Source organism: Dendropsophus ebraccatus, chromosome 10 (assembly GCF_027789765.1).
Source record: "Dendropsophus ebraccatus isolate aDenEbr1 chromosome 10, aDenEbr1.pat, whole genome shotgun sequence".
Taxonomy (NCBI): Eukaryota; Metazoa; Chordata; class Amphibia; order Anura; family Hylidae; genus Dendropsophus; species Dendropsophus ebraccatus.
The window spans coordinates 38059483-38131571 of record NC_091463.1 but is presented as its reverse complement, the minus strand read 5'-3'; the positions used below and the strand labels follow the sequence as shown (position 1 = coordinate 38131571).

The 72089-nt window shown below is 41.3% G+C and overlaps 1 protein-coding gene across 1 annotated transcript; it reads right to left on the bottom strand.

Moving 5' to 3' along the window:
• Positions 1-51986: 51986 nt before the first annotated feature.
• Positions 51987-52984, bottom strand: LOC138766391 (uncharacterized). The gene is made up of 2 exons (XM_069943970.1): positions 52869-52984; positions 51987-52791 (listed from the first exon to the last, which is right to left on the bottom strand). Exons 1-2 carry the CDS (start codon positions 52982-52984, stop codon positions 51987-51989), a joined length of 921 nt encoding a protein of 306 aa, XP_069800071.1.
• Positions 52985-72089: the final 19105 nt, after the last annotated feature.

Genomic DNA, 72089 nt, shown 5'->3' with positions numbered 1-72089 from the left:
ATGGGATCGAATATTCGAATATTCGTAGAATCTTCGTACGAATATCGAATATTCGAATATCTCACTATTCGCTCATTAATAACTGTTAGGAACGTACAGCCGGGTTGAATAGGTAGGGAAGAAACAACAGTGAGCCCTAACCCCCAACCATCTTGCCCATCCGATCCTATGTGGTGGCAACAACTGGTCAATGTTCCCTTCCTAAGCCAAAGTACACACTGAGACGAGACAAGACGAACAAACACTTAAGAAAGGTCATGCAGAAATGGGTCAGAAAACCAAGCAGGCAAATACAGCAGCAAAGCAGAGGCATGGGAAATTAGAGGAGGGTAAGTCAGAGGTCAGAGTATCCAAAATGGCAATACAGGGAAATGCTAAAAGCCAAAGACAAATTAGACTTATAGTAAGCACTGAGCAGAGGGCCAGACGTATTCTTATGTTATGGCAAAGTCCTGGTTCCGGGCATGATTGGACCAGTCCTCTGACATCCAGACCATACAGATCATAGTCTGGTAAGGGAGGAATATGAGAGATGAAGGAATTGTTAATCACAACTAGTTTAATCATCTGATCCCCAGAACATAGTCAGTGGGAGAAACAGATGGGTGTGGTGGAATCCAATTAACACAGCAAAGAGTAAAATACAGCAGTGTTCAGACCAGTTCATGTGCAAAATCCTGATCAACACATCCTGATCAATCCTGTACACACAATAATGGCACCAAATTCTGCACACTTAGCAATATTCTTCAACTGTAATAATGCCATCATATTATATACACTGACAAAGCTTTAGTTGTGCTGACATCTAAATACACAGACTTACACACCATAAGGCCCGCTTTACAAACTGCTTGGGGGCTGCAAGCTTAAGGGCCCTATTCCACAGTAACGATAATCGGCCGGATCGGCCCCATTATGCCCGATTCGGCCGATTATCGTTTGGTGAAATAGAGAGAACGATCAGCCGTTGATCGTGTCATCGGCTGATCGTTCATTTAGGGCCAGACGATCATCGGCTGATCGTTCTCTCTATTTCACCAAACGATAATCGGCCGAATCGGGCCAAATGGGGCCGATCCGGCCGATTATCGTTACTGTGGAATAGGGCCATAAGAATACGTCTGGCCCTCTGCTCAGTGCTTACTATAGGTCTAATTTGTCTTTGGCTTTTGGCATTTCCCTGTATTGCCATTTTGGATATTCTGACCTCTGACTTACCCTCCTCTAATTTCCCATGCCTCTGCTTTGCTGCTGTATTTGCCTGCTTGGTTTTCTGACCCATTTCTGCATGACCTTTCTTAAGTGTTTGTTCGTCTTGTCTCGTCTCAGTGTCTACTTTGGCTTAGGCTTAGGAAGGGAACTGGAATCGTTCATTTAGGGCCAGACGATGTCCTTGCAGCCCTCGCTCAATGATCATCGGGCCGTGGAATAGGCCCAGTAAACGAGTGGCGATCTAGCAGATCGCCGCTCGTTTACATCGTTGATCGGGCCCTCCTCGGCCCATGGAATACGACCCTAAAAGTTGTTATTTAGGACAATAACTGCATCACCTGCCGAATGGACCGCAGGACAGATCTTGGATTAAAAGCAGCTATCTGAAGGTACACGCGGTGTGGAGTGGAAGATTTGTAGTGGCAGTCACTTTAAAGGGTGACAAATCCCCTATTGTGCAGGAGTAGCCGAGGATAAAGGTAAGTTCCTGCACAGTTAGTTGTTAACTCTTTGGTCCGGTAAGGAGCACTGCCTTGTCCCCATAGTGACAATCAGGCCAGGCCCCGGCCCACCCGCTCCACTGATAATGATTAGAAGGGGCAGAGGTAGATTGACACTGGGGGGGGGGGGTAGCAGTGCTCCTAACAATTCCCCAGTGCTCCAAACGGTATCACAGAGAAGTAAAAAAAATTGGGAATGGCGCAATGGATGAAGGTAAGAAACCTACCATCATCCTCAATGCCTCCTGCACAATAGGGAGATATCAGCAGGCAGGGGCGTAGCTAAAGGCTGATGGGCCCTGGTGCAAAATTTTAGCTTGGGGCCCCCCCATCTCCCCCCGATCAGGCAAAGTCCTATCTAACGTTATATCCAATTACTCTAATGTGCCACCATGTTCTAATGCCCTGTCACTGCCTCCACCTCATGTACTGCACTACTGCCCCCTATAATTAATGGACTGTATGTGTCATTGTCTAATCATTGTATTCCAATCTTTGACTCTACAGCTGAAAAACTACAACTCTCATCATGAACTGCCAGTTGGAAACGATGGGGGTTGTAGTGCTGCAACCTGAAGAGCCACATGCTGCAAAACTACAACTCCCATTATAAACTGTCAGCAGGGCATGATGAAGTTTGAACTTCTGCAACCTGCAGAAGTCACCTGATATCACCTGCAGTCCTATGTAACACCACAGATAACAGTGATATCCCTCTGAGTACAGATAATGTAGTAGTCATCTGCAGTCCTATGTAACACCACAGATAACGCAGTGATATCTCTGAGTACAGATAATGTAGTAGATGTCCCCTGCAGTCCTATGTAACACTACAGATAACACAGTGATATCTCTGAGTACAGATCATGTAGTAGATGTCCCCTGCAGTCCTATGTAACACCACAGATAACACAGTGATATCTCTGAGTACAGATAATGTAGATGCAGCACAAGCTGGAGCTCAACGCGGTAAAGATACGGCCATAGGACATAGCTTGGGCCGCCAAGGCAGATGTCTGGAGGAGGGGGCGCTGGTACTTGCTGTCATCTGATTAGGTAAGAGGCCCAATCAGATGACAGCATGTGCCAGCGGGCGCAGCGGGACAGATTAGCGCAGTGCTTCCCAACCTTTTCCACCTCGGGGCACCCCTACTAAATGATGTTCTACAAAATAAGAAAACTGTCATACAGTGACTCACCGGTGATGTCTTCTTTGATCTGAGGCGTCACTTTCCCTTTTCCTCTTCATCCGGCCCAGTCCTCCAAGATGATTCCTTCCAGATACGTTTCATCCCCTTAGAACCTGCGAGACAAACAATTTAGGCTCCGCACATTTCTAACAACTTCCTTCCCTTCCTCCCTCTTGTAGGCTCCCATAGTAACTGCACTGTTTGGTGTAATGTGCAGTAAAGTGAGTAGGAATATGGGATGCCCCCTGTATGTAGGATTCCCTGCTGTGCCCCCATGAGCTAATAATAGCCCCAGAGGTGCCCCCATGAACAAATAATGGCCCCAGAGGTGCCCCCATCAACTAATAATGCCCCCAGAAGTGCCCCCATGAGCTAATAATGCCCCCAGAGGTGCCCCCATGAGCTAATAATGCCCCCAGAGGTGGCCCCCATGAGCTAAAAATGCCCCCAGAGGTGCCCCCATGAACTAATAATGCCCCCATGAACTAATAATGCCCCCAGAGTTGCCCCCTATGAACTAATAACGCCCCCAGAGGTGCCCCCATGAGCTAATAGTGCCCCCAGAGGTGCCCCCATGAACTAATAATGCCCCCAGAGGTGCCCCCATGAACTAATAATGCCCCCAGAGTTGCCCCCTATGAACTAATAATGCCCCCAGAGGTGCCTCCATGAACTAATAATGCCCCCAGAGTTGCCCCCTATGAACTAATAATGCCTCCAGAGGTGCCCCCATGAACTAATAATGCCCCCATGAACTAATAATGCCTCCAGAGGTGCCCCCATGAACTAATAATGCCCCCAGAGTTGCCCCCTATGAACTAATAACGCCCCCAGAGGTGCCCCCATGAGCTAATAGTGCCCCCAGAGGTGCCCCTATGAACTAATAATGCCCCCAGAGGTGCCCCCATACAATAATACTGCCCCCAGAGGTGCCCCCATGAACTAATAATGCCCCCAGAGTTGCCCCCTATGAACTAATAATGCCCCCAGAGGTGCCTCCATGAACTAATAATGCCCCCAGAGTTGCCCCCTATGAACTAATAATGCCTCCAGAGGTGCCCCCATGAACTAATAATGCCCCCATGAACTAATAATGCCTCCAGAGGTGCCCCCATGAACTAATAATGCCCCCAGAGTTGCCCCCTATGAACTAATAACGCCCCCAGAGGTGCCCCTATGAACTAATAATGCCCCCAGAGGTGCCCCCATACAATAATACTGCCCCCAGAGGTGCCCCCATACAATAATACTGCCCCCAGAGGTGCCCCCCATACACTAATAATGCCCCCAGAGGTGCCACTAAAAAAACAAACATCCTACTCACCTAATCCGCGCTGTGTAGGCAGCAGCTCTCCTCCTCCTCTTCGGGCTCCATCTTGCGAGCCGCAGGGACGGGACTTCCGGCAGACGTGATGACGTCACATCATCACGCCTGCCGGAGAGGTCACGTCCCGGCCTCCCATAGGCTGCTGGCATGAAGTGCCGGCAGCCTATGGGAGAGAATACAGGAGGAGGACGCTGACAGGTCCTTCTCCTGTATTCTGATCGCTTTGATGTTCCGCCCGCTCACTGTGCGGGCGGAACATCAAAGCGATCTGTGCATCCTGAGAAGCTGCGCGGCCGCAGCTTCTCTGGATGCTCAAAAACAAGTGGCAAGGGGGGCCGTGCGGGCCCCCCTAGCGTAGGGGCCCGGTCGCCATGGCGACCCCGGCGACCCCTATAGCTACGCCACTGTCAGCAGGTTTGATTTGTCTAACCTGCTAACAGTTCCTCTTTATTTAGGCTAATAAATCTTACACACATGTGGAGGCATGTCTGATGTGGTCTATTCATGCTGTATAGTTACTTGAAGTGATCAAATCACATTTTGTACTAAATGACAGGAAAAAAAAACACAATTTGAAATTGCTGTACTTTATGTTTAGAGATGAGCAAACCGGGTTCGGGTTCGAGTTCCTCCGAACCTGAACGATCAGCATTTGATTAGCTGGGGCTGCTGAACTTGGATAAAGCTCTAAGGTTGTCTGGAAAACATGGATACAGCCAGTGACTATATCCATGTTTTCCACTTAGCCTTAGAGCTTTATCCAAGTTCAGCAGCCACCGCTAATCAAATGCCGAAAGTTCGGGTTCGGATGGACTCGAACCCGAACCCGGTTTGCTCATATCTATTTATGTTGCATGTTTTGCACCCTATTTATGGGGTACAGTCTTTGGGGTACATAATTACAGTAAAAATTGTGTGAATTTTCGGCAATAGCAGCAAAACAGCATTTTGCAGTGATTTTCATGATTTTCATAACATGACAAGAAAATCAAAACAATAACAAAATGTCCCTGGGAGCCTGCAGACATCTGTGTTTAACAGGAGCAGTAAGACACTAGAGACAGAAAAGAACCCTAAATAGTACAGAACCGTGGATGTACTTGTGTTCTGTCTACTCCTGGCTTGGTACAAACACTGATGGCATGGTCGGGAGGGCTGTAATGAATTTCTGTCTTCCGTTTCTGTTTTATATGGGGGATAGTTATTATGTCAATTAGTTGCCCGTATGACATGGTGATGCTGAATTCCTTCTGTTATTAAAATGGCCAGGCAGTAGCCAGGCAGTATAGCTGGTCCATGTTGTTTAACCGGACACAAAGGACTGTGCACTGAATGCAGTAGTTACACTAGACTGTGCAGTAAAGGGGGGAGGGGCATTTGCACCAGACTGTGGATTAACTGAGTGGCAGAATTTACATTAGAACATGCACTGACTGTGGGCAACATTTAAGCTAGACTGTGCACTAACTAGTGTGCAGCATTTACACTAGACTGTGCACTAACTGGTGTGCAGCATTTACACTAGACTGTGCACTGATGGGGGCAGGATTTACGCTAGACCGTGCACTGACCAGGTCAGCAATTATACTAAGGACACCATTTACACTATACTGCTTCCTGACCAGGGACAATATTTACACAGTTCTGTGCACTGGGAGAGCATATATACTAGATTGTGCTTTCACCGGAGACATTCACCAGGGTACATTAAATTGTACACTGATTGGGGCAGCAACTCCTGTCTCTTTGCATGTAGCTAAGGAGGATTGCCTACTACACGTAGCTGTTGGGCCTTCCTACCTATGCCTCTAAAAGAAACAGATACCAAAAAACAATTTGAAGATTGCTGTTTTGTGGTTCTTGCCTCTTGTCAGTACAGATCTGAGTACTGGTTGGCTAAATAGGAGTGGATACTGAATGTCATTGAAGAAAAATGACTTTTCTCCAGCTTGTATGGAGTCGCTTTTATGGTGAAGCATGAACATGTGTGCATCCATAAAATAGATACAAGTAGTGGGCTGACCTGATCTCTTTGATGTTTCAGTCCAAGGGTGGGTTCAGTCTACGGAATTCTTGCGGATAAACTGCGCCACATTCTGTTGCCTGTACACGCTCACTGCCGCGCACCTCTCCGCCGATTTCATAGATACCATTCGGGCGAATTCCGCATTCCAACTAAAGAATTGACACGTCAATTCTTTCCGCGGATAGTGAAATCAGCCAGCCCATAGAATGGTGTCTATGGAGTCGGCGGAAAGGCGCACGGCCGTGAGCGCGTACAGGCAACGGAGATCGGAGCAATTTATCCGCAAGAGTCTGAACCCACCCTAAATCTGCAGACCCACATTTGTGCCTGGACTTGCACTTTGTATTACACACTTGTGAGAGTGGTCTGACAGTGTTTTTTTTTTCTTTTCTGGTAAGAATTAATTTGCATACTGCAAGAAATAACACAGGTGTAATATACCTAATAAGAAGAGACTTACAGGCATTCTTTGAAAAGCTGTCCTACTTTATGCGATTAATTCTGAGCACTGCGTGCACACTATTTAATATTAATAGAAGCGAATAAGGAGAAAAAACACAGGAAACACTTTGTAGATATTGTTATTGTGTTATTCTTTTGTTGTTAAAAAACTTGCCAACATTGTGCAGTAATTTAATTACACGAGGGATAGATGCAGAAACTATCATGAAAGCAAAATCCTAATGTTGCCCTGAGCAACCAGTCAGATATAAGGCAGCACTATTGTATCACTGCTTAGAAAATCAAATCAGCTATCTGTTTGGATTGCAGGGGCACCTTCTCTTCTGTCGTACTTTTCCCCTAATCCTGAAATGACATTTGAAACTTTACATATTGTGAAATTCAGCCAATTATAGAATAACACTTGTTAATTAGTATACTGCTAAATATAATGCGACGTGATAATGATACTAACAGGGAACATAGTCAGGAAATTTTTTAACTCTTTTTGGCAAAATTCTACATCTGACCTACAGAAATAATAATAACCGTATAAAATACAATAAAAATGTAGACACCTTCTTGTGATTTTGCATCATTGCATAAGAAGTTGTAAAATATGCATAAAAAGTCAATTTTATAGCTGAGAGTCTAGAATGATAGATCTACTGGGCTAGAGCCATCATAGAGCAGAGAAAAGGGGCCACTCCTAGCACTGCCCATGAAGGGCCCGCCTCCTGGGCACTTGTGATAGGGCAGTGTAAGGGACAATAAAGTAGGACTTTTAGTTACTTAGTTTGCATCACCATCATCCCAGGTATAATTTAAATGATCTTGCCATATTATTAGGAGGTTCAAAACAATTATTTAGACATGACATTGTGTTATTATGACAGTCTGACACTATTTGGGGTTATATGTCAGCAAAGTTTGTCTTATGGCTTCTGTATATAGATTATTTTTAACCTCTGTATTATTTAATTATCTGAATAATTGATGTGCTTCACTAATCATGTTTGCGGTGGCTACACCTGAAGGGTGTTATTTCCACAGAATGCTGTATAGACTGTATATGTCATTGTGCTTGTGCTCTTCTAGCTGTGACAGATAGCTGAGTTTCTGCTGTAATGGCTGGGATTGGCAAAAACTCAGATCCCAGCTGTTAAACCACTTAGATTGTATAATAAGCCTGTGTGAAAGGTTTTTGACATGAGTCTGGGAGGGTAATGTGTCTCCTTAGAGACTGGTAAGCTGGTATATGAAATTGCATAGGCCAGGCAATGCTCCCTGGGAAAAAGTTTGAAAAGTACTACTCTAGAAAGGAAAGAGCCTACTCTGGTGCCACCTGTTGAGGGTAGCTTTCCTGTGCATCAGTTTTCGGTGGCTTAAAAAGTCTATCCAGGTTAAAAAAAAATATGTTTGCTTACTTTTAGAAACAGCACTACTCTCGTCCTTAGTTTGTGTGTAGTACTGCTGCTAAGTTCCATTAAAGTTAGTGGCGCTGAATCATAGTACCACACACAACCTAAGGACACGGCTATTTTTGCAAATAGCTAGAAAGTAGCTGTTTTCTCTAGTCCCGGATAACTTATTTAAAGAGCTTTGAAATATGGTTACGAATTATTATCCAAATCAGAATCAGAAGAGTTTTTATTCGCTGAACTTTTCAGGCCTATTAACCTTCTCAAATAAAATAGAAAACTGATTGGATGCATTGTGTGGATTTTGGTTTCCCAGATTAGGAAAATCTTCCATGTGTTCATGCAAACATTTTTAAAATTTTCATACAATGTACCCCACATAAGCATTTCAAACAATATATATTTTGTCGTCAATGATTTATTTTGATCCTTGGATCTGATGAAGTGGAACACTCCCCAAAAGTATAATTCTTTGTTACAACCAATGAAAGAACTCTTCTTAATACATCCATGTAATATCCTGAAAGAATTGTCAGCTCCACACATGATGCCTTTTTTATTTTGATTATTATTATTATTATTATTTGTTTATTTCCTTCTTTTGATCATCTAATTAACCCATGGAACTCTGGATTTAAGACTTTATTATTGCCATTTCTTTTATCTGTTATGGTCGGTCACTAGCAAAGTAGGACCGGAGACACAGACAGTGAACCCTAGGCTTAGCCCTGCCCACTGTCCCTGCCTACCTGCCACAATCTGCCATAAAATGGCAGTGAGCAACTGGATGACCGACCCTATGCTGAGTAGGTGATACACAAAAGGAACAACACAAGATGAACAACTCAAGAAATGCAGCATAGATCGTCTGGGTCGGCAACAAAGGGGCAGCGCAGTACACAACATTATCCAAATAGCAAGTAAAGGTCTAGCAAAGAAGTCAGAGAGGGCAGCAAACAGGGAAGGTCAACTAATAAAGCAAGGTCAGACAAAACAAAATAATAGTGATATATAAAGAGCAGGAAAGAGACTAGCAGACTAGCTCAATAACAGAAAACTTAGTAAGGGCAGGCACACACTATATAGTGATCCAAAGGTGCAGCCCAAGGCCTGATTAGACCAGCCTCTCTGATTTACAGAAATACACATGAGCAGCCTGGGGCAGAATGGCAGGATCACCTGCCAATCAATCCCAGGTAATATCAGCAGTGTTAACTCCATGATTGCCAGTGCATAAGCTAAGCAGGTAGGGCTGAACAACCCAGACCAAAACAAGACAGTGTTAAGACAGGGCTATGAACACTGCAAAATGAATACACAACAAAGAAAATCAGCGCCTTCTCAGCCACACAGGCACGGTCCTGACATTTACCCCCAGTCGGTTACATGCACACTCTTCTATTAAGTGAGTTCATATCTTGTGGGTTTCACTAGTCATCCACATCTGTCTGGCTCTTTGTGACTATTTCTTTTCTTCTAGACTCAAGGAACTTTGTCAGATTTGTCAGCAAATTATGTCATTACAAGAGCCTTGAATTTTTAAACTCATAACCCATATTTTACCCTATTCCGTTCAGTCCACCTGTTTTGGACAGATTTCAAGAATTAATATAGCAGGACCTGATGCAATTACATAGCAATATTGATAGGAGATCAAGTTACAAGTTTTTTTTCAGAAACCCTGAGCTATGTATACCTTAACCCAAAAATGTCAAGGCCTGTTTGGGCTCAATTTAAATCTTTGCTCCCTGTACTTCAGCCATAACTTAATGAGTTATACTGTATGTTACTAAGTAAAGAATAAGAGCAATTACAACATTATTATTATTATTATTATTATTATTATTATTATTATTATTATTATTATTATTATTATTGTTGTTCACATTGAATAGCAAGTTACAGTACATTAATATCACAGGTTATTATGACCATGAACATACGTAATAACTGTAGTAGTGTGTTTTGATTTATGTAATTCATGCACAGTAACATTTATTTCATACTAATAATCGCAATTTTAGGACTCTCATAATTCTAAAATAAATAACAGAAAATTTAACAGTTAACAGAAAACCAAGCCTGCTTTCCACCATTAGGAGCCACTTGGTTAGGGCAGTGTAAAGTTGTATACAAATTGTAAACCTGTATACTAGTGCATTATATTCTTAGTTGCCCTAAGGGTGCGTTCGCACTTATAGGACCTGCAGCCGATTTGATGGCGCAGATTTGAAGTTGCAGATTCCAAGCAAATCAAATCTGGGCCATTAAATCTGCTATGGATCTGCTGCAGATCCTGTACATGTGAACACACCCTAATAGCAGATTTACTGTTCTTTTTAGGTACCCAGGGCTAAGAGCCAAGGGATTCCCCAGTCTACAATTAGATCCCCAGGAAAGCCAGTAAACTTAACCCCTAGGCGACCCTGGGCATACCCGTATGTCCTGGGCTGCCTAGGGACGCAGAGAGTGGTGCCGCACGGCGGCCCCGCTCTGAATCGCTGCGGTCCTGGGTGCCGCCCATAGCTCGGGACCGCGGCTATTAGCGGGCACGGTCAAAGTTGACAGCTGCATCCGATTGCTTACTGCAGCCCATCCCTGATGTCTAGTGGAGTGGATCCCCCCCCCCCCCCCCCCCCCGGGACGTTGTCCCAGAGGAGCGATCCACACATCTCAATGGATCTCAATGAGAGATCAGTGTCGCTTATACTAGAAGTCCCCCATGGGGCTTCTAGTATAAGTGTAAAAGAAAAAAAAAAAAATCATTATCATTAAAAAGCCCCCTCCCCTAATAAAAGTTTGAATCACCCCCCTTTCCCCATGTTATAAATAAAAAATAAAATAAAAAATAAACATGTTTTTTATCGCCGCGTGCTTAATTGCCCGAATAATAATAATAATAATAATAATAATAATAATAATAATAATAATAATTTATCACATTCTTGATCTTGCATGGTAAACGGCGTTAGCGTAAAAAAAATTCCAAAGTGCATAATTGCGCAATTTTGGTCGCACCGAATCCAGAAAAATTGTAATAAAAAGCGATAAAAAATTTGCATATGCGCAATCAAGGTATCTATAGAAAGAACACATCATGCTGCAAAAAATAACACCTCACACAGCCCCATAGACCAAAGGATAAAAGCGCTATAAGCCTGGGAATAGAGCAATTTTAAGGAACATATATTTGTTAACAATGGTTTGAATTTTTTAAAGGCCATCAGATACAATGAAAGTTATACATGTTACATATTGTTGTAATCGTAACAGCTTGAGGAACATATATAACAAGACAGTTTTACCCAAGGGCAAGCGGCATAAAAACAAAAACCCTCCAAATATTTTTTTTCCAATTTCACCACACATTGAATTTTTTTCTGGTTTCGCAGTGTACTTTATTAAAAAATTAGGCCTGTCATTGCAAAGTACAATTAGTGGCGCAAAAAATAAGGGCTCATGTGGGTTTCTAGAAGAAAAAAATGCAACTGCTATGGCCTTTTAGGCACAAGGAAGAAAAAACAAAAACACAAAAATTTAAATTGGTTGGGTCCTCTAAAGGTTAAAAGGTGGTGACAGTTAAGGTTGGATTCATACTATGTTTTTGCACATATATATATATATATTTTTTTTTTTTTTTTTTTTTTCCATCCGTTTCCTGCATCAGTTTTTCCATTGACTTTAATTAGATTTGGTTTAAGAGCTGTACTGGGTGGGAGGCGCAGCAGGGGAGGGGCATGGCCTGAACAGGGTGGTCTACAGCACTATTCTATGACCCAGAAGGTCTCCCTCACCTTCCAAATCATAGCAGATCCACTTCAGGCCGGGACTTGCATCAGGGGACAGGACTGTGGGTGTAATCTCGTCATAGTTGTAACTAGGGATGAGCTAACCGAACCATTACGAACCAGATTCATTACAAACTTTGCAAAAAGTTTGTTACGAATCTGTTAAAAATAACAACGGCGACACTAAATTGTACTTTTTTCACAGAATACACCAGGATACAAGGGGTTATTACTCCTATAATCCCTTGTATCCTGTTTTTCTGTGAATATCAAGATGTGTGACGTCACCCCTGTTAGAGTGAGACTTTAAATTAGTCTCCTCAGATATACTTGGGTGCTGTCTAATCAAAAATGTAATGTGAGTATTAACCAAAACATATGAAAGCAACTTCAATGTTCAAACTTATCAAATTTATTAAGGTAAAATCAGTTCTTTAAAAATAAGGTTAAAAAAATAGAACAACCCCGTTTAGCTGCAACAACAAAAAGTTAATAAAAAAAGTCCAAAAAAAAAAAAAAGTCCCATCACTGTCCCAGAAACAAAAAAAGTCCCATCACTGTCCTAGAAACAAAAAAAGTAAAAAAAAAAAAAGTCCCATCAGCTGTCCCATCGCCTGTCCCATCACTGCACAGTTGTGTAGAAAAATGTTGGCGACTCATTGGGTATCTTGGTGTCCAAGACCATGCACCCCAGTGCTGATGTTTGGTCCTTTAGTTATGGGCAAGGGCAGTACATGTCTGTTACTGCCCATTTGGTCAACATTCCCCCAGAAGACCACCAGAAAAATAGCCCATTCTGTGCTTTAGGGTGCCAGTTCTGCACAAGTTCTGTCTCCACCAGCTTGCAACCATCCACCGCTTTGACTGCAGTCCAACCTGCCCCGGTGTCTTACCAACGATGTCAAGCCCGGCACTCTCAGGCTGTCCTCCATTTTGTGAGCCTGGGTGAATGAAGCCACAGTGGGCAGGAGCTCCTCCGGACTATCAGGGAGGAGATATATGAATGGCTGACCCCAGGTCAACTAACGGTGGGAAGTGTTGTAGCCGACAATGGGAGGAACATTGTCTCTGTAGTGCAGTAAGGAGTCATACACTTTGCATGGCACATGTGATAAACCGCATAGTGCACAGGTTTCTTCAAACATGTCGTGCCAATTGTTGATCCCTTTTGAGGACGTGACTCTGTGAGCAGGCATCAATGACATCATCCCAATTGTCCGTATTCTGGAAAGTGCGGTAACCAACATCATCAGCGAGGAATCCCAGGCCATCACTCCAAGGCTGAACATCTTCCTGCTCCATGACTAGTCTGTTCGCAATTATACTGGCCTGGGTGCAATCAGGTACTGCCTCCTCCTCCTCAAATAGTCTGTTCCCAATCATACTGGCCTGGGTGCAATCAATTGGTTCCCTCCTCCAATAGTCTCTTTTCAACCATACTGGGCTTTTTGCAATCAAGTGCTACTGCCTCCTCCTCCCCCTCCTCCACACTGGGTCCAATACAGTGCTATTACTGCTGCTGGTTCCACTGTCAAATGTCTGTTTTCCATCCTACTGGGTCCAAGGAACTTTGTGTCCTATGTTCCATGTAATCACTTACACCTTGGCTAATTTTTTTTCACTATTTTTGCACTTTATTTTTTTCCACTTTTTTCATTGTAATAGCAACTGCAACTAAATGAAACTATACCCTATCAGACTCCCCCTATTGTAGCTGCAATTATTCAGCCGTTATAGCAAGGTTTGTTTTAGGTTCGGTTCATACGAATCCGAACTGCACGAAAGTTCGCCGGATCAAACCAAAACAAATTGTTAGGAAAGTACAGTGATATGGCAGAACCACGGCAGAATAATTTATCCTAGCTGTGATGTGTGACATCAAGTGATTATATGTAACAATTTGCACTTACAAAATATTCTTAATACAGTAAAGACTTACAGCACATTTGCAATTTGCTTTTCACACATAAGATTGATTTATAGAGTGTTCCCTTTTTTGATCATACAGTAAAGATAGCTGGTTGAGTGAATGATAATATTGTTACTAACACTTTGTACACTGACAGCAAAGTCGTTGCACTCTGAGCATATTAGCATAGTTAAAGGTGTAGCATTAGGGAAACTTATAAGGATACAAAAGAGAAATAATATGTTAAATTTTCCCTTTAACCCTTTGAGGACCAAACCCAGTGGACCGCGCAAATTTTGATCATTGCGCTTTCGTTTTTCCCTCCTCCCCTTCTAAGAGCTCCAGCACTTTCAGTTTTCTATCTACAAGCCATGTAAGTGCTTGTTTTTTACAGGAATAGTTGTACTTTGTAATGGCGTCTTTCATTTTACCATAACATGTATGATGGAATTCCAAATATATTATTTATGAAGATATAAATAGGTGTAATCGTAAAAAAGAATGCAATATGGTAACGTTTGGGGGGTTCCTGTGTCTACGTAATGCATTATATGGTAAAAGCGACATGATACTATTACTCTATAGGTCAGTCTGAACACAACCATATGCAGGTTTACACAGATTCTCTAATGTTATATATATTTTTTTTATTAAATCCTTTTTTTTTGGCAATTAGTTAATAATATAATGGCCCTATTGTGACGCCTATAACGGTTTTATTTTTTCCCCTATGGGGCTGTATGGGGTGTCATTTTTTCCGCCATGATCTCTAGTTTTTATTAATACCATATTTGTGAAGATCAGACTTTTTGATCACTTTTTATGAATTTTTTTATATATATAATGTAACATAAAATAGGTAATCCACGCACTTTTTTCCCTCTTTTTGTCTACGCCATTCTCTGTTCGCAATGATGCTTGTTATACTTTAATAGATCGGAAACTTACGCACGCTACGGTATATTATGTGTTTATTTATTTATTTATTTTTATATGTTTTAATTATATAATGGGAAAGGGGGGTGATTTCAACTTTTATTGGGGGAGGGGTTTTGGGGTAGTGTAATAGTGTTTTTAACTTTTTTTTTTTTTTACACATTTGAAGTCCCTTTGAGGGTCTTTTACATTCAATACTTTGATTTCTACCCTGACCATTGCTATGCCATAGTAAGTGTTATCGGCGATCTGCTCATTGAGCCTGCCTGTGCAGGCTTAGTGCAGCAGATCGCCGATCGGACCGCACGGAGGAAGGTGAGAGACCTCCGGCGGTCCGTTTTAACGATCTGGACCCCCGCAGTCACATTGGTGACTCCCCCTGTCACTTAAACTTAAACGCTGCGGTCGCGCCACGATCGCAGTGTTTAAGGGGTTAATGACACGCGGCAGCCGGCCCCCACCTGCTGTGAAGCGCGCTCCGCTTCGGAGCACGCTTCATAGCTGGAGAAACACCCAGGACGTAGAGTTACGTCCAGGGTCGTCTGGTGACAGACTTGGTGACGTAACTCTACGTCCTGGGTCGTCTAGGGGTTAAAGAAAAGGAAATTCTATCTAAAAGACTAAGCAGATGGGGTTATTCACAATTGACCTCCAAATGTGAGCAACAAGTAAATTAAGATTAAATGCACAAAAACCTCTGTATGGCTATGTTCACACAGCGTCAAAAATATTGAAAAGGCGGCCAATTTTCAAATTTCAAAAAAAATGTCCGTTTTTGCTGAGATTTAGCTGACTGCAATGGCAATGCATTGAAGTCAATGGAAAGACAGATGTCCAATGCACACAGTGTATTGAATAACGGACGTTTTTGCCACGGGCGTCAAAATAATGACCATGATCATTATTTTTGGACGTCTTTTGCAAACAGCGGAAGGTTTTTATTTGTAGTTCACACGCAGTTTTTCTTTTGTCACCGTTCTTACTCTGTTTTTCTATTAAATTCAATGGTCTTTTCAATTAAAACACACCCAAAGGCCAATTAGTAATCCCAAACTAAGGGGAGGCTAGGCTGATAAATGATGTCCGTTATTTTAGACTCCAACTAACGGACGTAATTTTAAACGGAGCTGAAAAAACATTGTGTGAACATAAAATAAGGTAGAAGCTAATTTTAGGGACAAACATTCCTTGACTCCAAATCTCCAGGACAAATCAACTTATACCATCTTGGCAAGGAGTTCAATTGTTTTACAATTATTATAAACAAACATTTACTTTTAGGCAACGTTTACACTACATATTTTATCATTAAACAACGTCCGTCGCAATAACAATTACAGCAGCCAATGGGGTTCTCTGCAGCTGCACAAAATAATTGACAGGTCTATTTTGTGTGGCCACTATTCATTGAACAGCGGCCATACAAGCAAAGCCTGAGACATTGGCTGTTATTTGACACGTCAAAAAGTGGCCGTGTCAAATAATGTCCGATGTTCTCACCAGAATGATCTACCAGAATGAATTGTTAAGAAAATTACTGCATGTATTTTATACAGAAGACACTAGCCAACCTCTACTTAGCAAGTATGATCAGGACCAATATGGCATATATGTCATGGTATATGCATTCATGATGCAAATATCCACAAAGAATCAAAACAATAATTTTGTAATTGCTAATAATAACACCAAACAATATATCCATTGCATTAGCTGATATATGGTTTACTTACTGTAACCAAAGTATATTGCATAACAAAGTTCAAAGCTTTTTACAAAAAATTTAAGAAAGTGCCATGAACATTTCCAGTAATCCACCAGTCCAAAATCCATCTAATATATCAAGAATTTCTCATTTAAACACTATAAGAATCTATCTAGTTTATAATTTAATGGAATTAGGTTAAAGGCTTGTTAAGCAGATATTAGAGAGGTGTTCTCCTAAGGGCACATTGGATATTTATACTTTCTTTATGTTTACAACCATGAAGCTATAAGTGTAGACCATACTGGCCTGAAACACATCATAAAAATTGTGTTCCACTGTTTCTCATATCATGATATGTCTATACTGCTGTTTGTATTGTTTCCATTGTTTGGACCTTAATAAAGAAATAAAGAAAACAATGGTAGTACAAGGGCCCTATTACACAAAGCAATCATTTGCTGAACCTGGACGGTTTGGGCAGATATCCTTACGAGTAATAAAGACAACGATCAGCCAAATGTTTAAAAATCAAAGGTTTTAAAATCATGTGTAATCAGACAGCTGATGCTACGGTAAAGATAGAAAATAAAGATTATACTTACCTCTCCAGGCTCCCCTGGTGTCCTGCTGCCTTGTTCCTTTGTTTTCCATTCGCCTCAGCCACCTCCATCCTGTCTTGGCTACTTATTGGCTGAGCAGCCTGTCACTGTCAGCTTGAACAAGGCTGGAGAACTCGGGGGTGAGCTAACGATGTCCGTTCAGCCCTGCAGCAAGATTATTGAGCCTAGTAAGGGCTTGGCATGTTACCACCAATCTACTTAAGGCTGTGTAATATGACCCTAACTGTTACTTGTCATTGCCAGGTTCAATTCCATGCCTCTTTCTCTTCACTTAGCTGTAGCCACACTAATTCTGCTTTTGTGTTTCCTGGTTTGGCCACTAGGGGTTGAATGCTCGCTCACAAGTATTGAAGGGCATGCATGCATCTCTAATTCTTCCCCTAGCTATCCCAGCTCAACTACACCTATATAAAATATCTCCATTCATTCCTTTTGCCTGAGCGTAATTGTTGAGTACTGTGTTGATTGTCCTGTGCTTGGATCAGATTTCTGATCCAGGGTCTGTGACACCTGTCTCAATCCTTGTGTACCACAGAAACTGTCATTGGCTTGCCCTGGACTGCTGACAGTACTCTTTTGTTTGATCCTTTGGTGCCATACATTAGGGCCACCTGATTTTATGGGCCAGCTGATACCCACAACAGACCCTTGTTTAGGAAGTTACTTCATATCCTCTAGCAGCAAAAGGGCATTAGAGGGTATTTAGACTTCACTGGAGAGCATGGTCTAAAGCCCATTAAGGTAGCACACAGCAGGTACTGGGTCCTGGGTTCACATTCAACCAAGTACAACGTCTGCAAGGAGTTTCCATGTTTGCATGGATTTTCTCTCACATCCAAAACATAGGTCAGTTTTGGAATTATATTGTGAATCCTAATGAGGAGAGGGACCAATCTGAATGATGACAAGTTATGTAAAGTGCTGTGGAACAATATGTATATAGAAGAAATATTATCATCTGTCTTGTATTAGATGCAAAAGTTAATTTTGAACATAAAGGTAAACTGTAGGGTAACTTACCTTTGGTTTAATATTCAAACTAAAGTATGAAGTCCTTCTCTACTTATAGTTACATAGATTGAGTAAAGACACATGTCCATTGAGTTTGACCTTACTAAGACCTAGCTTTGATCCAGTGGGCAGGAAAACAAAAGTGTCTCCTGGACACTTGGGTCCAGTTTTGCCTCCAGGGAAAAATACTTTCCTGATCGCACAATGGTAGTTCCCTTGATCAAGTCGCTATGTAATTCCCATAGATGAAATATAACTCTGATGAGCCTTACATATAAGGTCAATGTCTAATTCCTTTTTTTAAGTTACAATATTATTTTGCCATCACTTCTTCTTCTATTACCCTTTCATCTATTGTATAGTTGTTGGAAAGAAGAATGAATGTTAAAATTCTTTTATTATTACCTGAATTTTATTATCCTGTGTTAGGCTATGTTCACACTACGTAAAAGTATGGCCGTTGTTGCCGATGGCCTTGTGTGGAGGGGAACATAGCCTATTGTTCTATGGGATCCCGCCCAGAGCGTATACACATGGCCGGGATCCCGTGCAGCGCCGCAAAGAACTGACATGTCAGTTTTCTGCGGCCGCAATTCAGTGAACCCTGTCAGTTCACACAATGAAGCGAGCGGCTCCGACCGCTTGCTTCATTGTGTCCTATGGGGAGTCCTGATGCGGGCGCGCGCTGATGTGCCCCCATCAGAACACTACGACCGTACAGATAATCCAGCCGAACAAATCTAATTTTCCAACCTTTTCTAATGTGTTATTATTATTATTATTATTATTATTTATTTTTTTTTTTTTTTCATTGAGGACAAAAGTTGAGTTATGGGCATCAAGACTGTGGCTGGTTTATACGATGGGAAAATGTTGGTCTCTTTCTCCCACTTGGTCACTAGGTATGATAACCCTAATAGGGATTATTATAAATTCGTACAGGCTAGACACTGCTTGCAATCACTGGAAATTCCACCAGAACCTATAACTACCCCCTATGAACATTATTTCAACAACTCACAAACATTAGCCAAAGGTGTCTCTAGGGCTTATAAAGCTATGCAACCACGACTACCGGAGCTAAATTTTGCGACCAAGTGGGAGAAGGAATTAAACAGAGTGTTTGAAGAAAATGAATGGTATAGGATGTTCTCCTTAGTTTCAAAAGTCTCTCACTGCTTTGGCCACCTGGAAGCATCAAGAAAGTTGCTATATAGGTGGTATATGACCCCATACCGCTTGTCCAGAATCTTCCCAGATGCAGATCCCATATGCTGGCGATGCAAATCTGCCATAGGTACATTATTACACATCTGGTGGGAATGTCCTGTGCTGGCTCCCTTTTGGACCCGACTTAGAAAGTTGCTAGAGGAGGTTCTGATGTTTCCCTTGAAGTGGGGTGTGTGGACCTTCATCTATCAGATGCCACGGTACTGCTACATGTCCTAATGGTAGCTAGGACTGCCGTCGCAAAAAAACTGGAAATCATCCACACTCCCCACACTAGTGGAAATTCAGAATAAAGTTAACTTTAACTATAGGATGGAAATTTCTATCGCAATGCGGTCGAACAGAGTAGGTTACATAAACACACTGTGGCATAAATGGAGCATATACCAGAATTTGTCTCTCTAAGCCGTTGATACGAAATAGAGCATCATGAGTTTTGTTGCATTTTCACCTATGCCTTTATACTCTCATACTTGTATACATTGAAATTTCAGCTTCTCTTTGTACTTTTCTATACAGACTCAGAGGAATTGTTATGTTTAGTTATATCATGTTATGAAGTTTCTGTTATACTTACAGTACTTGATACCTTTATCTTGCTTTCATTAATGGCCATTATTATTGGCCGTGTTTATATACCCTGTCTAAAATCACCAATTTCAATAAAATATTTGTCATAAAAAAATAAAAAAAAAAGTTGAGTTATTCTTTATTAAATTTTATGTTCCATTATTTTAAAGCCCTTATGAACGGGCCTATAATCGGCAACAAGAGTTACTAGAAATGTTCATTTAACTTATAATCAGCCGAGCAGCAGGAAAATTCTCACTTGTCGGCTGATCACATTTTTTGAGCAGCCCGAAAAATAATTGTTTACCGGTCACACAGCTCCCTGTGCAAACAGGAGATGTGCGGCCAATAGCAACGTATTTAAATGCCCACCCTAAAGATAGATGATACAGGGATCATGTGTGTGGCCTGGCTGCTCAATTGATTGTGCCATGTAAAGACACTGCAAGCGGGCTCCAATCTTGTTGGCAGCTGTGGATGGCTGTACATTGCTCAGTGTAAAAGGGCCTTTAACTACTGCAAATTGATTCTATTATTATTAAAGCGAATCTGTACTCCCAATCTGCCTAGGGGAATTCTTAATGGTGAAGAGTGTGAAAAGGAGGAACAGAGAGGCAGTGCAAGCCTAGGGTATGGGTACTCTAGGCCACACCAGCTTGACACAGGGCTGCAAGTTAATTTTTTTCCTCAGATCCCGCCCCTTCGGTCACGTCACTTCATATACACATGTACCACCTGTTACAGACTAGAATTTACATACAGTACAGTACTGTATAAGACTACTGGAGTGCATATACAGTACAGTAGTAGTACAGTCAGTGCACCACCATCTCCCATCCTTTACAGTGCTGGGATGGGGGGGGCACTATACACTAAAGGAGAATGAGGAGTTGGTGACTTCTGTACTATAATTGCTGGTTTTGTTGAATGTTCTTGTGTATAATGTACTGTACTGTACAGTATAGTGCTGTTCTGTCCTGTAATGTAGTCATTGTACTAGGCCCTTTTTAATGTAATACACTAATATACTGTAGGTAATTATTGGTGGGTGCTGGAACCAATTAAACACATTTACATTATTTCCTATGGGAAAACACTGGTCGGTTCTCAAACTGCCTTCCGGAACCAATTAAGTTCAGCCTCTGCCACTGACTGGCTAGGTGGCAATGCTCTGTGCTCTCTCACTCCTGCCCATTGACAGTCCAGTTCATCTAAGGGATGTCATGTTGATCATATGTAACTATTCATACACAACTTTCGCAGGTTCCCAATTTAAGACAGCCACGGGCTTAAGGTACAATAGATGTGAACTGAAGTGGTCAATTTCTTTCTGGAAAGTGTCATTTATTTAAACATGTTTCTGTTATTTATAACTAAAATTCATTTTGACAAAATTCTTTTAGGATGATAATGGTTGTTAAAGGTGAGGGCTCTATTGTATCTGGTGATTTTGCACAGTTTAGATATTTGTATTGATTTAGCCAAAAGCACAGGGCACAAATGGTCTGTCACGGCTATGTAAAAACTCTACTCTGCTTATAGCCAGCTTATATCTGTTTTTTTCTTAAACCAAATTAAAATTTATTGAGCAGATTGTACAACTTTTAGAAAAATACACATTAATCATGACATTCCCTTAAGTGAATGGAGAAAACAGTTCTTACCAAACATTCACTATTAAACCACTGGATGAAGAACCGCTAAAGCCCAGCAGTAAGAGTTTTATTTTTTTTTAATAAAACTGGACATTAATGTTACCATTTGCCAGGAAGTCTGTCTGTAGGTCCCTAAGCCCTAGTTGGCCCTGTGACACAAGGAAAATAATGAAACTTGCTTCATTTCCTTCCAACAATTTAGAAATTTGACCAGAACCACACTTAGTTTAAGTAACCTCTTTTTCTAAAAAGAAAACCCCAAAAAACTGTACTATAAGACAAGATTATAACAATCTATCTCCTTAATTTGTTACCTTAAAACATATTGCATCAGAGGGTCATTCTAGCCTCTCTCCTGCTTAAGGCACCCAACTCCATAAATATTAAGGCTGTATTCTCATATGGTGATATGGCATCACTGCACAGCCATGGTAAACACATGCTAGTGCCTTAACCATAGCTAATTTATGCAAATTTGTCAAAGGAGTAACTAAGACTTGTAGACTTTTGCAACTGATGACCTATTCTTAGAATGGGCTAATACTATAAACTTGGTGGGGGTCCAAATTCTGGCACAATAACCTTTTATTCGTGTAAATGGGCCACAGTCCAAGGGTAAGTGCCGCAGTCTCCTTATTGTGCTTCCTCCACCCTGCGTTCACCTTTTAGACACAGACTGTCCCACGCGAAGGAAGCTGGAGTGCTCTTGTAAGGAGGAGAAGCTACGTCAGTCTCCCCACTGTCCTTTATCACTATGCTGTATGCTGGCTCTTGCCTGAAGCTGTACCTACGAGGGCAACACTGTTACATTCTTGGCCTAGCCTGTTAATCACTTTATGCTGAGGGTGGCATTGCCTATACTGTAAATTTATATGCCTACCATGCACCATCCCTGGGCCCTGTGGAAAATGAGCCACAGCCTAGAAAAATCCTGCACCAAGTGATATTGGGCAGAGGCAATTCCTGTTATAAATGGCACATGGTAGGTTAGGGCTCCGGAAAAAAATTATTTTGCATTGGGACCCAAAAGCTGCAAGTTGTGTTTGTGCAACTGGCGACTACGACATCCTTAGCTGCCTGCAATTACAGTGACCCATTAATTGAGAAGTGGTGAGAGGTAATCATATTAAAGTGTACTGTACCTAGAATGATATGTATAAAAATAAATGCCTGCCTTTTGTAGGCTGTCCACTTTGATTTTAATATTGCAGCTCCATCTACCTGTTCAGTGCACCATTATGCTGTTCTGTATTTCACAGAGATGGTGCATGGAGGTTGTTTTTTTTTTTATAAATGACATTACGTTCACACAGAGCAAAAGGAGCGGATTACGCAAGGAAATATTTCCGCCTGAAATCAACTGACGCTGAATTCCGAGCAGAATATAAGCAGAATGTAAGCAGAATCCCTGCGTATTCTGCTAGGAAAGTGTTCAGCTCGTAATCAGCTCTTGACAAATTCAGCGCGGAATACTCGAGGAATCCGCGCTGAATCCGCATGCATTCAGCGCTGAAATTCAGCGAGTATTTGGTGAGTAAACTAGACTATACCAGAACATATACTAGAATCCTCCTCCCCCCCTTTTCCCCATTTCCGCGCTGATTCAGCGAGTAATTTCCGCTTGTATTCCGCTTGTATTCCGCTTGTATTCCGCGTTGAATACGCGCGTATTCCGCGCTGAAACAGAAAATCAGAGCCCCATTGATTTGTATAGGCTTCCGCTAGCGGAAGAATGAACATGTTCATTCTTCTGGCGGAAAGCGGATTAGTTCAGTGCGGAAATTCCACTGTGTGAACTGCAGAGCAGAATTTCCATTCAACACAATGGAAATTAGCTCTGCACCTATTTTAACGGCTGAAATTTCAGCGCTGATTCAGCGCAGAAATTCAGCTGCTTTTGCTCAGTGGGAACGAGCCCTTAGTCCAGAAAATCAGTTAGTTTACTTAGCTGGGGCGTGTACAGGGGTGTGTACGGCTTCTAGCCAATCAGCATTCATCTTACCTGGGCCAATCTGTGCAGAGCAGCGGGACAACTGACATCACTTCCTGAGTTTGGTCTTTTTTTTTCCCCTGCCAAAAAACAAATGTCCTCAGTGTTGGAGCCTCGACTGCAGTTTTCCAGTAGGAGAGACACCTAGTGGCTGAATTTATAGCATTGTGTTTCACATAGAAAACAGGCAAGAAAATAAATGAAGCACATTGCAAAGATGTAGTATATCACCTCCTCTGCTCATTAAACATGATTTATTAGTAATGACAGTGCCCATCTAAAGTTAGAAGAGATAAAAGCTGCACAAGTGCTCTTCTGCGGCAGTGCTGTATGGTTTACAAGTCACAACTGTTTCCACCTTACACCCTGTGATGGGGTATCAGAACATAGATCACTTTGAGTATATTTACTACAGTGAGCCAAGCTGTAAATACCCTCTTATAAGGGTGTGTCCTAACTGGACTGTATATCTCCCTCCCATAGCAACACTAAAAGTGCTTACAGTGTTCCCAGAGACTTTCTTACAGAATTCCTGCTGTTGAATCAGTCCAGAACTCTGGACTGTATGCCGTCCCCTGTCCCTCCCTGCCTATGTTCCACTGTCTTATGAAGAGTTAAAACTACTTTAAGCTGCATTGCATATGATTAAACCCAACCATTAAATAAGAAGAAAATTACTCTCTGACAATAATGATTGTGAACTGTCAAAGATTCTCAGATGCAAAACTGAAATACCTCTTTAGTTGTTTTTTTTTTTTTTTAACCTTTAACATTTGTTACACCTTTTGACTTCAACCTATTTGTTCTTTAGGCTATATCTATGTTTTCCAGAGGGCTGCATACAACTTCTTCAGCCACGAGCATTCAAATGCCGAACAAGTGGACTCGAGCATGCTTGAGTTGCGCTCATCTCTAGTAGTACATACAACTGGCAGACAAAAAGTTATGTAGATGCAATGTTACATATTCATTTTTTAAATCCCAAGGAAAAGGTGAGGGATGTGAATGAATAAGTGTGGGATGTAAGTTGACAGCGACAGAAAGGCTGTATGGATGGTAGTAAAACCCAATCTAGAGACATTTGGAGAAATACTAGATGTAACATAAGAAGGAGCAGTTAAGTGTAATGGTTTGAAGGTGAAGACAATGTAAGAGCATAGTGCAACAGAGTGGTGGGCTAAAAGATAATACTGACAGCAGATGTCAAGACAGATTGTAAAAGAGAAAGGTAATAAACAGGTGCTTTAAGCCATGAAGCAGAAGGTTTTCCTATGCTTTTTAAGTGTAACTTATGTTTGCTCAAAGGGTTTATCCAGCGTTAGAAAAGATGGCCACTTTCTTCTAGGGACAGCACCACTTGTCTCCAGTTTTGGTGTAGGTTTTGCAACCTAGTACCATTAAAGGGAATGGAGCTTAATTGCAAACCAGACCTGAACTTAAGATCAGAGTCGAGCTACTGTATCCCTGGAGGAAAGTGGCCACGTTTTTCTAACGCTGGATAACCCCTTTAAACTTGGTCTCAGAAGAAGTCTGTAGCAGTTCTCCACTTTTCTACTTGTAGTGGTTGTGCCATTCATTATAATAAGTTGATCAGCAATGTAAAAGTGTCACTGTCAAATAGATATGTCAACATTTTTGATTGGAAAGGATCTGAGTGTTTAGACCTTCACCGATTACTGGAATGAAATAGGACAAGAAAGGGAGAACTGCTTCCTCAGTCTTATTGCTTTCCCCACCTTGTTCTAGCCCAGATACCCACTGATTAAAAGACCCTCACATTTCAGTGACAGTGACACTTTAGGACATCCAGCTAAAGGTACAGTATATCCATTTAAATGGGCGCTAACATATCTGGGCAAACTGTATATGTACATGTGGAGTGAAACTATTTTTTGACCATTACATGACTTGTGTATGATATTTCTTACCATTTTTCACCTCTGTTGGTTCCATATTTGATTTTCAGTTATCTCTGAGCTAGTGGGATTTTAGAACACCTTGTTGCGGAACCTACTTCTTGATTCTCACTTCTCCATTCAGATCTTCTGCAGATCTTTCAGGGTTTGGGCTGTTGCTGGTTGTTGCAGCTCCCTCTAAAGATTTTTTGTTGGGTTCAAATCTGGAGACTGGCTAGGCTACTTTAGGACCTTAAAATGCTTCTTATGGAGCCACTCCTTAGTTTCCGGGCTGTGTGTTTTGGGTCATTGTCATGCTGGAAGAACCAACAACAACTGACTCATCTTCAATACTCTTACTGAAGGAAGGAGGTTGTTGGCCAAAATCTCTCGATACAAGGCCCCATTCATTCAATACAGTGAAGTCATCATGTCCCCTTGGCAGAAAAGCACCCCCAAAGAATGATATCCCCCCCCCCCCCCTACACACACACACACACACACACACACACTTCAAAGTTGGCACTGTGTTCTTGGGGTGTACTCCTCCTTTTTCTTCTTCCAAACACAACAAATGGAGTTGATACCAAAAAGTACTATTTTGGTCTCTTCTGACAACATGACCTTCTCTCATGCCTTCTCTGGATCATCCAGAACTTTAAAAGGGCCTAGAAATGTGCTGGTGGGAACAAGGGGACCTTATGTGCCCTGCAGGATTTTAATCCATGATGGCATAGTGTGTTACTAATGGTAATCTTTGAGTCTGTGGTCCGAGCTTTCTGGAAGTCACTGACCAGAGAGGTAACAGGCAACAATTACAAACAGGTGCAAGTAATACAGGTAGTGCAGAGTAGGAGGAGCGTCTTAAAGAAAAACTAACAGGTGTGTGTAAGCCAGAATTCGTGATGGTTATTAGGTGATCAAATACTTATGTAATAAAATGATAATTATTTAAATATCATATAATGGGATTTTCTGAGATTTTTTTTTATAGATTCTGGTGAAGTGTACCTACAATAAAATTTATAGATCTCTCTATTCTTTGAAGGTGAAAACTTGCAAAATCGGTAATATATCAAACACTTATCCCCACTGTAGAGCAGCATAATTGGATGATAGATGCCCCTTAATACAGATGCTTATTTTCTTAATTTTATAATCCATGTTAGTTATTTTTGTCCTCGTTTGTCTAGAACAAACTTCAGCAGAAAGACTTCCCAAGATGCAATATGCAGTCATCCATTACTGTCCCTGCAGCGCGCTTTTCATACCCTTCATCACACAGACTGTTGTATTTGCTAATGTTTTTCTTTGGTTTCTGTGGTCTGTGCTGTAAAATGTTAAAATCCTGTTTTCAATGGCTCCTTCTAGTTGTTTTTAATGCAGATTTTGTTCATATCATATTACTGCTAACCAAATAGATTTGTCAGATCTGCATTACAGACAAAAGAAACTATAGCGTACGAGGTCCATGACAGTGTAAAGCATGGCACATTCAGATGATCTAGGGAAAGTGGAGTCTATTCACATATATAAATGAATAATCTATGTGGGACTAAAGGTTTTACAATTATGGGGAAGTAGTAAAAATTGATGGGAGTTGAATATAAATAAAAAGCGTATGAAAAGTCCAAAAATTGAAGACCTTGATATACTCAGAGGAACACATTATTCTAGGTTCTGTGTTGTTGTTTTTTTTTTTCATTTACTCTTTTACTTCTAACAATTGTTTTACATCCATTTTATCCCACAGTTAGAGAAAGGCAGAGAGTCAAAAAAAAAAACTAAAGGACTTTGCATCACAGGACAACATCAAAGTCTATATACCATATGGTAACTGCAGGTGCAATATAGCTAAAGTTATAATCGTATTGTTATAGTTGGGGAGGGGCACATGCCTTATTCTTGTCATTCTTACCTTAGGGTGCCTTCACACCTATCGGATCCGCAGTGGATTTATGAGTACATACAGCAGGATTGACATCCCGCTTTGAGTATGTGCGGTAACCCCCCCACCACCCACAGCCCCGCAGCCCGCCGCCGAGAGCATACATTACCTGCTCAGAGACGCGGCTGCATGTCAGGCTCGCGGCTCTGGTCCCGCAAAAACCTCTTTGTATTGGAACGTCCTGACTTAATAAGGAAAAATAGTCACCCCAGACATAGATTAAAGCGACTCTGTACCCAAACCACTTGTATCTTCGGATAACTGCTTTTAATCCAAAATCTGTCCTGGGGTCCGTTCGGCAGGTTATGCAGTTATTGTCCTAAAATCAACTTTTAAACTTGCAGCCCTGTGCCCTATGGGTGTGGCTTAGAATATCTGCGCCCTAACCTTGCACCACCCCACCGTCCCTCCTCCCCACCCTCTTCATCATTAGGAATGCCACTGGAACATTTTCTGCATGCTGAACATTGCACAGGTGCCTTAACAATCCAGCCCATGTGCCAGGCTAAACAGGTGGGGAATAGGAGACAATCTGCCTGGAGCATTCCTAATGTTGAGGAGGGTGGGGACGAGGGACAGAGAGGTTGTGCCAGCCTAATGCATACACAATCTAGGCCACTCCCGTTGGGCACGGGGCTGCCAGTTTAAAAGTTGTTTTTTTAGGACAATAACTGCATCACTTGCCGAACGGCCCCCAGGACAGATCTTGGATTAAAAGCAGCTATCTGAAGGTACAAGTGGTTTGGGGAGGTCAGATTGTGAGTACAGAGTCCCTTTAAGGTTAATCCCTGGCTTTTAGCATTGCATAATTATACAAGAACACTACTAGCTAGAAATCCTCTCTATAACCACCTCTAGACTAGTCCACCACCTAAGGACCTCCAGGAAGCTATATAGGAGTGGACAGGACTAATCTCCCATTGGTGGGGAACTTTCTGGAACAGACTATACCGTGGTGTGTGATACAGTAGGTGAAAGTGTGAGGTGCCAAGCTCAAAGATTGGACAAAATTGTGGCAATCATAACATAGCGTGAGTACAGTGTTAGCCCTTTTGAAAACCTCAGCTATGCAAATACATAGGAAACAGTGAGATGCCTAGTGACAGGCATTAAAATGCAAACCTTTAGCCCAGAGATAGACATACAGAGTACCCGATGACAGGTGTTTTAGACAGTAGGGTCACACCTGCTCTGGGACACTACATATATTTATCCTGCAAGATTAAATAAACTATACTCTTCTCATAATTAGGCCTGAAATATCGATGTTTCCTCAAAGCCCATTCTGCCAGAATGCCCTCCATTATTTCTAGGCCGTTTGTATTCAATAAATGGCATTTAGGTGGTTCTTCTGCCCTCTAAGGGGTCATTCATAAGTTACTAAAAGAATATATCACCTATCCAGTGAATGGAGGATCGGTTCCACTGGTCACTAGTTCCCCCAATCACAAGATCAACGAGTAAAAATCAATAAAATGATCCAGCATAGATACGGTAAAAGAGTTAAGAGCTTTACATTTTATCCATTAACCGAGGATGTATTAAGATACCATCTCACTTCACTGAAGCATTCCCAGTGTATCACACACTGACTGAGCATTAATAATGACCATGACTCCTAAAAGGCCATGATTTGCAAAATGTGATCCGAGCACAGAAGGTGACTGAGCAGCAAAGGGTAGTCAGATAGATTTCTTTCGTTGCTATGAATTACAAAATCCACAAGTCCCAGCAGTTGGATCCCCGCCAATCTAAATTTATTATCTATCCATTGGATGCTCTCACATATATATTTTTCACATGAAGCTTTAGGCAATCATTTCTTTTTTTTTCTTTTCCTTTTTTTTATTTTAAAGTTCACAACTCTTTAAGCTGACCCAATAACCTAGTTTTACTGGGTGAACTCTAATCTGTCAGTAAAATATTCACAGAAACTTTCCCGCCATGATCATATCACAATGGATGGGCAGCATAATATTGATCGGATGAATAAACATGAGATCGCTTAGTTCCAGATAGATATTCCTTCAGTATGGCCATAACATGACAAGCTTATATTTAGTAAGACAGGACAAAGGACTGTCATAACACATCACTTCCATTCTTATCTATTACCAAGTCAGAGCAAAGTTTTCACTTATGGGAGGCAGATGACAGGGGTGGATGAGGTACAGCAAGGTGACATTATTAGCCTTCTGCTCATTACACAAAACATTCAGTGGTCACCAGCTAAAGTAAGAACCTTCTACAGTATCTATTTCTTTTCTGCTGCCAATTTACCTTGAATGAAATTTGGGGTGAAGCCAAAAGCCAATCAGAGTAACTTCTCCTTGGACTAGTTCACCAGACCTGCTCCGAACAGCCGCCCTCATTATGTATTCTTCGTATTTTGGCTTTTTACTCTTCTGACTTGCCTAAAAGTCACCAAAACCCCCATTAATGTCTAAACAGGTTAAAGTAAAAAGTGTTCAAATGGGACCTAATTCACGAGGGAAAAGGACACTCTGAGTGCTAGTGTGAATAAAGCCTAAGAGAGGTCATTTAGGTATAAAACACTATGTGCCATTGCTAAAGAAGACATAAAATGTTTTGTGCAGCGTCTACCCGATTCCGAAATGACACTACATTCAATCATGTGTCACTTGGAAAAGTCAACACTAATATGCCAGGAGGATGTAAGAAACCTTTAGCTTTGTTCTCAACACTGCTCAGTGCTATTCTTTCCGTCAATAATCCCGATGGATACCATTAAAGTCAATGAGGTCACTTAGTGTACGTTTGGACTCATCAGAAAACACATCTATCAAGGACGTTCTGTCTTCCATTGCAAACAGAAGCTTTGATGGCTACGTTAACAGTAGCTTACAATCTCTTTTAAAAAGGTTTTTTCCTAATCGTTAAAATGTAATAAAAAGTATTTTTTTTAGCAGATACAATATAATATAATCTATTTATTTATTTATTTATTTATTTATTTTTTATTCCCTCACACAATACCAAAGCAGTTTATCGGTATTTGCGTATTTGTGCTTTGGTTAAATGCTCTAAATATGAGATCATACCCGGCAATAGTGCTGGCGGCAGCTGTTCTTCATGTTAACGCTCCTGTAAACTGTTCCTTTCATATGCATTTTGTAGGACTTGTAAAGCAGCATCCAATTTACCTCCTCATCTGACATGGTAATGCTTCTGTTTTTCAATCATTAAATATTGAAAGACTCACATCAGCCTTTTAACATCTGCCAGTAACTCACTCTCCGCCTTGTAATGCTTGTCTGTGCACCTTCTGTCTGTGTTTTTGTCTTCCTTCTAACAAATTTGTGCATTTTTTTTTATTCATTGTATTGCAGGTATTGGAGGTCAATATCCCTTGGGCCATATTGTAATGTAGTGTCCACTTAGCTGTAGAGTGAATAGCGCCCATCAAGTTGTGTTTTAGTGATGTCCCTTCTGTTGCATAAATACCTAACTACAGCTTCATGTGTTCCCAGAGCCTCTCCAGCCTTGTTTGATTAAATGCAATACGTTTCTTCAGGCACATATAAAGCTGGTAGTCCCTCTATTCTTATCCATTGACATTTCTGTTATGCTTTCTAGGAATTCTATTGAGCCATGTCTTTACTAAGATATGATGGCATCCTTAAAGCTTGGAGCAGTGGTGGACTGCATGTGCAGACAGGGAGAGGGAGCCCAGAGAGGGAAAGGGGGCCTGCCCTGAATTTGCCGCCCTAAAATTCCTGTTTTGCATACAATTATACATACACAGTGTAAGGCCGCCTTCACACAGAGAGATTTATCTAATAGATTATTGAAACCAAAACAAGGAATGGATTTGAAAAGAGGAGAAATCTCAGTGTTTCCTTTATGACCTGTTCTCTGTTTATAGTCTATTCCTGGCTCTGGCTTCAATAACCTGTCAGCTAAATCTGTGTGTGTAAAAGGACCCTAACAGTTCTTTTACATTAATTAATTTGTCAGCTGCAGATGGCCAAAAATGAGCACCAATCAGCGAGATCGGTGCCGGTTTGCTGTGCTTTTACATGGCACGACAACTAAGCGGTCAAGCTGCATGAACAAGCCTTGTATCATTTGCAGCCCTGCATATATCTGTGATGTTAGTTTCCAAATCACAAACAGTGTATACTTACCATCCACGATGCTTGCCAGATCTCCAGGCTTCCATCTGCTTCTTCAAGCCCCACCTTCTCCGTCTGTTAATCATTCTGGGAGAAGCATTAAAAAGCAGAGGCAGGAGGACACAAGAAGTGTGGATGGTAAGTATGCTTTGCTTGTGATGTAGAAACCGACAGCACGTATAAATGCATATATGTGCTATCAGTTTCCCTTTATAGTTATCAGCTGCAACTAACCCTGCTTACATGGTAGATAATGATACATTTTTAAACAGGCTTAAAAAACATGTTCAGCCAAAGAAGGAACGTTTGCTGGTTCACAGCTGATCGCTGTCACTTTTACATGGGCCGATTATTGGCTGCAGGAGCGTTTCTACAAATTCTCCTGGCTGGCCTGTATAAAAGGCTCTTAAGTGTGTGTAAATGTGGTGAGGATAGCAGTGCTAGTAAACTGGATTATGTGTGATCATTTTCAATGCATACAAAGGTTAACAAAAGCAGTGTGTGTTTATGAGACTTTAATGAGGAATTAGGGTGAAAACATTCTGATAAATGGTTATTTCACATTGACAGGGCAGATTAGAAGTAGGAACCTAGGACTGTTACCCAACCTGGGGCCCCATTTTGTCATTTTCCAGATCTGGTTGCAGAAGTAATGGAAATTCTTGTTGTGAATATTAGGCTGTGATGGAGTTCATTGTTTTCTTAGTTAAGCCAAGAATTTGCATCTTGTACAAATGAAAATTGTATGTAGTCTTAATAATAAACAGTCTCACATGCTCTTTTCACTATAGGCTGGATTGAGACTTATACCATTGATATGTAGCCACAGGGAAGACTCTCATAATCACATTTCTTTACATTAGAAGTTGAGTAATAACTATGAAAAAGACAATGAATAATTGCAGCGGAAGAACCTGTGATTGATGAAGACTTTGATGAGTGTTCTGCACCATGTGGAGGGAATAATGGATAGCGGAGTAAAAGATTGCCCTGCCTTCATATTAACTAATACCATCAGAAGTCGCTTTGTGGCAATTTTTATAAGGGATTTCAATACAGAATTGGTTTTGTAACATTTATTTATCTTATTCATACATGTATATGAGCAGTGTGGGATTTGATTCAAGAGATTTCTCTAGAATTTATCTTTGGCTGGTCTGGATTTGGCCCTACACTCCTCAGGCAAGGTGCAGAGCGCCCAGCACATAGAGCATAAATTTTAATCTCTCTAAAAGTGAACTTGTATTGCCTCCCTCTAACCAACTTAAACCCAACATCTCACTATCAGTCTGTGTTACTAGCATAACTCCTGAGTATCAAGCTCAATGTCTTGGGATTATGCTAGACTCTGATTTTTCCTTCACTCCCTATATCCAAGCTCTTGCATGTTCCTGTCATCTACATCTCAAAAACATCTCCTGAATCCGCCAATTTCTCACCACTTTCACACCACAGCTCAGATTCTTACTGTCGCCCTGATCTATTCCAATCTTCACTACTGTAACTCCCTACTAATCGGTCTTCCTTTCTCTAAGCTCTCCCCTCTCCAGCCTATACTGAATGCAGAAGCCAGGCTCATCTTCCTCTCCAGCTGTTACACTGACGTCTCCCCCCTGTGCCAGTCACTGCAATGGTTACCCATTAAATCCAGAATTCACTTCAAACTCCTCACCATCACCCATAAAGCTCTCAACTCTGCCCCTCCATACATCTCCTCCCTCATCTCCACCTACCATCCTTCCGTGCTCTGAGTTCTGCTAATGACCTTACACTAACATCTTCCTTAATCAGAACCTTACACTCCCGCCTCCAAGACTTCTCTCGTGCTGCACCAGTTATCTGGAACGCTTTACCAAAAGACCTCAGACTCCACAGTTTCAAGCATGCCCTGAAGACTCATTTCTTCAGAGATGCTTATAACATTCTCTTATCTCGTCTTCCTCTCTGCTATCCCTTCTCCATCCACTCTATAACCTCCTTGATGCCATGTACTTTCTACCTGAACCCAAACAATGGCGTTTGACCGGCTCGCCCAATCACTAGAGATGAGCGAACCGATTCGCCCGGTATGGGATCCGGTTCGTATTGATCGGATTCGGATTTTTGGAAATCCGCTCCGATTTTTTTTTTCTTGCTTTCTAAAATGGCAGCCGCCATTCTAGAAAGCAGGAAGTGTTCCGGGCGGGAAAAGTGCTTTCCCATGATTCCCGGAACACATCCAATCTGCAGGGATCTTGTACTAGCCCACCCCCTGTGTGACGTCGGTATTGCTTTAAAAGGAGCGGTCACATGACCGCACCACGCAGTGTGTAGAGGGAGAGAGAGAGGAAGCAAGCTGCTGTTGTGTACTACAGACTACTGAGAAGATATTGTGGGAAAGGAAAGATTAGGAAAGCGGAGAGGAGAAACATCTAGTGATTGAGAGAGAAATATAGAGAGGGCGAAAGATAGATAGATTAGGCATTGGAAAAGGGTGCACGGAACCAAAAGGTGCAGTACAGATTTACAAGTCCTATACTTCTGATAGTGTGTATATCACATCCCTCTTATCCTGAGAGACAAAAATACTTGGTTCAGGTGTAAAGCATTGTATCTTAAAAAAAGTGCTATATACCCAATTTCTATACTTGGACCCTTCTGATTGAAAGTGTGTTTATCACATCCATCTTATCCTGAGAGACTAAAATACCTGGTTCAGGTGTATAGCATTGTATCTTTAAAAAAGTGCTAGCTACTGCTGATCCTGCCTGGCCTCCATGGTAGCTCCTGCTGCTCCTGCCTGGCCTTCATGTTGGCTACTGCTGATCCTGCCTGTCCTCCATGTTGGCTACTGCTGATCCTGCCTGTCCTCCATGTTGGCTACTGCTGCTCCTGCCTGTCCTCCATGTTGGCTACTGCTGCTCCTGCCTGGCCTCCATGTTGACTACTGCTGCTCCTGTACTGGCCTCAAAAGACTATTGCTGGACCTCCACTGGCCTCCAATGACTACTGCTGCTCCTTCACTGCATTTGTGACCTTTTTCCTGCATAGACCCTGTAATGGTGAATTTCCTGCATAGACCCCGTAATGGTGAGTTTCCTGCATAGACCCTGTAATGGTGAATATTGAAGTCTTAAAAAAAAAAATTGACTTTGAGATATCGAAAAGATAATGATGTTACTCACCTATAGGCACTTTGCAATTCTATGTACAATGGCTGGACCATCAGCAAATAAAGCACTTGCTGCCTCATCTTTTTTTTCTTTCATTTGGGTCTTCAATTAGATGTAAAAATCTTGAGTATACTCTGATAAAGATCATTCCAGGTAAAACCCCCTCAAAGGACAAGGGGGCACTGCCTCCGACTGGAGAAAAAAAGGTTCAATCTCCGGAGGCGACAAGCCTTCTTTACCATGAGAACTGTGAATCTGTGGAACAGTCTACCACAGGATCTGGTCACAGCTAAAACAGTAGAGGGCTTCAAAACCGGCCTAGACAAGTTCTTAGACCAAAATAATATAAATGCATATGTATAGAACCTATCACCCCTCCCCCTTCCCTGTATCCATCCCCTCCTTGGTTGAACTTGATGGACATGTGTCTTTTTTCAACCGTATTAACTATGTAACTATGTACTATGTAACTATCATACTGTACAGTTTTATAGTTATGATGTGTTAAGCCTAGTGAGATCCTCTGTAAAACTAGAAGCGTTGATCATACCTGACCAATATAGAAACTACGTCATGTCACGATTTACTATTCCTTTGGCCACCATAAAGCCCCTTCCCCTTCCGGCGTTCGCGATCTCACTCAAGCAGAGCAGGGAGAGGAGTCGCTGGGGCACTAGAGAAACCTTACAGGTGAGGTAAGTATAGCTGTTTTTTGTTTTAAATACAGATGGAGGGGCTGGAGAATGATAAGGGAGGTACTGGTATGCTAATGAGGGGCAAAAGGATGAGAGGGGTACTACTATGATGATGGAAGGGCAGGAGGATGAAGGGGAAAGGAGGATGATGGAGGGGTAGTAATATGATGGAAGGGCAGGAGGATGAGAGGGGTACTACTATGATGATGGAAGGGCAGGAGGATGAAGGGGGGAGGAGGATGATGGAGGGGTAGTAATATGATGGAGGGGCAGGAGGATGAAGGTGGTAGTAGAATGATGATAAGGGGCGTAGTATTATGATGATGGAGGGGCAGAAAGATAAATGGGTAGTAGTATAATGATGAAAGGGGGTGCAGGAGGATGATGAAGGAGGTAGTAGTATGATGATGGAGGAGCAGGAGGATGAGAGGGGTAGTAGTATGATGATGGAGGAGCAGGAGGATGAAGGGGTAGTAGTATGATGATGGAGGTGCAGGAGGATGATGAAGGAGGTAGTAGTATGATGATGGAGGAGCAGGAGGATGAGAGGGGTAGTAGTATGATGATGGATGAGCAGGAGGATGAAGGGGTAGTAGTATGATGATGGAGGTGCAGGAGGATGATGAAGGAGGTAGTAGTATGATGATGGAGGTGTAGGAGGATGAGAGTAGTAGTAGTATGATGATGGAGGAGCAGGAGGATGAGAGGGGTAGTAGTACAATGATGGAGGAGCAGGAGGATGAGAGGGGTAGTAGTATGATGATGTAGGAGCAGGAGGATGAGAGGGGTAGTAGTATGATGATAGAGGTGCAGGAGGATGAAGGAGGTAGTAGTATGATGATTGAGGTGCAGGAGGATGAAGGAGTAGTAGTATGATGATGGAGGTGCAGGAGGATGAGAGGGGTAGTACTATGATGATGGAGGAGCAGGAGGACGAAGGAGGTAGTAGTATGATGATGGAGGTGCAGGAGGATGAAGAAGTAGTAGTATGATGATGGATGATATGGTCAGTAACAGTATGATGGTATGTTGAGAGGTACAGTATGGTGATAATATATATATTAGTGCTGTTCTGGGGTCACTTCCACACACTGAGCCCCCACATAACTTTATGTATTCTGATCTCCCACAAAGCATTCAGTTTACAATACACCAAGAATCCTCCAGGTACAACAGCTGCAAGCACTACAACTCCCAGCATTTACTGATCTGCATCCCTCAGGATATGCTGGGAGTTGTAGTACATATGAGCTGCCACTGTAGAGACATATAGTGCTGGAGCTTGAGGGCTGATGTTTGTAACAGATAACACCACCAGAAGCTTCTGCACAACAATCAATTATTAAAGGTTTGTTCTGTCTGAAATCCCAAAATACCCTTCATTAAAGCTTCATAAGTGTAGGGTATTCTGAGAGTTATAGTTCGACTGAAAACATGTAATTCACAAGGGAGTTGTCGCAGATTCAGATGAATCCAGGATAGGGCCGGGTCAGTATGTCGCTTTTTATCGATTCTTCTTTGGTGGGCCCCAAGGATCATTTCCTCTTGTGGGCCCCAAGTACCCCAGTCCAACACTGTATATATTTATTTGTGTATATATATCTCCTATCTATCTATCTATCTATCTATCTATCTATCTATCTATCTATCTATCTATCTATCTATCTCATATCTATCTATCTCCTATCTATCTATCTATCTATCTATCTATCTATCTATCTATCTACCATCTATCTTTCTATTATCTATCTATCAATCAATCTATCAATTGAGTGAGAGAAAGTTTACGACCCTCCAAAGGTTAACGTTGGAAAAAAAAAACCCTGCAATTTATTCAATAATTCATAGTGCAGCACTCCATAGATGCAATGTTTCAATGGCTTCATGCCCCCATTTTCAAGCGGGAAAGCCATTGAAACGTCGCGTCTATGGAGTGCTGCACTATGAATTATTGAATAAATCACAGTTTTTTTCTTCAACGTTAACCCTTACTATTCCAATGCCCTGTGCATTTCATACCAATCAACTTCTTATGTACTCTATTAAAAAGTCAAATTCTTATGTACTCTATTATAAAGTCTGAATAGTGGGTCCTTGCAATGGTGCTGGAGTTTACCACCTTGGAGATGTTGGTTGTTTTGCCCTCTATACTCTTTCAATGGCCCAATCCCACCTTGTTTTCTAACACTGCAGTTCAATGGATGAGGAGGGAGTTCTCCATAAGTTCTCACCACATAATATTACATACTGTAGGATTAAACTGGCCAGAAATGGATCACCTCTATCCAAGGGCCCCTTAGCAGCCACACGCTCTGCCTCCATGGTACGTGTGCTCTGCACTTATTGGTGTTGTACATAGTATGGGTGCACAGGCACGTTCTGCTAGAAATGTAACTGTAGTCACAAGGTAATGATAACCACATGATGCTTATTTTTAGTTAGTTTGTTCATTCACAAGTATTCCTCCTATTTACTACACTATATAAAATGCAATGTAAACTTAAATCCGCTTTCACATCTTGATGGTTTTAGACCAGCTGCAGAAGCCGCTATTTCTTTGATAGGACGGCCTTTTAACCCTTACAGCAATAAGTTTTTCTTGTTCTCTTTCTACAAATATGGTTTTCATTTTGAGATTTATCCATGGGAATGACTATCTCTTCTATAAGGCCCTTCACCAGCTTTGCAAGATACTGTGTAAACATCCCATAAAATTAAATCATTTTATTTCCCCTGCTTCTCCCAGCCTTATCCCAAATTTCCTTTTCTGCCAACTTTTGTCTGCTCTGAATCAACAGTAGACTCACCTACGAGGATTAGGATCTCTATTATTGGACAGTAGAGAAAGATCTTGCCGTAACTAGCAGCAGTTCCTGTAAATATGAATTAGAATTCAGGACCATAAATGTAGGGTTTTAATTATACTTGGGATGCTTCTTTAACCCCTTCATGTCAGCAGTACGTAGTTATACGTTCCTGCTGCACATGCCCCATGCAGTAGGAATGTACATATATATTCCTGGCTGTGAGAGGGGTTTTATGTGTGTGGGACCGCTGCAGTGAGAGAGGTCCCGCACACATCAGTGTCCGGGGATCCCAGCATTATGACAGGCAGCTGCGATCCTGCAGCTGCTTGTCATTAACCTCTTAAATGCTGCTATTTATAGCGATCGCGACGTTTAAGGTACTCAGTGACAGGATAAGCTCCTGTCACTGAGTGATCGGGACCTCCACATCCCTGTGGGGGTACCGATTGCTTATACCGGCGGATGGGGGTAAATTACTTACCTCCACCTTTTCGGATGGGTGATCTATGTAAAGAGTCTGCTCTCAGTTAGGCTCTATACATAGATCGTCAATAACACTACACTATGCTATGCTATGGCATAGCATAGATCAGTATATGCAATCTAATGATTGCATGTTTTAAAGTGAAAAAAAAAAGTGTTAAAAGATGTAAGTGTAATAAAAAAAAAAAGATTTTAAAAGTATTAAAAAAAAAACCTTATAAACTCTCCTCTTAATAAAAGTTTAATATACCTCCTTGCCCATTCTAAAAATAAAAATTATTTAAATGGAATTGTCTGATCTATTAAAATATAATATTATTGTTCCCGCAAGGTGGACGGCATAATGAAAAAAAAACAAAAAACACCAGGATTGCTATTTTTTTTAAATTACATATCAGAAAAAAAATTAATAAAAAGCTATAAAAAATTTTATGTTACACCAATATGATATTAATAAAAACTAGAGATCATGGTGCAAAAAATGACTCCCCGACCAGCCCTGTAGGTGGAGAAATAAAAGTACTATGGCTCTTAGAAGACAAGGAGGAGCATTATATTAATTTGACCCGGACATCCCTGCATCAATGATCTCGAAGCGGTTAAAGAAGCCATAAGAGTTACATCTAATGGGGAACATGATCAACTTAAATGGGCACTGTTGTAACCAATAAAAAATGTTAAATCAGCAAAGGTTATGATATAATACATCTGGTGTGAAGTAGAATTGTCTTAGTTGCCCCTAGCAACCAATCAGATTCCACCTTTAATTTTTCAAAGAATCTGTAAGGAATGAAAAGTCAAATCTGATTAGTTGCAACTAAGACAATTCTACCTTACACCAGTTTGGTAAATCATCCCCTCGGCGTCTCACTTACTGGAAAACTACAGTCCATGCTCCATCACTAAGGCCATTTAGTCTTTAGTGACAGCAAAATAGAGACCAAATGCAGGAAGTGCTGTCAGTTGGCCCAGTGATGATGAATGCTGATACTGCAGATAAGGGAACTAACTGATAAGAAGGTCTGCCCACTGGTTCAGAGTAAACTGCAGAAGCATGAGCAGCCCAATGGGGCATCAAATGGGCCAAAGGAGGACAAAATTGAAGTAAAAATGAACAGCAAGCGTTTCACAGGAGTTTCATTCCACCATACATTATGCTGCTGTATTATAGTAAATAGAAGGGACACATCATGCCAACACTGTTGGGGCAGAGCTGTCAAAACTACAAAAATGGATAGGTTTCCTGACAGTATTGTTGCCATGTGAGACAGGTGTTAGTGAACATCATGACTATCTGCTGGGCCTGAGCACAAGAAAGGTGCTACAAGTATCCAAGAGTATACATTGTCACTGAGCAAGGGCAGCACTGGGGAGAGAATGGGGATGGAAGTGCTACCGCAAACAATATGGAAAAATCAAACAATGCCAGCCAAAATTCTCCTTGTAGGATTATATTAAACACAGTTAACCCTATAAACTGTATGAATGTCCTTCACAGATAAGTTTAGAAAAGCTTTGGCATCCTGATGTCAAAAGCTGACATTTTTATGTCCTTTTCTAACATGCTGGTCATTGTATACTGGGATCTTCCTCATACGCGCACTTGTGATGTAACAATGTATGTGTGTTTGCGTTTCTCTATGCAACAAAGACATTTGATTATTAGCAGTACTGGGCAAATAAACCTGGCCTGAGTCTATATAGGGTAATACTGTGTATCTTTTCCCCATTGTGCTGCCGGCTCAGGTCCTCACTGCAGTGCCGATTCCCACAGCATTTTCTACGTGAGCAGGAAGTAACTTTCTCCATACTGATTGTTCATGTGCATGGGGGAACGGGAGAGATCAATTCAGCCTAATGTTATTAAAGGTGCCTCAGTCTTAGAGTGTCTAGTGTAGCATGAGATATATACAATCAGTGCAGCAAGCAAGGGGTTGAATTCTCCTGAAATGCATACACATCGCCCCCTTCTCATCTGTAGGGCTACAATCTGCTCTCTGGTCCTGCCTGCTTTCTCCCAAGATAACATTATCTTATCTCCTATTAGGAATTCCCAGGACCGCTTCTATTACCCAAGGCTGATCCTGATTGCATTTGGTCTCTGAAAGCCACATTGTATCTCGGGCAAAACAGGCTCGCCAAAGTGCTTTGTAACATATTTAACAGAAGGACAGGCACTTCCCTTTGCTTTAAATCAATCGCAATCATTTTTTTTTTTCTCTTTCACTAGGCCTGTCTGCTTTAATGCTGACAAAATAAAGAACGAGAGAATTCCATGCATATCTGAGCAAAGCTGCGCTGCTTCTTACTCATGTCAACCGCTAATCTCCCCTAAAATGGACTGGTCCATGGGGGATTGGCCCAGTTGCCTTTTTTGCTGTCATTCCATCCCTTCTCACTAAGGGAGGTTTTGATCCCTCTTTGATACGGGGTGCCAGCCCAGAGGTGATTGATTGACTTCTGGCTAGATATTAATAAGTTGCACTTTTCCACGTTCCGCCCAGCTGGAAGCCCCCGTGCATCTGAAACTGAGGGGGGGATTAGAGAAAGTGTTGGATTTGTGTCTGGGAAAGGGGGGATGATGTTAAAATCCCCACAGCTTCAGAGATCCTGAAAGTGTTAGACATCTGCTTAGGCCTTAGATTGATGGGGTGACATATTGATAAGAGATCTCCTATAATATCTTTAGGATACTTTGTACGCTCTCACTGTGTCGGACCTGCTAGATATATTCCATATCCCTGGCCTTTAATCCACTCAAGTCACAAAACAATGAAATTTTGAAATCATTTAAAGAATATAAAAGGTTTAAAGAGTTTAACTTCAGCCTAAAAGAAATGTATTTTGTAGACTGTGGTATCTTTTAATGGAATAATCTTATCCCCCAAAGTATTATTCTGAGCATATGCCGTCCAGACAGAGGTCTCTTCACTAGAATGCTATGTCAAAATAGAGAAAAAAAATGGAATGAAAGGGAGGAAAAGTATACATATGAGTGTTAAGCCCATACCATATAAATTGCAGAATAGTTTGGTGGTATTGAATCCCCTGTGCTGGATCCCGCTGTCCCAGATACAGTTCATAAAAATACATCATTGGTGAAACACCAAATTGAACATCAATGTCTCTGCATTCCATAATGATCCCTCTAAGTCTTGGTTGGGAAGACTAGACGAAGCTTTTGCCCTGATACTAACCAATGTGGGCCCGAGACCTTATGTGTTTTAATATACTTTTTTGCTCCTCGTATTTCTTCCCTAAGACGGCGTAATGCTGCAACGCCGTTGACCTGTCCAACAACAAATGGCTCACAATTGTGTACACAGCAATGTGTACAAGTGATATGCGAACTAAAACTCCTCTTTTAGAGGAACTGGATAAAGACATAACACATTATGGCTCAGAGCCTGGGAACTGCTGGAGCCAAGCATGAATTAGCAGCCGAGACTGGAATGGAGCACTACACTCCAGCATGTGCTGTGCACAGATCCCCGGCCTCCTGAGCACTGCAGATCTTTCAGTGCCGGCACTTGGGGCTTTTTGTCCCTGTTACAGCCCTCAGCTCTTTGGCACTGGTTGAGGGTCTAATGCGTTCCCCTGTGAATGGGACGGATTCTTCCTCTCCGCAGCTTTCCATTACAGCATGACAAAGCCACCTCCTGCTTTTCGTTTTCTTACACGGCTACGGATCTAAATGCTGTTATATTTCTGCCTTATTATTTTTTATTTGTCTTCCAGACTTTGTGTTCCAAAAAAATAATGGAAGCAGATGGAAAAGTCTGGGAGAAATTCAGTTACTTCGGATCCGGTTCAACACTTATTCACTTCTGATCGGAGGAATTAGTACTTATCCCATATTTTTAATTAATTTAAGGGCTGTATTATTCTTATACTTCAGTTTAGAATTCAGTTCAGTCACCGTATCGGATAATGCATGTCATAGAAAAACAAATAATAAGTCTAAAAGTTACAACCATTTTGACAGGTCAAAGTGGCCATGTTGATGCCTGTTCACCACCGAACATGCCTACAATTTACATATGAACATCAGAACTGGGCTACAGAGTAGTTTAGGAAGGTGGCCTAATCTTAATGTGGTGTCCCACCACGGGTATTTCGTGTTTCACACCTGTAGCAAAAAGCCTCTTAATCAAAGCTAAGTGGTGATGAAAGTAGTTTGAAAGCTTCACCACTAGATGTCAGTGTTTATTATGTATGCTCTTGTGGATTGCACAGCTGAAGCTAACAAAGGGTTACTGTTCCTTATGTACTATGTATTTTTCTTGTTCAATGGAGATACTCTTTCTCTATGACCTATCACTCTCCTTTCTCTTTGCATACATTCCCTTCCACCACTCACAAGGGCTCTTACACATCCCTGTAGAAAGTAGTTACTTGGTGGGAGGAAGTGTAGCATTAGTTCTACCCAGGTTCTTTTGGCAAGAGGACACACAAAGCAGACATTCCTGCTGTATCCAAGCCAGGGCCTGGCTCTGCCGGGACCCTTGTCCGGGACAGTCTTACCTAGTACACAGCTAGTAAAGCAGCCAGAGACACTCAGTTTCTTCAGTCTATCACCTACCTAATGGCAGCAATATTCCACAATAGCATAATAACAGTGATCTGTGAGCAGTATCCGTCATTCTATGCAGCAAAAATTGTTCAGGAATGGATAGAGGAACATGTTAAAGAGTTCAAGCTGTTGACATGGTCTTCAAATTTCACAGATCTCAATGTGATCCAGCATTTGTGGGTTTTTTAGTTTAGTCTGATCAGGACCTGCTGCTAACATCTTGGTACCAAATACAACAGTACTTCAGCAGTATGAGTGGGACCTGCGCAAAATTAGGCAGGTGGTTGTAATGTTATGGAGAGAGCGAGAGAGAGAGAGAGAGAGAGAGATATGAGAAGGCCACCATCATGTTTGGTTCTTTGCTTCTTTGCCCAAAGATCTTCAAACTAATCTGGGCTCTGATTTATTATTTTTTCTGGACCCAAATGTACCAATTGCCATTGATAACACTGGTCAAGTGGTCAAAGAGTTTGAGGTCCAATGGGCAGGAATTCATGGAGATGCAGGCGCTGATCGGCAGATCAGGAAGTCTCATCAAGATCAAGATGGAAGTGGTAGTACTGTATAAAATAGTGTTTATTGTAGATAACGCGTTTCGAGGGGGTCCCTCTTCAGCCGATTTATAACACTGGTGTCTGATTATGTAGCTGAGTGGTCGTTGGGCCTGCCCAAGCTCCATAGCCTCAATGTCATTGCCTCAGTCTCTGGGGCCCTGAGCTGCCGCTTCTCTAGTAAAATCCATGCACAGCGGTGTATTTTTAATGTGACTATTTTTTTTTTTTTTTTTCAGCTAGTTCTTACAGTCAGTGGTTTGTTTTAAGATTACAGTTAGCAGTTTCTTAACACAATGTTTTAACAAAATCACTTCCTTTAAAAGTGGGAGAAAGTAGATAAAAAGAGCTGAGAGGAATTTTTCAATTTTCTATGGCTGCCTTGCAGTAGCTGTCAGTACAATACAGAATTCTTTTTACTGCAGCAATGCTGACACAAACTGTTGCTCCTTTGAAAAATAAAAATGTCAGATTCCCCGCAGCTCTGCTTGTGATTATCAGATCAAGTCCGTTTATAGAGTAATTTTGATAAATACATTAGTTATACACTATTAATGCAATTGCTTGAAGCTTAGCTCCACTAAAGGGTAGAAAATAAATGAATTTATAACTTGTGCAGCTACTGAACGTGTACAGGGGTCTAGTCAATGCCCTATATTAGTCAGTGTACATGTTTTTATGTATATTATAGGAACATACCAATATTTGAAATAACAGTGGTAGTATAACTTAAAGTGATTCTGTCACATTGAGAATAAAGTCCCATCATCAGGTGCCATCTTAGAGAGCAGCAGGATCTGAGCAGATTGTTATATAGTTTTATGGGTAAAGTTCCAGAATAACAATAACATATAATTTCTTCACACGAACACCTGCTCATTCTGGGCTAAGTAGTCAGGTGGGCGTCCTATTCCGTAATAGACAGCTATATATACTTGTACATATAGAGAGAGCTGTCCACTACTGAATAGAAAAACCTATATACAAAACAAGCCAAGTCACAACTATATTGAAGTGTACAATGATCTTCATTTAATTAAAACATCCAAAAAAATATAATAAAATGCATGACTATGCGTGATAAGTAGGGCATCATGACTGAAAACAAGGAGGGCCAACGAGACCAGCAATGTAGGAATGGCAAATGACACAAAACAACAATATAAATAACCACAATAGGTTTTCCTTATGTAATGTAATAAAGTGCCACCTAGTAGTGCCAGGTATCTGTTCAAATAGCATTGTATACAGGTCAAGTCAAGTAGATACACATAGATACCATGGGGGAGATTTATCAAACATGGTGTAACGTGAAACTGGCTCAGTTGCCCCTAGCAACCAATCAGATTCCAACTTTCATTCCTCACAGACTCTTTGGAAAATGAAAGGTGGAATCTGATTGGTTGCTAGGGGCAACTGAGCCAGTTTCACTTTACACCAGGTTTGATAAATCTCATCCCCTCATGAGTCTAAGATACAAACGTGGTCCCTGTCCCGGTGCTCGTTTCAGCTGGTTGCCTATATCAAGGGGTCATTTGTGCCATTACAAAATAAGACTGCCCACTTGACTACTCAGCCGAGAAAAATCAGAGATTTACATTAATATAAAGACAAGTTATTCTGGAACTTTTCCCTCAATACTATATACTGTATCTATCTGCTTAGCCCCTCCTGCTTTATACAGGCACTTAGTAAAAGTTAGCAAAAGTGGCAAAATTTCAAGTGGAGCCTGCACTGTGGACGCTGCTTTAAATTCTGCATATCCCATTGATTTAATGGGATTTCTTGTGTGTCTCCGCTCTCCGCCCAAATAATAATTGACATGTAAATTCGGAGATGCATGAGAAACTTGAAATCCCACCACTTTTGCTCAGTGTGTTTTGCACTAACATGATTTGACTTTCATTCCAACAGGTTCTATTTAAGCACTCTTGAATTAAGATATTTAAAGTATCCACTATCTGATTTTTTATAGTGAAACTGGTGAAAAGAGTACACTTGGTGGCATACTACAGGTCCCAGCACCTCTTTCGTACTACAATTCTGCAGAAAATTCTAGATTAACTGTATTAAAGGAGGTTAGTTGACAAAGTTAAAAGGGATCTTTCAATTTTTATTCTGCTGTACAAAGTGCCAAAGAAATTTTCTTACACCCCTTCTAAGACCCAAAGCACCTCCTCGCTTCTCCTTCCATCCCTTTTTCTGCTTGATTGACAGTCAGTTTGAAGCCAAGGCCCATACAGGGATAGAGATGAGAGTGGGAGCAAGGCAGCATTTCAGTTTGCAGCATTTCATTAAATTGGAAAAACCTTTTTGACACCTCTTTGACACTTTGACAATAAAAGAAATGTATATTTGTATTCATAGCAGATATAAAATATTATTGGAAGAGAGGACTTTGAAGTAGATCTAAGAAGGACCGTGGAGTCTTATAGATCATGCAATATGGCCACAGGGAAGCTACCTTTATAACATGGCTGTATAGTTCAGGCCGTCCTTCTCCATGAGGAAAGTTACTTTGCATACTTTTTTCTGGAGACCATTGCAAGGTCTACACCAGCTTGGTGGTCTCCTTAAAGAAACACATTATTCTCCCAGATCATTAACATTAAGAACAGTATATAGTATAGAGTGTAGAGAGCTTCACCTTTTAGACCAGCCAAGGTTGTAAAGATCATATTCTAACAAATAGGTTTGGCATACAGAACTGTTGTGGCCACACATGTTGTGATAATTGAAACAATATTCACAAATAGAATGATCTGGAAACTAAAGTAATCTGAAAACAAACCTATTATTCAATAAAAAATGCAGTCAGTTAATGGTGCTGAAAATCTTTTAAACTTGTAGATATCCAGATGATGAGTTGAGTATTCTTTACCTAATGATTTTTCTAGTAACACACTCCTTTAACCTCAAACAACCTTCATCTTATACGGAATACTTAAATTGGTCATTAACATTAGATATTTTTCCGCTGATCCCTATGATCTTTCAGGATTTGCCAATATTTTAACTTTAATGGCGTCAGTGTACCTGTTTCTTAATGTATACTTTTATGGGAAATAATGATGTCTCTTTAACCTTTAGGAAAAGCTTCTACAACACTCCAGGACTTATGATTAAAAGCATTGACTCACAAGAGTCATTAATGGCCTATGACATCAGGAGGAAGGATAATGTCCGAATGGTGCTAGTTCAGCCACTGTGACTCCCTACTGATTGTTAAGATGAAGTAGCAAAGGCACTAGGAAAGTACCCTGCCATTACATCTCTCGTTGGCTCTGCTTGACTTCCTATTGGGATCCACATAATTGGTCATTGACAAAACTGAGCCTATCATGTGCTCTACACAGAAAGTTAAGCAGAACCAACACTGGATAAAATGTTATGGCAATTTTTTAGATCAACTGCCAAGTGTTCTAAAGATCATCATAGGTCACTGAGCTTGGTGTGACTTAAAGGTAAAATGCCAATCCATAGCTTAGGCTACGTTCACAATAGCGTTCGTCCTTCCGGCACCATTCCGCCATCCTTTACCGTTTTAGAGTAAGTGAAACGGAAATTGACGGATCCGTTATAATCCCCATATGTTTCAATTATATTTTATTGTGCTCCGTTTGTCAAAATAGTGCTCCGTTAGCATGCAATCCGTTCAAGTTCCGTTTTTCTGAACCGTGTTTGCAGTATTTTTTTTTCCGTTTTCAAAAACGGAACGTAAACGGATCGATGCAATCCGTTTTTTTTATAATGAAAGTCAATGGTGAGGGATCTAAACGGAAGGTTAATCCGTTTGCGTCCGTTGTTCAAATTTCCGTCTCATTCCGTTTTCTAGTTGGAGCATGCGCAGAAGGGGAGAGAAGACAGGAAGTTCTAGAGTGTCACATGACACTTCCTGTTCAGACCGGCCCCTACAGCATCCTCAGTCCTTTTCAAGGAAAACTGGACAGAAAATCACCTCAGAAGCTATAAAAACAGCAATTCTTCTCTTCTCATCTGTAGGTAATAATCTATATCAGCCATGCTTGTTGTCTTCACCCAAGAGAGATTATGCTGCACAGTTCATTATAGGGCGTGCTGTAGCAGTCAAAATGGATGGTGAGCCGTGTAGTCAGCCATGCTTGCTCTCTTCATCCCAGGGAGAATATGCAGCAATGTTCATTATGGAGGTTATGCTTGTCAGCCATGTGCCATGCTTGCTGGCTTTATCCCAGGGAGATTTTGCTTCACTGTTCATGAAAAATGGAGGTTGTGCTAGTCAGTCATGTGACATGCTTGCTGGCTTTATCCCAGGGAGATTTTGCTGCACTGTTCATGAAAAATGGAGGTTGTGCTAGTCAGCCATGTGACATGCTTGCTGGCTTTATCCCAGGGAGATTTGGCTTTACAGTTCAATGTGGGTCTTGTTTTGTCCATTAAAAATGGAGGTTCTGCCCTGTGCTCGTCAGCCATGCTTGTAGTCTTCATCCCAGGGAGATTATGCTGCACAGTTCATTTTATAGGGCTTGCTGTTTGCAGTCAAAATGGAGGGTGGGCCTTGTGCTGTAGTCAGACATGCTTGCTGTCTTCATCCCAGGGAGATTATGCTGCCCAGTTCATTATAGGGCTTGCTGATTTCAGTCAAAATGGAGGGTGGGCCTTGTGCTGTAGTCAGACATGCTTGCTGTCTTCATCCCAGGGAGAAGTTGCCTCACAGTTCAATGTAGGTCTTGCTTTTTTGATACCAAAGGAGGGTGGGCCTTGTGCTGTACTCATGCAAATTCCATCACATTGCAATGTGACATGTGACTGATGTCCACCAATTGGTATTTTTCACAGAATGTCGTCCAGTGAAGATGATACTCCAGCATCCCGGAGACGTAGACTTGTAAGTTTTTAGATATAAAATGGAAAAAAAATTATATTATACCCTAGTCATTTTTTTATTTCTGCAATTTTTTTTTTGTTTAGCATTCCCCAATGTTATCTGGTCAGGATGAATCAGGATGCAGCGACGTGTCACAGGTATTTAATAATTTTAGTCATCAATAAGAAAAATTTAAAAAACAGGCAAGAGCTTATAATATGCTTTTTTGAATGCAGAGTTTTTTCAGTGAGGATGAAGAGGATAGCCAAGCATGTGCTGTTATTGCTAGCTCTGCACAAAGTGGAGAGGATACCCAATCAAGTACCCAAGCAAGTGTTACCTCTGCACAAAGTGAACAGGTACAAACCTACTCTCACTGTATGTATGTAGTTTAAAAAATTACAAGGAAAAAAATAAGGCCTAAAATTTCCTTTATGTTCCAGACTGTTAACCAACCTCGACAGACAACCGAAACCAACGAAAGGCATCAAACATGTTCAGGTTGAGGTCGTGGTGCTATACGTAAAGTGAGTACATAGCTGTCAAGAGTTTCAAATCATAAAATAATAGTTGAAAGACAATGTTTATTTATTAATTTTTATTTTAGGGTGCAGTTAGAACTCCAAGGCCTAGAGTGAGGATCAACAATGACCTTCTCACCCAGATGGTACAAGAGAGGAGTGCTTTATGGGACCACACTGACCCTGCGCATTCTGATCACCACCTAACACAGTCGTTGTGGGATAAAGTTCGTAGCGTGGTCATCGAGAACTGGAATGACTTGTCCGAACGTGAAAAAAGAAAAGCAGGTGTGTAAATTAATTTTAGGGACTATGTACAAAAGGAGTTCATTCAGATCAAACTTATGTCCTACCTTTTTTAGGAAAAAACGTCGTCATCAGATGGAGATCAATGAGGGACCGATATATTCGAGACTTTCATAAGGAGCAAAGCATTCCAAGTGGCTCTGGTGCTACAAGGCGAAATACATACAGATATATGAATGCCTTGGATTTTCTGAGACGATGTGCACAACTTCGTTTGTACGTATTTTCAAAATTTTGATATTTTTTAAAAATCATAAAACATACTTTGATTTTTACACACTCTACCTTTTGGTTTTAGAACTGTTGGCAGTGCTCGTGATTTGATACCAGAGAGAGCAACAGAGGACACACAAGCAGAGACAATTGAACCACACTCAGAGACTCCCGATCTGGTGTCAACAGCTGACAATCCCACACAGACAAATGCTGCAACATCTTCCACCAATATTGGGAGAACTTTTAGTAGTCTGCTAAAGCCTGGTAAATCTGGTATAAGACGTCCACAGGTGTGGGAGGATCTGATAAGGGTCACCAGGGATGCATTGTTAACTGTTGATGTGAGAATAGAAAAATTGAAAGAAGAGTTCTTGTCCCATATAACGCGCCTAGAATCCAATGCTACCTATTCTAGCCCTTTATGTCCAACAGAATATTTCTTTAAAACAATTATTGATGATATACGCACAATGACACAAATTGCATAAATAGCAAAATTTGTGAGATATTGCAGCGTCAAAACCAACCATTCAGAGGCTCATTGCCACAGCCCTATCAACCAAGATCCGAGCAACAATCTTTTGCACAACAGCCCCACCCATAAGCTCAGCCCATTTCCCATCAGACAAGTTTCCAACAGTCTGGGTCATGTGTACAACCCATGTCCCATCAACCGACATTTCGTCCCATATCCCAACCCCAGAATTACCATCTTTCCCCCATGCCTCCTGCACCACGTTTATATTCCAGTACCCAGTCTTTAGACATGCACGCAAACCCACTCCCCTTGTTTGAGTACCACAATCCTCAAAGCAGCTCACTGGCTCAAACAACCACAAGGTCACTGTCCGATTCTCCAGCCAGTGCCCGAGCAATGGGACAAAATCCTTTGCCTCCACCTCCAAGTTGCCACTCCACACCATGCCAAAACTTGAAGACATCACACTTTGAAACAGAAGACATCACACTTTGGCTAGAGCAGAGAGTCAGGGCTCCCCTCTCCCCTGAGTGCTTTGCACTCAGGGGAGAGGGGAGCCCAGACTCTCTGCTCTAGCCAAAGTCCCCATGAAACTGAAGACATCACACTTTGGCTAGAGCAGAGAGTCAGGGCTCCCCTCTCCCCTGAGTGCTTTGCACTCAGGGGAGAGAGAAGCCCAGACTCTCTGCCCAGACAAGTTTCCAACAGTCTGGGTCATGTGTACAACCCATGTCCCATCAACCGACATTTCGTCCCATATCCCAACCCCAGAATTACCATCTTCCCCCCATGCCTCCTGTACCCCACATTTATATTCCAGTACCCAGTCTTTAGACATGCACGCAAACCCACTCCCCTTGTTTGAGTACCACAATCCTCAAAGCAGCTCACTGGCTCAAACAACCACAAGGTCACTGTCCGATTCTCCAGCCAGTGCCCGAGCAATGGGACAAAATCCTTCGCCTCCACCTCCAAGTTGCCACTCCACACCATGCCAAAACTTGGCTGAAGCCTCTCCGCATTCCACCACCTCATCCGTATCCTCTCCAAACCCTTCTACTCCACCTTATACATCATCTTTCCCCACCCCTGCCACATCACTAACCCACCATGTCAAATCTTTTTCTGATTCCTATTCCCTTCAAACGCCAAATCCCTTTGGCAACCGTACACGTCAAGAAAACCAATCTGTACGTCGCAATGCAAGTGACAGAGCAACAATGGCCAGACAGGGATTGGAAAATCCTTTTCAAAGATACTCCTAGTATTCTAGTTCTAAAGGAGAAAAACTTTCTCAATCGGTTGGGAAAAGTTGTTGAGAAAAAAAAAATAGTTTTGTTTTAAAAAATGTTTTATTGGAGTGTAATATTTTACAATGGATCCAAACAGTGTTATGTTTGTTGAAAAATGTTGTAGTATTTATACTATTGACATTTGTTGATTTTAGAATAAAATTTTATTCTACAATTTTTTATTTTTTTTTATTTACGTCGATTTTAAATTAAAGTCAGGACATCATGTGGATTTTTCTTGTCTTCTGCACAGAGTCTTGCCTCCCCTCTCCCCTGTATTATTAGTCAAAGTCCCCATGAAACAGAAGACATCACACTTTGGCTAGAGCAGAGAGTCAGGGCTCCCCTCTCCCCTGAGTGCTTTGCACTCAGAGGAGAGGGGAGCCCAGACTCTCTGCTCTAGCCAAAGTCCCCATGAAACAGAAGACATCACACTTTGGCCACTGCATGGGTCAGAAATGCTGAAAAATAAAAGAATAAAAAATATTAAAGTACAGTTCAAATCATTCCTTCTTGCCAGTCCACCCACCCGACATTGGAAAGGAAATATTCAGCAAACTGGTCCCTCATCTGGTTGACTGCTACTGTTGATCTTCGTGGTGTCCTTTTCGGTAAGCTCTGATGAGATTGGCTCTTTAGATAACACAAAGTTATGCAGTACAACCGCAGCTTTGATCAGTTCATCCACGACATCTGGCTGAAGTTGAATGGGCCGGGTAAAAACTCTCCATTTTGCCATCAGGATTCCAAAGGCACATTCTACAAAACGTCTTGCTCTGGTGAGTCTGTAATTGTAGATCCTTTGGCGGTAGTTAAGGCCACGACTGGAATATGGCTTCAGAAGGTTCTCGCACATCTGGAAGGCCTCATCAGCAACAACAACAAAAGGCACAAGAGGTCCATCAGTTCCAGGAAAGGGCCTTGGATCAGGAAGTCCAAAAGTTCCAGTGTAAAGCCGTCTACCCATAGAAGAGTTCTTGAAGACTCTGGAGTCGTTGGTCCACCCAAATAAACCAATGTCCACAGCTACAAACTTGTACTGGGCATCAGCTATGGCCATCAGGATGACTGAGAAGTACTTCTTATAGTTGTAAAATTGAGAGCCGGTGTTCTGAGGCTTCTGGATTCGGATGTGCTTCCCATCCACAGCACCGACACAGTTGGGAAACTGTGTAACTTCAAAAAATTTGTCTGCGATGTCCATACATTGCTGTGCTGAAGGATGTGGAATGAAGTCCTCTCGAAGAGAGTCCCACAGGGCCTTGCACGTGTCCCGCACGATTCCAGAAATGGTGGATTTTCCTAGTCGGAACTGAAAATGCAGGGAAGAAAAGCTCTCTCCTGTGGCAAGATATCTGTAAAGAAAAAAAAAAAGGTTGAGTAAAAATAAAAAATAAAAAAATAATTTATTTTGGGATATTTAATTGCATACCTCAAAGTAACCATTAGGCGCTCTTCTGGAGAAACGCTTCTGCGGAATCTGGTGTTCTGTCGCTGGATGGTTGGACCCACATGCCGAAGAAGATCCTCAAAACTTGACTTCGACATCCTTAAGTAGTCAAAGAACTTCTAGGGGTCTCTGCATAAAGGGTTGCATAGGTACCCCGGGTCATCCAGCAGGAGGTGATTGGGTGAACCCAAAAACGTCGTCCAGATCGTCTCTTCCTAGCACGCCGACAATTTTTCATCCGGATCATCATGATGTCGAAGCTGTAAAGCAAATGAGAAGCCTTCATTCCAAAAAAGCCTTCTTTTATAGCCTCCGGGGAAGCAAGGGGAGGAGCTGGAAAAAAAAAATCACAGTGAAAAACGGACACAAACGGAATTACAAACGGATGACAACGGAAGCAAACGGATGGCATGCTTCCGCTAATTTTACTAAAATAAAAGGATACACTAACATTTTTTGGTATCCGTTTGCATCCGTTCACATCCGTTAGCAAATCCGTCAATAGCTATCCGTTCAGCAAAAAAGAACGGATCCGTCAGTTTCATGTAAAAACACTAGTGTGGCCGAGCCCTTAGCCTAACAGTGACCCCTCACTAAGGCTACATATTGACCACAACAAATACTACACTAGACTAACAGGATGTGATGGAAGAACAATGTCTTCCCTGAGTAAGTTCATAAGAGAAACAGATCGCTGATCTCAGGGAGACCAGCCAAAGATAACACTGCTGGCTGCTAGTGAAAACGGTCAATGCAATAAAATCCTAGTTGCATTGCCCCCTGGGAAACATGGATATTTAAAAAAAAGGCCTGTGGAGTCTCATTAACCCCTTAATGTCAAAGCCAATTTTCGTTTTTGCACTTTTGTTTTTTCCACTTTATGTTTAAAAGGCCATAGCGCTTGCATTTTTTCACCTAGAGACCCACATGAACCCTTATTTTTTGCGAAACTAATTGTACTTTGCAATGACAGGCATTATTTTTCCATAACATATGCTGCCAAACTGGAAAAAAATCATTTGCGCTGTCGAATGAAAAAAAAAAAAGGAATTTGTTTTGATTTCGGGGAGTTTTGCATTTACGCCATTCGCCCTATGGTAAAATTGACTTGTTATACATGTTCCTCAAGTCATTACGATTACAACGATATGTAACATGTATAATTTTTCTTGTATCTGATGGCTTGTAAAAAATTCAAACCATTGTTAACAAATATATGTTCCTTAAAATCGCTCTATTCCCAGGCTTATAACGCTTTTATCCTTTGGTCTATGGGGCTGAGGTGTCATTTTTTGCACCATGACATGTACTTTCTATCGATACCTTGGTTGCGCATAACTTTTTATAAAAATTTTTCTGGATTTGATGCGACCAAAAATGCGCAATTTTGCACTTTGGAATTTTTTTGCGCTGACGCCGTTTACCGTGCGAGATCAAGAATGTGATTAATTAATAGTTCGGGCGATTACGTGCGCGGCGATACTAAATATGTTTATTTATTTGTTTATTTATTTATTTATCATAAACGTAAAAGAAGAAATTCTGGGTGCACTCACCGGTCAGTGGCAAAAGTATTTCTTTATTCAAAGCTTGTATATGAAAGCATGGTTCCTGCAGGCGGAGGACGCCAAACACCCTCCACTGATGATTACAGCTGTTTCACGCCCACTGATCGGCGCTTCTTCAGATCTGAAGAAGCGCCGATCAGTGGGCGTGAAACAGCTGTAATCATCAGTGGAGGGTGTTTGGCGTCCTCCGCCTGCAGGAACCATGCTTTCATATACAAGCTTTGAATAAAGAAATACTTTTGCTACTGACCGGTGAGTGCACCCAGAATTTCTTCTTTTACGTTTATGGACAATAGACACTTTGTTTTAACTGGAGTTATGCACCACCTGTAGCGATTATTATACACAGAGCACTTTTTTGGCACGCTGGCTAATCTACATGTTGCATAGTGCCGAACCCTATATCTACTACTGACTTTTATTTATTTATATTTATAAAATGGGAAAAGGGGGGTGATTTGGACTTTTAATGGGGGAGGGGATTTTTATTTATAAAAGAACATTTTTACTTTTATTTTTACTTTTTACAGGCCATAGCAATCTATTGCCGAGCCGGGATCAGCGTAATTCTGACGCTGAGGCCCGGCACGGGCAGGAGAACGGATCTCCCCCCGCGATCGCATCGTGGGGGGGGGAGATCCGTCCCACTAGACACCAGGGACATGTGGATCAAAGCCTCTAAGTGCACCTGTCAGGTTTGATAGCTGCACTAAGAGGCTTAATTAGCCGGCACAGCAACGGGACCCGCACCGCCTAATAGAGGCACTGCTCTGAACACCCCCGCGGCACCATGACGTATCAGATACGTCATGGGTCGCTAAGGGGTTAAAGAGTCTCAAAACACAGGACTAGCCAGATATTTCTGCGGGAAGGACAGAGCCAGACCCAGACTATAGAATTGAGTCTATGGGAGGGGCATAGAATGAAACGGAAGCACGCGGGGACAAGCGGCAGAATTTGCAGCAAGTTATCTGCGTGATTTCCATAGTGTCCATATACCCTTATATTACATCCTGACAATCCATGTGGGAGGAAAGCGGCATGGCATTGCCATGAAAGCCCAAAAGGGATGGGAAATGTGTGAGAGCACTGACCTCAAAGACTACTGGGAGATGTAGTCTGAGCAGTGCGTGGGAAGAGGAAACAACAATAGAGAAGGAGCAGGCAGAAAACTGCATTAGAGGAGCGGAACTACTTTACAACCACATGAAGAGTGTCAGGGAGAAACATAGGTAAGAACCTTGCACAGTTTGGATTTTTTTTTTAACAAGGCTTCCTGGAGTTTCCTTTTAACAACCAGATTTTCTTAACAACCGACTTTCTTATATACTTTACAAAGCAAATGATATAGGATGTGTCAGGTCATTTGTATTGCACACAGTCAGATATTAATGGGGAGATGCTAATATATAACGTAGACCGATTGAAAGAGATAAAGGCAATTGGTGTGGGAACAAAATAATATTAAAAAAAATATATTTTTAAAGTTTTATGTTTCTTATTATTTTGCATGTCATGGAAGCAGGAAAAGGAAATTTTATATATAGAAACCTAATGACACATTGATAAAACAGCAAGAGTATTTTCTTTTATAAATAGGCTATAACTACAACAGGTATTCTGCTATCTCCTCCTGTCTGCACCAAAGGCCTGTTCTTTACTGTTCCATCTGGAAATAGCCATGTGGTTTAAATGAGAGTAGCCTGTGAAACGGGGTTAGATGTTTCAGTTGTTGGGGAGTAGAGGCGGGAGAGTCCGGAGGGAGGACGGGGTGACAAATCCTGGAACAAAGAGTGAGGCATTTTATTTATGAGCATCTTATTACAGGCCCTGTTTTGAATTTCTTTTTAAGACAGTCGTGTCTGGAAGAGTAAAATATGAGGGGAACATTGCCAGAGCAGTGATGCGGGATTTCACATCCTCTGATACAGAATAAAAGGGGCCTTGTGCTCAGCTGATACTCTGTATGTTTTAACCTCCTCTTTGTAACATAAATAGACGTATCCTTAAAAAGCACGCATAATTTTTACCCCTAAGCTGAAGTGACGGATACAAGTATTTCAGGGTGAAATTTTCTAGATATAAGTTTTTTTTTTTGTTTTTTTTAGTTCTAGAACTCTTTTGTTCATGATTCCCAGTCTGAGGTTTCCTGATTCTCTTTTCAAAGGGGTAATATTTTATACGCATTGACTTGTAATCTGTATCTTTCAAATATTGATAGGATTTCTTATAATAGTTAAGAGTTTATATTGTACCTTCTTTAAACCTTCTTTAACTTTGCTCATTTTCTCCAGATCAGCCAAATTTTAAGTGAAATGTTCAGAACTTTTTCCTCTTATGCCTTATTCACACGTCAGTATATTTTTCCAATCCGCAAATTTCAGTCAGTAACAATCCGCAAATTCAGTCCGTATTGCATCCGTAAAAAAATACGGACCCCATAGAGTTGTATTGGGTGTGTCAGTTACTGTCTGTACTAGGTCCTGTCCATTTTTTTTTTGCGGAACGGATTGCAGCCCAGTACACAACACGGATGTGTGTATGGGTCCATTGAAATACATTGGTCCTATTTTTCTGCGGATCCGCAATTGCGGACAGGAACAGGATGTGTGAATAGGGCATTACTCGTAGATATAGTATATTACATTAGAAAAACTGTTCCGCCTACCTCCACGAGCAGTGACGCTCTTTTCTGGTATTTTCTTTAACTAGTATTGAAGTTCAGCCCACTTTATTTCAGTGGATGTGTGTGGCATTCCCAAACACAGCAGCCATATAGAATATACAGGCTTTGTTTATGGAATAAAAAATATATATTCTTCTGATATCATACAAGTTGTCTTTCAAAAACAATAAAAAAAATTTCTATCATATTTTAGCCTTGGGTGCCCTAATTCCAAAGTGTTTTTACTACACACCTTCCCCATTCCGACATAAAGAAGTTTTACAGCTTGGTTGACTATCCATACTTTTTAATTAATTGTCAGATGGGTGGGAAATGTATTGCAAATGAAGTGTGAATTCTAGGCTAAGAAGGTGCAATAAGTGGACTGAGAGGGTGTGAATTATATTTAGCAGGTGTGATTATGGAGCTCATAATCACACTGTTGTCTTATAGTTCTAGGTTAGGGGTTCGACTTTGACCAAAAGCAAAATCTGCATGCTCTCCCTGTGTTTGCACATATAGCATTTTTACTCCTATTTACCGTTTTAGAATTTAGATTGTAAGCTCATATCGGAAACAAGGTGATGGTGAACTCTATGCATCACCATGGAGTATGTTGCTGCCATTAAAGTCACTTACAGAAATGAATAAATTTGTTAAAACACTCAAATGTCTACAAAAAGCAGACAGGGTCACATAGGAATCAACATGGGATACCCCACCAGTGCAGGTTTACATGATCAAATTTCCATTTACTGTAACATCATAGCATAATGCACATTTGTTTACATTCTATATCCTGTTCACTAAAAGGCAGGCCAAGGGGACATTGAGTTTCTCCAGCACTGGAGGCACACGAGGATCACTCCGGGATTTTCATTATGCACAATAGTCCAGTAACATCCATAAAAAAAAATGTTGCCACCCGCCCCATAAACCACTGACCCAGCATTGTGGTTATGATAAAATCACAGCAAAACCTCAAAAATGCATTCCCCTGTCAACATAGCCTTACTGCTGTGCGAATCGACATGTCACATGACTTCTGCTTGGTGATTGAAATCGGACTCCTCGTCTTATAGAAGAAAGTTAACTATGCCCGGTATAGGAATTTAACAGCACTTATTGAGGATGAAACAAGGTACACATCCCTTTGTGGTCTAGGTCCTTCTTAAGACCCTATTCCACGGAACGATTATCGTCCGTATTTGGCCGATATCGGCCGCTACAGACGATAATCGTCCCGTGGAATAGAGTGCAACGATCAGCCGACATCGTTCATGTCGGCTGATCGTTGCAATCGCTTGTTTTTCAATATGTTGAAAAACAAGCGACTGATACAGCAACGTTCTGCTGCTGTCGCTCCGTTGAATAGGAGCATCGTCAGCAGACGCTGCTGTATCCTATGGGCTGCCCGGACGATCAGCGATCCCCCGGGCAGCCCCCCCTCCCCCCCGCAACTCCGCGCCGCCCCTCCCGTACTCACCTGCTCGCTGCTGCCGCGTCGAATAGCGGCGGCAGCGAGCAGGGAACGAGGAGCAAACGAGCGCTGAGAGCGCTCGTTTACTCCTCTAAACGACCCGTGAAATAGGGGTATTACTCACCTAATAATAGAATGAATGACAGCACATATGAAAAGATCATGCCTTTACACATTCAGGAGCAGTGGGAGACAGGACACTTTTCCAACTCGGAACACCAATCGTTTTTCTGGCTTTTATGGAAGAGACTATTCATATAGTATAGTCACCATTCAAACTGACAAATGCATAAAGAAAATTCCTGAGTTGTACATCTTTATCTGACAGCTTCAATACATTCTCATTGTAAGCGTCAAACCCAAAAGTGTCAAAAAATAATAATTCTTTGAATATATTATGAGTGTTCCTGAGATGTTTTTAATAAATGCTCAAAATAGTTTTTCCATGTTAAACTTCTGGTGCCTGTGATATAGAAATGCTGTGTCTCCTAAATGTAGGTTTTAGTTTTCTTTTAATGGACAATAAAAGGCACAAAGAAGAAATATTGTGTGCAAGAAAAAATGAAATGTCTCCTCTGCTCCCCCATCTTTTGATGTTGTATTATGCGCCTACTTAAGCCGTCCTTAGAAGCAGAGATGAATTTTATAATGGCACAAGAATGATCCCCTTTACTTGCTGAACTTTTACACTGTTTATATACTTTTTTTTTTTTTTTACTTCTGTGATACTTTCTGTTGCTACATATTATCCATTAGTTGTAATACCCCTTTCCGGATTGCAGCAATTCTGTTGTAACTGATCTGTGGCATCATGCCATATCACACAGAATAGAGGAGTTCAATGGTTCAAATAAAGCTAAATATCTGCCTGCAATCTTTTAGTAATGCGTTGAGCTAAACATTTGCATGGCATATAGATGAGTTCCTGTTTAAAAAAAAAACAAGCAAACAAATAGAATTAAACAAAAAAACACAGTGTTTATGTGTGTATTTCCTTGTACATTCTGATTTAAAGGGATATTTGTATTACAACTAATATAAGTAAACTTGTAGGACTTGTCAAGTTAAAGGGGTTGCACACTTTTTAGTATATTTTTCAGTGTTCATGCTGTGTCACAGAACGGTCACTGTCTGTGAAGTCCGTGGTGAATCTGTCCATAAGATGGCTGACATGTGACCCTGCCCCGCCCCAAAGTGTCCACCACTGAGCCTGTATATGCTTATGAAGGACATTGTAGGTGGGGCATGCTCCTCTATGTCGGCCATCTTATAGACAGACTCACCACAGAGTCTTACATCACAGTCTGGAGGAGGGATGTCTGATTCTAGCAGGGTACACAGGGAGCTGCTGTCAGTATATACAGTGAGTACAATTTGCTAATACCGTACACTAAACAATTTTACTATAGAGTGGCCAACAAGTATAACTATATTAGTTGGGATTGGAGCAACCCTTTAGTTGTTATTGTCATTGCATTTTTTTTTTACTTTGTGACAGGACCAGGGGTAAAGTGGTAGAAGGAGTGTATGTTTCACCAAGATTTCTTTCCTATAAGTGTTAAAAAACAGGTTGAGAGGAAAATCTGTGTCCCCGTTATAAGGTTTCGGAAAGACCTTGTATTAGACATGTTCCCAACCCACCACATGCACAATTACTTTTTAATGGTGGCCATACTTTATGTATCCAAACACTAAATTGGTTGGTTAAATATCCACTGAAGAAACATCACCTAGTATACAATCTTTTGTTAATTCAGCCATGCACATGTTATTCCATATTCACCAAACTTAATTCCATTACAGTCCTCCAAACAAGAGAGTAACTAGAAAACTTTTGAATGCCCCCCACCTCGACGGACCACTAAGTTGTCAAGTGAAGTCATAACTGCTAGCACTGGTCAGGAGTTCTTGGAGTTAAAGGGATGTTTGAAGAACCCCTGAGGCTACCAGGTGCTGCAGGTGATGACAGCTCAGGGGGCCCGGTGTATTGCAGGAGCAGGCCATTGGGCCCCCTCATGTGGCAGGCCCCGTAGCAGCAGCTATGGCTGCTACAGTGGTAGATACACCCCTGCTTTCAATCTGCCGCATGTAAATAATAACACAATTATATAAATAGGCGTCCTATAACACTGTGATAGTGCTAATGCAAAGCTAAAGAAGTTGTCACTATTACAGTCTATTATCTATGAACAAATCCATATTGATGGCAGTTTTTGAAGTGATTTTCTTGTAGTATATATTATGTTAAAGAGGTGGTATAAATCACTGTATTAGGCAGCAATAAAGCTCCATCCTCCATAAAATGCATAACATTTGCTCCCCCAGGCTCAGTAATGGAGGCACTGGATATTGTCATTAGTCTGATTCCCACATAGAAGTGTCAGTATCATCTCCTTATGGAGGGGGCAGATATTCAGGAGGGATTCAATAGGATAATTTTGTCCTAGTTTAAACATTCAGGTTTTGCCATAATTATAGTTAATTAGATGTAGAAAAGAGAGCCGGCCCCAAGCTGAGGAATTAGTGCAGATTCCTATCAAGTAAAGAAATCCCACAGAGTCGTTCCAAAGTTAGGGTGACAAGCAGGGGATGTGAGAGACTAGAACTATAGGCATCAGGGGAAATACTCTGTGAACTGATGTAATCTTTTAATTACTCCACAATTCCCTTTATGTGCACTGGAAACAGCATCTAGTTAGGTGCCCTAAAAAATCACTCGTCTGAATAAACTTTATAGACGGAAAAGTTCCTGAGTATATTAGCGAGGATTAAAGAGAGAACACATGAGTCGGAAGGCAGCCATCTTTCATCTATGTAGTAGACTCTGTACGCAGATCAACCGCTAATGTTTCGGGGTCATTGGGGAATAGTCCTTGACCATCAATTACCCTTCATCTCCTGTTTTATTTGGAATGAATAAAGAAAAGGGTAATGCCTGGCTAGAAGATGAAGAATTCAATGATTTTACCATGGCATTTCAATAGACTGCTTTTCCTTTGTCAATGTCAGACTGCACGAGTATAAATTAAATTATGACAATATAAGTAAGCTATGGAGTGCAACAGGATTATTTACAAACTTGGATTGGCCATTTACAGTTGACACGCATCCAAGTGATGGACCTGATCAAACAGGGATAAAGTGCTGCAGTCATTCCAGTTGCATATGTGTGTGTGTGTGTGTTTGCAGCAGCTTCACAGAGCGTGTTTAACTTTTATAATACAGAAAAACTGAATGGAAGTGACTGGAGCATTGTGGCTGTTACTGATGTAGGCTATGTGGCTAGCATTGATGGGGCACTGTCACCTAGGTCATACTTTGGTAGGCACCAGTGGGGCATTATGACTTGCCTACATTGAGTTATCAGGGGCTGGTATTAGTGAGGACGCTATGGTTACATTCATAAAGAGAAAGTACATTGACCAAGATAATTTCTTGCAGTGGTTTCAGATGTCACTATAAAGTGTTTGCGGCTCTACTGAGACTCCATTAACAGATTTGACAGTGATGATGGAAATAGGGGTCATTCAATTATTTTCCTTTTTTTCTCAGAGAAATAGGGTGCCACCAGAGCTGTCTGAGTGTGGTTTACCCCTCCCCATAGAGAACACAGGTTGGCATGAAAGCTCTTTAACATGGCAGTTATGGAACTATTGTTAAATGTGACTGTATAGACCATGGGTCTCCAAACTGCAGCCCTCCAGCTGTTGCGAAACCACAACTGCCATCATGCCTGGACAGCTATAGCTTTGGATTTGGCGGTCCAGGCATGATGGGAAATGTAGTTTTGCAACAGCTGGAGGGGCGCAGTTTGGAGACCCATGGTATAGACCACTACGGAGCACTATGGATTTCACTGTAGAGATTTTGGGGCTGATACTAGTTAAAGTGCCATGATCACAGGCATGATGGGGAAGTACAGTGGTCTGCACTATACAGTAGCTAGTAGAGATGAGCGAACCGGGTTCGGGTTCAAGTCGATCCGAAGCTGGGGCTGCTGAACTTGGATAAAGCGCTAAGGTTGTCTGGAAAACATGGATACAGCCAATGACTGTATCCATGTTTTCCACATAGCCTTAGGGCTTTATCCAACTTCAGCAGCCCCCGCTAATCAAATGCCGAAAGTTCGGATTCGGATCGACTCGAGCATGCTCAAGGTTCGCTCATCTCTAGTAGCTAGCAATTGTTGGCATGGTGTTAGCATTGAGAAACTTAGGGTTATATTACACAGCCCGATCATAAACTGTAAACAAGCACCAATATGCCAGATCGGCACTCGTTTACTGAGCAATTACATAGGCTGAATATCGGGCATTAGTGGTGTCCATGCAGCCCTTGCCTTTAGTGTAAAATAATAAAGTATTAACTTACCTTACCACGTTCCCTGGTGTCATTGAGCCTTCCTCTGTATCCTTGGGCCTTCCCTGGTGTCTGCAGCTCTGCCTTCTGTTCCAGTCTCTAGACTGACAGGCTGTCAGCCGCTCAGCCAATCACTAGACGTGGCCTGCCTTGGCCAGGGATAGGTAAGGTGAGTTAATATTTTATTATTTTATTCTAAAATCATCAGCCGTCAGCCGTGCATCGCTATTAAATCACCCAATGATTTTAATCTGGACTAGAGATGAGCAAAGCAAATCTGACACATTCCGATTCGCAGCAAATGAGGCATTTGAGTCGCCTCATTGCAATTTGCGAAATCGCCAGATTCGCTTCACAAATTCGCTAAACATGTCGGTTGCAAAAGCGAATGCACATGTTAGCTTAAACTTACACAGTTGCATACATTACGCACTTGCATACATCCCAAGATAAAGATTCGCATATTCCAAAAATTATTGTTATAACCATTCCGATCATTGAAAAAATTGTTCGTATTGACGACAATTAGCAATATGTTCATACAAACATATCAACATTTACGAACATGTTTGCTCACCACTTTTTTTTATGAAATTCGTTTGTATGTAATACGCGGAAAGAATTTCCGATTGCTTCGCTCATCTCTAGTCTGGACCGAAAGAAACAATCATCAGCTGATCGTTCTCTCTATTGCACAAAGCGATAATCAACCGAATCGCCCTGATTTGGCCGATTATCACTCTGTGTAATAGGGCCCTTAGACATAGAGTTTGTTTCACATAGATATCAAAGATATGTAGGTCACCTTTGGCACTGATGGATACAGATGCATTGAGATCAGATACAGATCCAAAGTAGTGAGGTTACGTGATTTATTGGTTACTACAATGAACTGGTGCCTTTATCAGCTACACTACCTATACTCATACATGATGGAGGCATCAGTGTGGTGCTGTAACCCATAGTAACAAATAAAGGATTTAACCAGATGCCATTGAACTGAAAAGGCATCAGGGTCAACTGATGTGAAATGTGTTATGAATTTGTTTCTGCATTTGTTGCATGCATCGTGAGAAATTTGTGCAATATGCAAAGACTGAAATGTCTTTCACCTGGTATCCATTCAAGTACTGCATTTCTGCTTTCATATTAAAGGGGTAGTCTGGACGGGAGGTCTTTTTTCACTATTGCCTGGGAGGGGTGGATTAATACAATGACGTCTACTTACATCCCCTGGCTTTAGCACTGGGGCCCACATTATGCTGCTCCAGTCCTTCGCTCTCCTGTCACTTCCTGAGACGGGGCTTGTGACGTTTCAAGCTTGCCCAGCCATTCAGCTGCGGTAGTGGGGTTCTGCCTCTGCCACTTAATGCTGAGTGGGCTTGTGTAGTTTTACAAATCCACATTTAGCCAATAGAAGCCTATGGATCCACATTTCTTTCTGGAGTTATGGATGTTACATCCGTAACGTCCACAAAAAAATCTGGATCACCTTAATTTAAACTATCACCTTTCCATTTTTTGTGGATCCGCACAAAATACAGATTGTAGATGCACTATAGAGGCACTAAGGACAAATTTTTAGCGGATTATCGTTGATGATTGCCAACATAATATACAGTCCTGAAAAATCCTGAAGATGTGAATGAGGGCAAGATGCTCCAGATAAAAAGACTTTTAATACTACAATTTTGAGACACTACCTAAATCATAGTCAGTAACCCGACCAATCCTTTATATTTCTAATGTCTGATGTCTTCACTAGATTAGAAAAATTGGTTGCCACTTTGTAGACTTCAGCTTCTTGTTGTGAGTTCTTGATTTGTTCCTTAATAATCCACTGCTGACACTCTCATTTGTCTACTTTCTATATCTCCACATCCGGCTTTCTCCAGTAAATGTGTCAAGTGTCAGCAGACATACCAAGGGAGTAGACTGTGAACAGATTGATTTCTTCAGCCTTTGCTAAGTCGAGGAACCTGGTTATTGTATGACAACAAAACAGAACTTAATGGGGGAAAAACTGTAAAGGATGACTCACTCTGGAGATGTCTTAATTATAACTTGAATGGTGCATAAAGGAAACAAGATGCCACATATTTGTACTGGTAATAAGATACAATGGTCCCTCAAGTTACAATAGCCTCAGGTTATAATATTTTTAACATACAATGTTCCTTTCTGGAAAATTGTAACTTGAGGCCATAATCAACATGCAATGCTATAGACAGTCCAAATGTGTGACACTGGAATGACTGGAAGACTCGACTACTAAAAGTAGACATTTCACTGGTAAAACACCTGTATTACTGAAGCTCATAATATCCCTAGAGTTCTATATCCCACTGTTCTGTATGCCCATACTTTGTATAATCAGTGGGGTGCACTTTGCATGCAGCATAGAGAGGCGTAACAGTGCTAGGACCCAGGGAACCCTAACCCTCCTCCTTGACACTATTCAACACCCAAATACCGTAAATGTTTTTTTTTTATTAAAATAAAAACTCAGACACAGACATCCAAATGAACAGATGTTCTAAATGCTTTTATCAATACCTATTCAGTTGGGTAGGCAGTCAGGGAGTGAAGGATTTGCTTGTAAAATAAGATGAATTGGGCACAAAGTCAGAGATTGTGAAATGCATTTAGCAAAACTAAATGTATTGTCTCGGATTTGTTACTAATGAAATATCTGAGATGAAACATACTGTTTTTCTGATCTGTTTTTTTTTTTTTTGCTTCCCTTGGTTATAAAGAAAACCAACTTGTCTGATCTGCTGCAGTAGTATTTCAGACATTTGTTTTACAACAGGCTCCTGGACGTCAATTAACCAGATGATTTTAATAGAACAATGAGATGAGCATGCGTTGTGACATTTGCAGCAGTTATCATGCAGTAAGGGGAGGTGTTGAGTTGTCCTCATCACCAATTGTCAATGAAGCAATTCTGTGTTACCTGCCTCCAGCTTGTAACAGAGGTGTTACCTTTCATTATAATCCTGCCTGTGATGAGAATAAGATGAGCGCTGAAAGCTGATCTCTAGTCTAATGCTACGAGTTAAAACTACAAGCTTATAGGAGTTTTTGAATTTAGGTAGTGATGTGGAAAGTGGTAAAGGATATCAAAATAAAATGTGTGTTAATAATAAAGAGATATTCCTTAGGATGACAATGGACACCTTAAATCTTTGCTACGGAGGCCTCTTCGTTGGTCAAATTTGTCATACATCATCTCACTCTCTGGATCCACATTTTTTCATTTTTTATTTTTCACCCATTAATAAATTCACTGGCCCTAAAAGTAAAATTGTGGCCTAATAGATATGCACCTAGAATTTTACCTTATTGTGGACAAGCATGGATACGAGAGCCCTGATGCTCACCAAGTGGGGTCTAGTTTAATAGATTTTGGGACTAGTTACCGCTAAATTGTGACGGACATCATGAGAATACTCTCCTGGTACAGTATCTCCAGGGTTGTTTTCTTTTTAGTGGACACACTAAGTGGATCTTGTCTTAGGCTCTTAATAGGGTCTACCGACAATGTCCTTTGTGGGCCTAGGGAGCTTTAGAAAGTAGTATAATTGCATTTATATGTGTTTTTATATTTGGGCGCTGTAAAGGGGCTGTTTTCAGACAATAATCACTTAACACATTATGACCTTGTTCAAGTAGACCATTTATAGTTGTGGTTTGTAGTTGGGAATTTATCCCTTGTATTCATCCAGTATTGTACATGCTTGTTGGTGCCAGTGATCTTAGACTTAACTGGATCAGCTCATGTATTAGGCTTATGCATTCAGTAACTCCTTTTGATATGTATATATCCTGTTGTCACTAAACTGGAGGAGGAACACTATCCTATTTGAGTGATGTGCACCTCAACCAGTCTCCGAGTGGAATCCAGCCAGGAGTAGGATTCCTCCCTCTAGTTTGGAGTGACATAGGTTAGGACACATCGTAACCCACCTTGTTGTGGGTTTACCATCTTGGACACCCTACCAACATGGGCGGTATGTTTACATATATTTTTTAATCTGCTAGTCCTATGGCATCCTAACATTTGGAGATATCTCTTCATGTTTTTGTTACATGCACACCTCATAGCAATATAGATATGCCGACCTGTACAATACCTTTATGCACTTGGTATGTAAGCAGGACAAGAGCATGTTTTCATTGTTTATATTTCGATATGATGACACACTGATTGATGTACACACAGTAAGTATTAAGGGACTATTACATTTCCTGTTTTGTATAAATATCTGCACTGCTACCACAGTTTTTATGCTTGAAAAAAGACCCAGTGTAGATTTGTCTAACCTGCGGATAGTTTCCCTTTAATGTCCTCCATGTTGCTGCTGCTTCTGAGGGTGTGCTTTAAAGAAATATGGAGGGTGTGCTTTAAAGAAATATGGAGGCAAGATCTCTTCTTCTGTGCATTTAGTATATGGGAGACATCATAGCAGCGAGTCTTCACCTAAATAAAATTAGAGTTGGAGTCTGTAGAGGAAAAACTGATGAAAAATTGAAAATCTATCTATCTATCTATCTATCTATCTATCTATCTATCTATCTATCTATGTCTCTATCTACGCAAAGGAAAATCCACAGTATCCCAGTATAATGGAAATTTCAAGCATGTAGTTTATTCATTCATGTACGATTTCAAAACATCATATGAAGCAAACATGAGGACGTGACGTTTCAGCGGCCATCTGCCACAATTTTTACTCTTGTCCAATGTGCTTCAAGGTCTAGTGAGACCAATAGGGAGCACTGCCCGCCCCCTACTGTCCCAATCCGGTCCCCCCTCAGCCAACCTGTTCCATTCATTATCACTAGAAAGAGGCAGGCCGGCTGGGGGGATCAGTGATATGGGGGCAAGCAGTGCTTCTAATGGTCTCACCAGTCTGTGGGACACATGAATAACTGCACCAGAACGGCACCAAGGATGAAGGTAAGAGACATACTTTCCTCCTCTGCAACTCCTGTGCAATAGGGATATATCAGCAGGTTAGATGTGTCTCCTTTTAGATTCCATCCAGAAAAAAAGTCTCTTCAGTATGATGTCATGTCAATAAGCTTTCTGATAGTAAAAGTTACAAAACTATTGCCAAGAGTGATATGGGAGAAGAGCTCTACAAATCATGACTATTTTCACGGTTCCATTATATCAGAAAAATACTGCTTAATACTATTAACTCACATTTATAGCATATCTCCATCTCTTCCCGAGTAGATCAGAGTCTTGGATGTCAATGCTACATCTAGCAAATAATTAAATTTTCCTAAAGTGCTTCTGTTTGAGCTAAGAAGCTGCATTATTGTTATTGCCGGCATAATGTTCACATATTCGCAACATCTATTCCAAAAATGGCAGCTTGAGTCTTGAGCTAATGCACTAAAATGTGTTTTGTTGTCTGCTGAAAGAAAAGCATGATAACCGCAAATAGGATGGGATACCTTTACCATGCCGGAGCTGCCTGTTGCAGCAGATGTAAGCCGTATTTTTCATTAGGAGCCTCCTGTATGGAAACGTCTATCCGGAGGAATAATGGCAAGCACTATTTTGTCCTGAGTAGAGGAGCTGTGATATATGCGATTGAAGCAATGTATCTATCCAGGCTAAGTGTTGCTACTTCTAACAGAGGGGATGACTAGATGTTTTATTGCACAGGCTCAAGAGGCTCTGAAGATGAAGCCAAGAGAATAAATGAGAGAAAGGTTCAGGTAGGCGGAGGGGTTTTGATCTCGGCTTGTCTCCCTCTTATGCCAGCTTCTTGTCAGACTCACAAATTGTTTTCAAGCTTTATACATTTTTGAGATAACATTCACTGATTTATATGGATGCTGTAAGAGCCAATTGCCCATTTTTTTTTTTTTTGGAAGGGATAGCCCAGATGTGCTGTTACAGGAGGGGCGCCTGTCTTCTATCAAGCAAACATCTTACAGGAGACATACCCCTGCACAGTCTATACCAAGCCCCTACTTTTATGGGGTGCTAATATTATAAAGCAGTTTAGCATCTACTTATGACTCATAAGTCCTTTGTGCATATCATCCACTTTAAAGCGCCTTTACGAAAATGAGCATTAAATCTGTCCATGACCTGAATTACATTTAACTCCTTGGTCAGGGTTCCAAAGTCATAATAAGTAGTACCTTATTAATCATAATTGTAAGAACAATAAGAAGGTTGGGTTCAGACATGGTAAATCTTTTGCAGTGCAGAAATAATACTGTGTATGTGAAAAGGGGTTTCAAAACTGACATCTTATGGAGGAAAAAGTCAGCATACATTTTAGCGTATGTGCTATGAATTTCTATATTGACAGGGGAATAAAAAAGTAGTTGTGGTCATTTAAGGTCTGCACAGTATGTCAGTGGAAGTATTGAAGAAGAGGAGGAAGGGGGCAGAAGTGGTGGAGCGGGACTGGGAAGTACAGTTGCCCCTAAAGTTACAAAGGCCACAGGTTACAATATTTTCAACATACAATAGTCTTTACCTGCTCCTCACACCAAGTGAGGGCAGCTCCACTTTATTTTTCCGAGACCCTGTATGAATTGTACAGAACCCTCAAACAACATTTATCCTCTGCAAAGAAAGTCAGCTCTGTCTGACTGCTCTATATACTGTAGGTACTTACTTAATCTACAGTATATAAGTTGCCTCATTACTTTTCTTTTCTCTTAAGTTTTCCCTATTGTGGGATGACCTTTGGGGGCTTCAGTACAAATTTCCAGTTTTCTATAGAGTTTTGGTCTCAAGATACAATATTTTCAAAAACGATCACCCTGGAACCAATTTATATTGTAACTTAAGGGAACAGTGTATACTTGTTTGTCAGGTCCCTGCATCACCTGCAGCATGTAAAGCGTGCAAAGAACCTCTCTGATGATCAATTATAGTTGGATAAAGCTAATCAATATTAGCACAGAGGCCCTGACCAATCTAAACTATTCACATGGCTGTACGACCTGTCAAAAGTTAATTTAAATGAAAGTAACACTTTAGTGCGACTCTGTACCCACAATCTGCCCCCCCCCCCCCCAAACCACTTGTACCTTTGGATAGCTGCTTTTAATCCAAGATCTGTCCTGGGGTCCGTTCAGCAGGTGATGCAGTTATTGTCTTAAAAAATAACTTTTAAACTTGCTGCCCCGTGCCCAACGGACGTGGCTTAGAATATCTGAGCCCTAACTTTGCACCACCCCTCCAGATTGTGGCTACAGAGTCATATTAAAGTAGATACATAATTCCCAACTTGATTCATTCTTTTTCCAGAATTTACCTTTCATAAGTTGAAAGAGTTAGGGTCAGCAGCCAAATTACTTAAGCCCCTATTACATGGGGTGATCTCCGTGAGCAAGTGAACGCCGACCTGCCAAGTCAGCGCTTGCCTGCTTATTGCTCCCTGCTATTGCACGCGCTGACAGTGAGAGGGTAAGTGCACGGGGTGATCATTTAATTGTCCGGTCAGCCCATAAAAGATAGCAGCAGTCTGCTGACGCCTCTTCTATTGCAAAGAGTGATGGCAGCAGATCATTGCTCTCCGCGTCGTTTGTCTTTCAACATGTAAAAAAAAAGACAATGAAAGACAACGATCAGCCAACATTGTTCATCGACATCGTTGTCTTTTAATACACAAAGCGAATATCGCCCCTGATGGGCGATAATTGGGCAAATACGGCTGATAATCGCTTTGTGTAACAGGGCCTTTATCCTTTTTTACAGGGCCCTTAGAGTTATTATTTCTGGATGACTGGACCACACAGGAAGGTGTTTAGCCCAAGTAATTATACTTGGTGGCAGTAGAGACAAGTAGAGTCAGTATTTAATGTCTCAACAACAGTCAGTACTGTGGATCACAGAGACAGGTGCAGAGTCTGGGAGCACCATAGCACGGCTGTGAGGAAAGTTAATGGTAGTATGTGTTCTCATTTTTTATATTGTCAAAAAATTGGACATATTAATTATTAAAAATATTTAATTTAGTGCTAAATCAATGCTCCATTTCTGCCAGGATCCATGGTGCTCTTTTTTTTTTTCTTATTACAATCCTGGCCTCTAGTATGCCCATCAAAAGACTCACACTGCAGGATTCCCCCTCTCGCCATTGGCACCAGCTCATCTGCTCTGTGAGATAATAGGACAGGTCGCTCATTATAAGACAACAAGGGCTAAGCCGCTATAATTGTCACTCAGAATGTAATTAAGCTCTTCCGAGCTGGAGGTACTGCTGACATTCCCAAGAGGAATGACCACAAAGGATCATGGAATATAGACGTGGAATGATGGATGGACAAAGCAACTGGGAGAAAGGCAGATAACAAGAGAAGAGAAAAACATTAGAGGACAAATGTACATTTGCTGCTCTTCACTTTCATGTCAAGGTGAGAGCTTTGGCTTCAGGCAGGTTAACACTTTAGTGGCAGCGATGGACCCGCAGTATAATATGAAAGAAAATTTCTATATTATACAAAGACAATTATATCATGCAGAGAACATGGTCTGAAACCCGGTTTACTATCATTACCTTCTGTATCTGGTGAGATATGGGATTGGTTATAACATCTACATATTACCAATTAGATTAAGACCACATGGAACCAGGGCAGCTTTGAAGTTTTATTATATATAGCTTGAGGCATTTTTTTTTTATGTATTGTCTGTATTCAGTCATTTTGTTAAACTTCCCCATGTGGATAACTTGACAACCCGTTCCATATCAGTGTGTGGGGCAGAATCTGAAAGGAAACATTACGTTGAAGTCGTGTCCAATCAAGAAAGAAAATCTCCTGGCACTACCTACACAGGCTCAGATGGGGAACAAGACACAATCCGCTATCGGAATGACTCCAAAACACTGTCGGTGGTGCTCAACAACGGCTTACATATTCCATAAACAGTCTCAGTAAAGAATTTGTGGCACTCACCATCTTCGTGAAATAAAATAGCCTTTATTGCATGACGGCTCGGTCAGGACGCTGACAAAATGACTGGGCTACGGCCGCTTCACGCGCAAAATAGGTCAGAGGTCAGACCCCAGTATTAGCCTCCAGCATATTATAGACCCCAGTATATCACACCCAGCATATTATAGAACCTAGTAACAGACTCTCAG

Coding starts and splice junctions, on each gene's coding strand:
- LOC138766391 (XM_069943970.1), bottom strand. CDS start 52,984: ATGTCGAAGTCAAGTTTTGAGGATCTTCTTCGGCATGTGGGTCCAACC. Junction 52,792..52,868: donor CGCCTAATGGTTACTTTGAG/GTATGCAATTAA, acceptor TTTTCTTTACAG/ATATCTTGCCACAGGAGAGA.